This window comes from Enhydra lutris, unplaced genomic scaffold (genome assembly GCF_002288905.1).
Source record: "Enhydra lutris kenyoni isolate GAN:26980312 unplaced genomic scaffold, ASM228890v2 scaffoldscaffold3, whole genome shotgun sequence".
Lineage (NCBI taxonomy): Eukaryota > Metazoa > Chordata > Mammalia > Carnivora > Mustelidae > Enhydra > Enhydra lutris.
In genome coordinates this window covers 29,885,403-29,957,491 of record NW_019154087.1, presented here as the reverse complement: position 1 = coordinate 29,957,491, position 72,089 = coordinate 29,885,403, and the positions used below count along the sequence as shown (strand labels likewise).

Genomic DNA, 72,089 nt, shown 5'->3' with positions numbered 1-72,089 from the left:
GAAAATGACACTGTGCTCCTCCACAGCCCCGGGGATTAGTGAGTACACAGCAGGGCCAAGATCACCTTCTTTTACAGATGGCTTTTGAGGACACCTGTACTTAATTAACTGTCACAGTCAATGGCTACATCTGAAGCTGCCATTTCATCCTGAAAGGATCACAAAGTTATAACAGCATAACACTGTGGAGCTGAGAACCTGGAAAGAGTGACTCTAAGCTATTGGCCCCAGGGTCAGTGACTTCTGAAAATTTCCTGCATCTCTCTGAGCTCCCAGTTAACTCTAAGTAATTTAGGTAAAGATGCAACTTATTATCATTCTTTCTTATTTCTTTGTTATTACTTTTTCTATTTGCCAGCACACGTTTACCAAGCACTTACTCTGTGCAAGGCTCTCTGCCAAAGGTTTGAACGAAGAGGGGAAACACAGAGATGAATGAGGCAATTTATGTCCTCAAACAGTGTGAAATCTCCTTTGGTAGCTCAGTGGGGTAGAGTAAGGCTGAAGTCATAAGAGGGGTACAGAATATGCCAAGGGGAGGCAGAGTAGGGAGTGATTAATTTAGAGGGAAAATTGCTGACTCCTCAGAGGTATTTTTTGACTTGTGTTTTGCAGAATAGACAATACATACCCTAATTGGGGAAAAAAAAACAACAACAACATAGCATGACAACGGGAGTATAAATAAAGGCACAAAATATGAAAATGCATAATGTATTTGGGAAATGACCAGGAGCCCGGTGTGGATGGAGGTGATATAATGAAAAATATGTTTTGCTTTATGTGATTTTTATTTTTGTTTTATTTTATTTATTTTATGTATTTATTTACTGAGAATGAGAGAGAAAGAGCATGGAGAGGTGTTGGGCAGAGAGAGAGGGAAAGAGATAGAATCTCTTTCTATCGAAAGAGAGGGGTTTGATCTCATGACCCTGAAATCATGACCCGAGACAAAATCAAGAGTCAGGCTCTCAACTGACTGAGCCACCCAGACACCTGAAAAATATGTTTTGAAAAGTAGGTTAAAGCCAGGTGATGAAGAAGTTGAGTGCCAGGCTAAGAAGATAAAAAAAATTTTTTTCTATACACAAATAACACAGAGTTACTGAAAGTTTTGAGCAGTAGGATATAGCATGACCATATATAAGTATTAGTAGGTGAAGGGTGGCAGAATATGCCCCTCCAAAATATGCTATTTTGGCATAAGGATTATTTTGAGTGGAAGGCAATTGAGAAGAAGCAGATATAAGAATAGCTCCCTACCTCCCCATTTGCAGGAAATAAATTTATAAAGGTGTCCCTTTCCTTTTCTCTCAGAAAGAGCAGAAGTTAATCACTGGAGACAGCTCTAGCTTTCACCTGCTGGGAAAAATCTACACAAGAGGAATCCACACAACAAAACTGGCTGAAACTAGCACTTAGGTATCATTACTTACCCCATATATTTCTCTTCCCACAATTTGCCACTCCTAGAGACTCAAAGTCCTTTTCCTCTGTCTTGTCACTGCTCTAAAAAGTTGTTCTTTGTTAAGCTTTATAAGCCCAAGTTCTAACCACCCTTTTGAGTTACTCAACATTGGATGCTCCATGTGTGTGCACAATGCATTTATTATTAAAATTCTGTTTGTTTTTCTCTTATTGATCTGTCTTTGTCAGTCCAATTTATAGGGCCTCAGGCAATGAAGCTAAGATGGGTAGAAAGAAAATAATTTTCCCTTCCTTATCTTTGCTACCAGGAACATGATGGATGGATTCAAGATAAAAAAAAAAGGCCAGTAAGGACCAGCAATCGCCATATTTCTAGAAGAAGATGACGGAGGCCTGACCTGGCCCAGAGACAGTGAGAATGGCCACAAGGGACAGATTCAATATGCAGACCGAGGTACAGGGAAGAATAGAGGTTGGCTCCAAATTTAGCTTCAGTTGGGGCTCACATGTCATCTTCTACCACACTCTATGAATGGCCATCTCTAGTACTAGGACTTTGACCTATTTCTGTTCACAAAAAAACTTAAACTTACAGACCTTCTATATCTTCCCAGACCACAATTAGCTATGAGTGGACTAAGACTGGCAGAGGATCTGACTTCAAATCAGTAAATAGGACAGTAGAGATACTTTGAGATGAAAAAGAGGAAACAACAACAACCAGTTTGTGAAGAAAGAGATGATGTTCAGCTCCCTCATGGTCATGAGTGTAGAGATGGCGCCATGGTAATTAAGAATGTTTACTTGATGTTTTCTTATAGCATTTGACAGAGGTGATTACTGCTGTTTCAGATATTTGTGAACGTCTAGGGTAATCTTTTGTTTGTGATTCTTCATTTGTTTCTTTGGAAATTAACTATTGGGGAAACGTAAATTTCAGTTCTAGTGAATCTTCCATGTTGAAGACAAGATGGAAAATACTCTTAAAGACTGAATCTCTTCTAGAAAACTTCATAGATGTTAAGATAAACATTATAGGAAATCTTGTAAGAGAGGCATGAAGGTCACAACCTTGTCTCTTAAGGGGGAGACCGGGCCTTTGACCTGGTCAGGTCCTTTGGCACAGGATGAAGATCATTTATTTTACTTTCATCTATTAAGGCCCTTATTTACATAAGCAATTTCTTTTGGCCTATTATGACAGCTTATGCCTTCCTGAATCCAACCCCAGAACATCCTCTTTCCCAAAGATTCTGAGGAGGGGGCATTTCACTTGTGATCTTGGATGCTCCAAAGAGGCAGCACTCCAAGAACCCATCTCTGCCCAGGGCAACCTGCATGCCTTGCCTCAGGAACAGAAGGGACAGCCAGCACTTCATCCAAAAATCTTATTTAGGAGTAACTGGAAGTGAAACAGTTTGATGGAAAATGTGTTGCAGAGTTTCCAACTCCTCTGAAAATAAACCTAATGCCCTCATGTACCTTCAGAGTAATTATTAAAGCCTTTATTGGTTGGAAAGTTAAAAAAGATTCAGATCATTGGAATTAATACATTTAAGTGATCATGATCTCTTGAACATCTTGATCATCTAGAACAATTTAGGTTATAATACTTCTTTTACAGCCTCTAAAACCCTTGTGAAACATAATTTTTAAAAAGATTTTATTCATTTATTTATTTTAGAGAGAGAGGGCACAAGTGGGAGGGGTAGAGAGAGGAGAGAAAGTCCCAAGCAGATTCTGCCCTGAGCGTGAAGCCTGACACAGGCTTCAACGCCAGGCTCAATCTCAGGAGCCTGAGATCATGACCTGAGCAAAACCAAGAGTTGGACACTTAACTGACTGAGCACCCAGGTGCCCCTGAAACATAACTTTGAAAAATAATTCTTGAATGACAAAAACAAAAATATAAAGTAAATTTGGTACCGCAGTTCTGGGAATTTTGATGTGTTCTTTTATAGTTATTCTTTAGCAGTGTGTTGATCCAATTAACATTTTATGATACTTGTTACCTGCCAAAAAGTATTCACAGCCTAGGATTCTTGAGCAATTGTGAGTGTGTGCCTACATGTATATACATGTGTGTGTTTGAGGTTTGCATCTACTTACAGATGAAAACTTGTGTAAATTTACCATGTGGGAGACAATTCTGTTTTGTTTTGTTTTTTAAAGATTTTATTTATTTATTTGACAGATAGAGGTCACAAGTAGGCAGAGAGGCAGGCAGAGAGAGAGAGGGAAGCAGGCTCCTGGCTGAGCAGAGAGCCCGATGTGGTGCCTGATCCCAGTAGCCCGGGATCATGACCCGAGCTGAAGGCAGAGGCTTTAACCTACTGAGCCACCCGGGTGCCCCGACAATTCTGCTTTTCAGCAAAAAAATAGAACCTGAGTCCTGTGCTATATCATCACCTGACAGTTTGTAGGAGAAGGAAACATCATCTGGAAGGGAAAATATGTGCAGGAAATTCACTATGACTCTCTTTGATTTGAAGGCGATTTCCACAAAGCTGGTATGTGTATGTGTGTGTGTCTATTTCTCTCACAACAGAAATGAACAAATTTATAACAAAGAAGATGTTTTAACAAGACTGAGTTTTACCCCTGTGTTTGGTCCTAAAACCAAGTATTTCCAAGATAAAAACTTCCCAAGCTAGGGGAAACAAACAGTCGCCTTCTTTGTAAAAATGCCTTCTTGCCACCAACAAGAATATGTTCGGGAATTATAGCAGGCTGTGATGCAAATTCTCGTGATGCAGGCTCAGTATGGCACTAGGAATAGAAAGCCCAGACTCTTTCTCAGAGCCTTGGACTCCATCTCGAGTTAAGTCCGCTCTGCCGCAGGCCTCCTTCTGGCTTGTTCCCAACTTCTCATATTCAACCTTGTCTACATCTGGCAGCTCCCCCAAGTCCCACGCTTAGTGGAAAAATACCATCTGCACATGTTATTTCCCATCCTCCGTGGCTGGAAGACACTGATGACATATAGGACTCGAGACCTGCAGAGTCGATTCCAGGAATGAATGATTTTTCATAGCAGGTGTCCACAAATCACTCCATTCTATAGATGGTCAGGCCGAGTCTCCAGGATTGAATGACTTGCCCTCTGAAAATCCCTACAGAGCAAAGACAGAGCCAGGTTCATAAGGTGGGGAGGGTCTCCAAAGAAGTGGGTGACCCTACATGCAAACTCGGGAAATGAAAATGTGGCCTTGGGCTCTAGTGCAGGGGAGAACTCTTAGGAGGGCTAAGTATAGTCGCTCCAGCTGGAAGACAGCCGGTGCTCAGGGGGCCAGCTCCAGGGGCCGACATAAGACCACTCTAGGAGCCTTAATGGCCACAGGTGGATGGTATAGTTCTTTTAAATCTCCCCTAAAAGAAAATCTTTCATCAGCCTAACTCCGAGTGTTGACTGTGTTACCATTTTTTAAATTAAGCATAAAAAGAGGTAGTGGTGACAAGGAGAAAGAAGAGGTGTTCATTCTTGAGAAATCAGAGCTACCATCCATGAGTTGTTAGGGAATGATTTTTAAAGTTGATTTTCTTGCTTCTTTAAAAAAATTTATTTTCACAGACACCTACTTAACTTCTCCTTTACAGTATTCTTTTTGTTTTGTGAAAGCCTAAGAAGTGTACCTGTCAAAGTGTGACTCCTCGCTGTCCAGGTGCGGGAATAAGGCTCCTGCTCTGTCTGCCTCACCTTCAGAGTTGTCAGAATGCCACCCTGAGGTGCTAACCCCACGGTGGGTGAGGTGAACCCAACACAGGGACCAGCGAGGTCTCTTCTCCACCCTCCGGGGAGCCCCAGCCTCCCTGCGTGCAGGGGGCGGTGGCAGAACAGAGTGGGTATGGGCAAGGGTTTTGGGGTCAGATAGACCGAGGAGTCGAACCAAGGTTTCACTTCTTACTACCATGCCCATGTGCAAACCTCAGGTTAATCGTTTCTACCTCAGCAATAATAATACCAGACCCTGAAACAGAGGCTGTGAGAAAAGATGACGGGACAGCATAGAGTAATCCACAAAGGACCCTGCCGGGGATATCATCATCAGTACACTTTTTAGGGGATCCTGCTCAGCATGGAAATATTACTCCTGAACAATTTAGGGAATCATTGTTGCTTTTACTCCATCTAAAACACTTCTGTAGGGGCACCTGGCCGACTCAATCGGTAGAGCCTGTGACTGGATCTCAGGGCTATAAGTTCGAGTTCCACATCGGGTGCAGAGATAATGCAAAAATAAAATGTTTTAAAAAGAAATAAATAAAACACTTTAGTAAAACACGATTTGATGTTAGATATAGAGTACTGGGGACAGGGTTAGTTAGCAAATGACAGTGCTTCCAAGGGATAACTCATGGAGAATAGCTTATTGTATCACTGCCAGAAATAGAGAAAACTATTCTTAAATGGCATTTCAAATGTCTCCTTTATTTTTCCCCTTCTCTCTCAATTTAAAGTCATATGAATTTGTTTCCTGCTGGAAGTTAAGGGGACATTCCGCTATGGGAGCCCAGCTATGTCAAAATGGCTACTTCTTTACCCGTTTGCCATTAGTTAGGGGTCTTCCATATTTTCCTATGCGTTTGCCCCTTCCTCAAAAGCAGGGGCCACCTGGGCACCTCTCTCGTTGCTTGCTTCCCCAGCCAGGTAACCAGCTCATGCTCAGTGAACTCTTCTTCTTCGATGAACCATTGGATGCATGTGGAACCATTTACCACTGGGGGGATTTCTCCAAAGTCACAATCTACAAGCTGAGTTCCCTAGCTCATCAAAGCCACTCTCTCCGTCCAAATTTCTGTGTTTAACTATAATCCTCAATAAGCAAGCAGGTGTTTATGTTGCTTTGGATTTGTTTTTTGTTTTTTGTTTCTTAGGGTTTTTTTTTTTCTTTTTGGTTTTTTGGTTTTTGTTTGTTTGTTGCCACTTGTTAGCTCCTTTTCTGTTTTTGTTTGGATCCGAGTCTACTCCTTTGTGTTATCTTCCTGCAAGCTTTTTTTTTTGTTCTTCCAAAAAAAGGTTTTTCCCTAAAACTTTTAGCTTCCCTGAGGCTGGGCGGGTAGACTTATGTGGCTTGGATTTTGTTTATGTGCTTTGAAAATTCTAATTATAACTCTTTGGGGAGTTGCTGTGCAAAATGCTGTATACAAGAAGAGCTGGACGGTGGACTGACAGGCTGGCAGGGATTAAACATGCGTGTCCCTCTGGGGCTGGGTGCAGCTGCCACCACTAATGCCACAACACGGAACCGTGGGACAAAGGTTTGCTGTGACATGTTGTTGTATTGTACTGGGCTCTTAGAAGGGGGCCTGGTTAAAGGACAGGAATGTAGCACTGTGAAGCAGGGTGAAGTAGATGGCCTCCCTATGCTAATTTAGGGGCACCAAGGGGTTGCCCCCCAAACGGGGCAAGTCTTTCATTCTCTAGCTGAAAGGTCAAGTGTGGAATCTAAAAATCCTTGCCCAAGCCATAGTGCACCACTTCTTGAGAAAGAGTCACTGGCTGGTCTTCAAGCAACGGTGAGGAGACAACATGGGGTCAATCCCCTTAGAAGGAGAGGCTTTGGAGTAGGGAACTTATTCATACATTCTGTTCCCGGGCTAGTGCAATGAGGATAAAATAAATTTTCCAGTTGAGGGTAACCCTGAGGAGTCTCAAGATGGCTACTTTATCCTCCTCCCACTGCGTCACTCTACCGTCCAGCTTACAGTCCACCATGAACATTCAGCCTTGTGGGCTAAGAATTGGTTGTCTTTTTCCAAACCCCGAGTGTCTATTTTTTGTCATTATTTGCAAATGCCCAGGCCCAGGGAAAGGTCAATGGAAACATCAGGTTGCTTACACCTTCGCTTCTCAAAGTGCGGCCCATGGGCAGCAACATCACCTACTAACATCTTACTTGCTGTGCATGAAGTCTCCAGCCCCCAGCCCAGACCTACCAACTCAGAATCTGTTTTTTAATAAGGTCCCCAGGTGATGTATGTGCACATTAAAGTTTAAGAAGCACTGGCTCAGATCTCCATGTAGATTTATTCAATTTTGGTTTGCACATTAGAAAGACAATGGATCATTTCTGGATGTTGAAAGAGGATATGAGGACACAAGAAAAGGCACCCCCTTCTATGCCTTGAGAGATTCACTTGCGTGTCTCGAGGGCCCATCAGGATGATGCCTCAGCCCGGGCACTTTACCAGTTTGTCCCTGTGCTGCCTGGACCTATCCCCGCCACCTGCCAGTGACCAGGTCCCCATCATCCCCCTTCTGGACTCCATCTTGGGGTTCCCAGCTGGGGAAGGGAGCGGCACTGCTTCCCCTCTGCTCTAGCTCTTGCTCTCTTCTTGGGCAGCCTCTGTTTCCAGTCTCTGAAGTGGCCACGCTGCCACAGACATAGTCTCCAACCACCGACAGAAAAGGGGATGTATTCCAGACCTCTGAGGCCCAGGACAGCTGCAATCTGCTCTTCTGTTAGCTGGAGCCCTTGGCTATCTGCTTCCTGGGCTCTAATATCACCTCTCTTTCAAGCAAGAACATCTCCCTTCAACCTCTTTTCTGGAGGGGGGGCCAGGAAGTGACAGGGTTGGGAGAAGAAAGGGGCCCCATGCAAGATGGCGGGAAGTGGTGGCCAGAGGGCAAAGTTGGTCCCCAGAGGATGCTCTGTGGAGATGGGGAAGAAGAAATTCAGCAGAGAGTCTGCTATTCCATGTGAAGTTTCTTTCTGAGCTGTGCTATAGTAAGAGCCTCCCTCCATTTCTCAAGCAAGGCTCTAGCAAAGTCTGCTATCTCCATCTCCTTGGCAGGAGAGCTGAGGTTCGGGGACCACGTCTGGCCTGCGGTCAGGTGGTGTGGTGAGAGGAGATAGTCCCTCACCCTAGAAGGCACATCAGGGGCCTGAGTGACCTCGATTTCGGGGGAAGCAAGAAGTTGAGTCCTATAACTATGAAGTTGAGACCTGTAACTAAGTCCCCCAGATTTGTAGAGATCTTGGGGGTAAAACCCTGTATTTGCCACAGAATATGGGATGGGCGAGCCTGGACAAATTACTTTTTTTAATTAAAGAACGAGTGCCCCCAGAAGGGACTTGGATCACCTAGGAAAGAGTGATACTACTGAACAGTTATACTTCCTGCCAGGACACAAAGGTTCTGTAGGGGAAGAGAGATTAGGTTGAATGGAGATCAGGAAAAACCACTGCGGGCCTGCCTGCATCCAGCCCTGAGGACCACCATTGTCAAATCCTGCTTCAACACTTTCCCCTCAGCCCCTTCTCTGTCAGACACAAAGTATCTGTCTGAACCCGAAGTCTAGAATCATTAGCGATATTGCATAATGCATAACCCCTAAGAAGATTCTGTCTGTGGAATGCACTTGGAGGATCTCCACAGGAACGACCACGTCCTGACACCTGCCTAGCCGAGTCTCAGCTGAGCTGTGGAGACATGGTGGCAAGAGAGCTTGGTTTAACTTAGGGGGCCCTTGCAAGCATGGAAAGATCCCTGCCTTTCCTGTTTCCGGAAGATGGCCTCACTCTACCTACCCAGCGCACTGCCTGCCAGCACACACCAGAGGCTTCAGAGGAATGACCGAGCTTTCTTTGGTGTGGGAGTGTTGACTGGTGCAAACAGGTATGGTTGGGTATGTCATGAGATGCTTGGTTGTCTTTGTTCAGTCTCATAGCCCTCATTTCCCTAGAAGCCTGAAAAATCTATCCACACCATTCGTGGTCTATGGGCTCTGCCTTCCGTCTCCAATGGTGCTCAACCTTTGGAGGCCATAAGCATCAACTGGGGTGACTGTCAAAGATGCAGATGCCTGGGACCTGAGCCCAGTTGGGATGTGGAGGCAGGTGGTCCGTGGACCCACGGGGAGAAGTCCTTCTCCTGTGCTTGGCCTTGGGCCATTCAGCGTGCCAACTCCAAGCTCCCCACCTTTCAGAGTCATAAATTTCTGCTCCTCCCTGGACTGGGATGCTTAAACTCCCCTCAGGGCTAGGTTCATGCTTTTTGCTTCTGTCATATTCCTACTTTAAGAGCCACTTATTTGCCCTGCCTGGTCAGGTTCCTCTTTTTCAGTTTCTCTGACTCCTTCTCAATGTTTCCTCCTCAAATCCCTCACCTAGCTCCTTATAATTCTGCCCTTTCTGCTGCTTCCTCTCTCCACTTAACCTTCTGGAAATAATTCACCTTGGTAATAGTCCCTTTTATACAGACCGCAGAACTGACTGAAACATATTTACATTTAAAGGGAAACTTCTCTTTTCTCTCATTAACATATTTTAAATACCAAGACTCCATCTTTATTTGACTCCAGATCTATGGGCATGGAAGGAGCCCTGACAAACTAACCTGCCTCAAAATTGTTGCTGTGGCCAAATCACCATCCCCATGATGGGGGGGGGGGGGCGCCCTCCACCTGCTCTCACCTTGGGAGCACCCAAAGAGGTCTCACTGTTCCCAGTCACCATTACAATGAAAGGAATAGTATCCTTTCATTGTAAATTTAGCAGTTTAATAGGGCCTCCGTTCCTTATTTTAAATGAAAAAGAAAATACTTTGAAGATTTATATTTACTAAACGAGTGGAAAAAGTGCTTAAAATACATCATAATCACAGGAATAAAGAAATCATTTTTTAGGTATTAAATTGAAGTTTTAGATTCAAATCACTTTTTATTCATTCAGATTCTTTTGGTAAGGTCTCAAAGCTTTAAAGGAAAGGACAGCTTGCTGAATTAAGGATTGAACTGTTTAAAACTTAATGAGGCAAGTCATGAATGACATCTAAATCATTTAATAGTTTGGTTTTTAATGTATCTTCTATAAATGTGGTGTTGAGTAATACTCCGCTTTTTTTACTCAAGAGCTAAGCTGATAGGAGGAAAAAACCCGATGGAGCTAATCTCCACCCCAGAGAAAACAGTCATAGCTTCCAGAGCAGTGCGGTATGACCGCCACCTAGTGGCAGCATATCCTCACCACAGAAGCCCTGCCTCGTGGAACCAGAGGAGGGCTACCACAGGTGCCCAGACTGCAAGGCTAATTTACAAAGGAAAACCACCACGTGACTACAGTCGCGTGGTATTTGCCATCATGTCAACATTTAGAGCTTCTAGGGATACTTTAAGAAATATGTATTTGTTGATACAGTTTCAAAAGAAGTTTTCTAGGGACATGTAAATCAGGGTCTCCACTCCCAGAAATTTATCTTTATTTCGCTGAGGCTCCAAATAGACCATATATATATATATATATATATATACATATATATATGGTTCAAATTTCCTCTCAGTTTCATTCTAGCCCAGGAAACACTTAGTGATTTAAGAAAACAAACAAACAAACAACAATAAGGTTTGCTGATGTTTGTAGCATTGGAATCAGTTAAGGAAAGAATGTGGACTAAGTCAGCTTCACTTGGACCTGCTGTGGGACCTTAGCTGAGTATTTTATTACTTGTCAACCCATTTACCCCACTTGTTAAGCAGAGGAGCTGAAATAGATTCTAAGATGCTCTCCATGAAAAGTTCCAAGACTTCTTTTTCTTAATTTCCACCCTACGGTGGACCAAAACATTTGGAAACTTCAGCTAGGCTGCTCCGAGGGCACTGCACCGGCTCCCACCTTCCCAACCCCCGCACACACATTACTGTGGGTGATTTCAAAGCTGACCCATTTTCATAACCTGATTCTATCCCTTCTGGGAAATGAAGCATCACAGAAATATCTCAACTGGCCAGTTGGTCAAATCATCTTTGCTCCTGGTCATTTCTATCTATGGGCTTCTCAAATGAAGTTGGCTAATAAGACAAAAGACTTTGAGTAAAGCCCACAAGATTCAAAAGCGTGTAACCTGACATAGTTTCATTTTGTTGAGTGAGCAGCTACTTTTGCAAACTTAAAAACAAATGCTGGTGTGTTCAAGGTTTCATTTCAGTCCCTGCTTTCAGAATTCAGAAATCAGTGCCAAGACGATTAGGCGTGACCTTTCCATACAGATGGTGCCTCCCTTCGCCAGTGCAAACAGCACCTGTCACACCAACTCTGAAATGCAGATGTTTGCATATTTGTAAGACTAGTGTCTAAAAATGGTAAAAGGAGCACCAGAGTCAAGGCTTTGCAGAAGGGAGCCTCATATCACGTAATCTGTTCAAATGACTTGATAAGAAAGCCTCGCTACAGTTCTAGGAAATTAGATGACATAAAATGAAGCCCTCCCCTTAAACCACAGGCACGTGTGCTCTCTTAAAATTATTGGATTCACGTACAAACCCTGCTGCGTCTTGAAGGCATGCTGATTCACCGTGAGAAGAGGTGTTTGGGAAATGTACGTAATCGCCAGGCTTCAATACAAAGAAGAATGCATTCTCAGCATGCATTGGGTAGCTTCCGCAATCCTGCATCACTGTTTCCCCAGTAATATCTCACAGTTAAAAGGGATCTTAAAAGTTACTTCCTCCAAATATAAGAATTCTTCACTAGTAGCTACAAGGCAGGGGTAAGGAAGGTTTGGTAGTGATCCAACCCCGAGAGTGGCCAAGAAGATTGAGAAACAAGAAGAAATCCATCTGTTTTTCTCAGCAGTGACCCTCAAATCCAAACAATGTCAATGCTAAGATGCTGATCCAGGCAGGGGCAGACCACCTTCACTTCCCCACCCTGCCCGCCCCGCTGACTCCCAGGCTTTCTACACTCTCTGGCCTCTGACTTAATATTACCTGACTAAGACTGTACTCCTTTCTTTTTTTTCCAAAAGATTTTCTACTTTATATCTCCTAATTCTCAAAGTAATATTTTATAACTTAGAAGATATAAAAACAACATAAACAAGCATTTAAAAATGTGTCCATAATTCCCCTATCCAGAGATGCTTCCAGCCAATGAAAGGCCTGTTTCCTCCATGTCCTCCTTCCTATCAATTTTTCTTTATGTGATTGAGGTCATTTGTATATCTATAGTAAAGACCCTTAAAAAAAAAAAAAAGCACATTTTTCAAGGCTGCCTAATAATCCACTCTATTGGGCTGTGCTAAACCTCCTAGAACAGAGGCCCAGAGATCCCCTTCATGTACTGGATAGTGGAAGGGTCTCAGGTGTCTGGGAACAGGGTTGGCCAAGATGACTGGGGACATTCGGGGGTGCAGGGCAGTGGCTATTTAGAAACTTGGATGGAAGTATTTTAGTCTTTTAACAACCAACATTGAGTGTTTGACAAAAAGGAAGGGAGTGTAAGGGAACTGGAAGGACTGGCCAGGGACAGAGGGGAAGCATTTTATTATGGTAGCTAAGGAAACTTCTTTTGAGAAGGTGACCTTTGAACAAAACACCTGAGTGAAGTGAAAGAGGAAACCACATGAGATCTAGAGGGAGAGAAAACCAGGAAAAAGGAAAAGCAATTATAAACCCCTGAGGCAAAAATGAACCAAGTTCAAGAAAGAGCAAGGAGGATGGCAAAGCTAGGTTGAAGAGCGTGAGGAGAATGCCAAACGTGTATGTCTAGGAGATACCCTATCCCTGTTTCAATAACACAGCAGCTGAAAATACTGGTAGGAATAGAGATGAAGTCCACAGCACCCATGAACTTGATCCTTGCCCTTGGGACTTGGCTCCACCGTGGATTACAGTGGATGTGGGCACATGTATGGCCCTTGAGAAGTTCTGAAAAAATGGAGCTTTCCTGGGGGACGTACCACAGTGTGATTCCGAGGAAGCTTCAGTGCAAGACAAGGATTTCCCACCGCTGCAGGGAACCCTTGATTCTCCACCTTCCCTGATGCATTTTGTGAAGTGTCCTGCTATATTACTTCTGTACAACTTTCAAACACTGGTAGATGATATGAGGGAATGAAACCACACCACAGGCTTAGCAAAAGAAACCAATATTTCACATTAGATAAAGAAGGCTGAGAACGGAGTTCTCAATAGTCAAGATTGACTATTGAAAATGAAAAGTAGGAAAGCAATAGAGAAAAGGGGAAATAAGAAAGAGGCAAGAGGAAGTGTTGGGAAGACCCGAGTAAATTTTACACCCTGAAGTTAGTGAGTTATAGCCATATCCATACAGCCTATGCAACAAAGAACTTAGGACTGTTACAGACACGGGAAGAAAATAAAACAGGGTCTCAGTTAATTCAAGACAACCCAATTACATTAGCCCTTGATACTGGATTAAACAATCACATAATTGTGGCAGAGAACACACAGGTGGTGGTTTCAAGCAAAACTAAATTGGCATATTCTTAAAAGCAATATGGCAGCTCTGAGCCTGCTACAGAATTAAGGGAGAGCTGGAAGCTCTTCCATTGGAGAGCTGGCCTGCAGCTGAAAAACGTGGTCAGTTCTTTCTTTCTCTGCTGTTTCTGTGCTCTAATTTAATATGAAATGGTGATTTTTTTTTCTTTTCTTTTTCATGAGTTGGAAGAGCAGACAGTAGGAAACAGAGTAAGACTCCCTCAATCCCAAGCTATGGTTACCCCAGTCCATGGTTTCCCTTACAGAATGTATCCTTTATTTCTCACCAACATAAATGGTGAAGGGGAGATCATGTTTATTTAATAACACACTTAACTAAGGAAGCTGAAACACTGTTCCTTCTGGGAAGAGAATGAGTAGAATTGCCATTGCTAGGTAACCAGGTAAAAGCAGACATCATGATATTTAAGCTTTCTGTAGAGAGAAAAAAAAAACAAAACAGAATAAGATCAAAAAGGATCTTTAACTATATAGTCATTTTTTTAAAGTTCTCCTTAGAGGAGTCTCAAGTGTTAGAAGCCTATTCTTCTAATAAAGAAATTCAAATCTAGACACAATACTTCTCCCAAATTCTCTTGATGAGACAATTAATGGTTTGGATATGATAGTCATTCAAATAAAGGCCCAAGATTTCTTGAACAAAGAAAAATTTTCCAACAAAGCATAAGATATTCCAGAATTGTTAAAACAGCATGAATGTTTGTATCCATTTCTATGTTCAAAACCCATATGAAAGAATTCAGTGCTAGGAACCAGTACCACCGAAAAGAATATTGAAATAAGGGGCACCTGGGTGGCTGAGTCCTCAAGCATCTGCCTTTGGCTCAGGTCATGATCCCAGCATCCTGGGATAGAGCCCCGCATTGGGCTTCTGCTGAAGTAGGGAGTCTGCTTCCCCCTCTCCCACTTACCCTGCTTGTGCTCTCTCTATCTCTGTCAAATAAATAAATAAAATCTTTAAAAAAAGAATATTGAAATAAGTCAAAAGTAAGTTATGTGGTATTAAATATATATATATAGCATATTTGGAAGCAAAACTTGCAGTTTCTTTAATAACATGTATGTATATGTATATGTGTGTGTGTGTATACACACATATGTATATCCAAAAATATATTTATATCCAAACAATCTAATGTAAAATATATTACCAAATATTTTTATGAATACCCATCATTTTGTTGAAACCATCTTTTAAAACTGCAGCAACTGGTACCACTCCAATACTGAACGTGTAGTTAGTGGAGCAGGGGGGTAGTAGGGAAGGGAGGGAGCCTGGGGAAAATGGAATAAGTGATAGAAAGAATAACCTCAAAGGAGAGGGTCACAGATGGGAAAGCAAAATGAGAAAAGGAGAGGGCAGGAAGACTGAAAATGGGAAGAGGGTGATCTTAGCCAGTTTTGCTTCTTTCCTGAAAAAACGAGGAGGAGAGGTTAAGTAAAAGAAAAACCAGAATTTGCTAAAATGGGAACAAAATAGATACTGAAACATTGAACAAAACGCTCTAGAAAGAGAACAGGAAATCTCTGCCCAGCTGCTCCTATTTCTGCCGCGTACACTCAGCCCCTCCTGGGCCAGGGCTGACATCTGTTTGCCAGTGGACCCTGTGCTCCTCTCCGTACAAGCTGTAGCAAAAAGAATTTTAAATGTTTCTGTACAATCGGTTACGTGTTATCAGGGCTAGAATTTCTCCCACACAATCAGAGTCTCATAAGTCATTGACCAACAGAGGGGCTGGGAAGAACCTGAAGGAAGGTGAAATGGTACCAGGTACAGAACCCCTCCTTTAGGAACAGCTCCTCTGTCTCGGTGCCCTGTAAGACAGTCTTCTCAGACATTAACGGGCATGGGCTTCACCTTGGGGATCTTGTTTCAATGTGGGTGCTGGTTCCAATGGGCTGGGGCAGAAATTATGCATTGTAACAAGCCCTCAGCCATGCCAGTGCTGTTGGTCTTCAGTTCCAGGGCAGCCTGGTGATCCCTGTGTGAGTGAGGGTGTGTGTGTGTGTGTGTGTGTGTGTGTGTGAGATAGAGAGAGAGAGAGAGAGAGAGAGAAGGGAAAGAATCCAGAAGCACATTCTTTCCGGCAAGAAGAGATAGAGAGAAGGCGGGAAGCTGGGCAGGTTCCTTGTTCATTCATTGCTGCCCTTTGCCCGACTCCCCAGCCTTCAGAGAGACAACTGTTTCCGGTGAGCACTTGCAGGTGGGTGGGCTTTCTCATCCAGCCACCCCCCAGGAAGCAGTGCCCATGGTGAGTCAGCCCAGGGAAGGACGTGGAGCTCAGAGACTCTGGGCACCGGGCTGGCTTCTCCAATCATTCTCTCCTCAGAGAAAACAGTGATTGTCTCTGAATCATGCCCATTTGAACATTGCGAGTGTGTTGGAAAGCCTGGATAATGGAGGCAGACATACTGATACGGTGCTAAAAACCAGACTTCAGAATCGAGGCTAGTGGTTTGACTGATTTCTTCACCCACCGTAAATATGATCCTGAAACAGAACCTTCCTCAGAGACCCTTGCATTTGGGAGACAGAAGGAGGGGGTGCTCGTGCCCTCTTCTCCAAGGCTGAGAGAAACTGGTTGGCTTCGTGAAAAGAGTTGGAATGGATAGTCCCAAACCCGGCTGGTGTGACCTCATCCTTATTTTCTTTGACAGAAACTACGTGTTGTCCTCAGGGTAGCTACCTAAGTTTGCATACTTCCTGGCTGACAGAACACTCCTGCCCGTGCCTTGGGGCCAGGGTGGTGAGTGTCAGTGGGAGGAGTAACCAAGTTTCACTTCCTTGCTGGTTGGAGACTCAGCTGCAGTGGGCTCCTTTCTCAGAGGAGGAGAGAGTGAGGAGTAGTAGGACCCATCTCTCTCTCTCTCTCTCTCTGCCTCTTCCCGTAGCACCTGGCAGGGGCTCAGCAGACGTGAGGAGCGCGAATGGGCAGAGCAGAATCTCTAGAAGGGAAGATGAGCACCCAGGATCCTTCAGATCTGTGGAGCAGATCAGATGGAGAAGCTGAGCTGCTCCAGGACTTGGGGTAAGAAAGCAGGTCTTCTTTTCTTGGTACTGCTTGGGTGAGCCCCGACCCCCAACTCCCACCCAAAGGCTCACCTTAGTTGATTTTCTTTAGCACCCTGCCATATCGGTCTTCTCTGCTTTCCGCCGCACTCATCTGAGCCCGTTAAGCATCTTTCTGCTAGGGGCCAATCGCATTTCAAAAGCGTATAGTATTTTCCCAAGGTGTGAGGACATCCAAGTGGAGAGAATGGGAAGAAAATCCAATGTTGGGTGTTCTTTTTAGCCTAGGGTCAGAATGGAGAGGTGTGAGTTGATGTTGCTTGGTTTCCTTGATATGGATCTGGTTTATGAATAAAAGTGCTGTTCAAATGTTTGGGGCTCTGAGCTGTTGACAGTAAGAGGGCTGTCTTGCCAGGAAGATAAACAGCCCAGCCTACCGCTAGGGAAGGGACTTTTTCAAAAGAGAAAGAATGAGGAAGTGTCTGCCCTGTTCCATCTGGGTTTCTCTCTCCTGACACCGCATTTATGAGCTCTTGTATGTATACATCTGTATGCATAACTTTGAGCCTTTTAAATGCTAACAAATCAGGAAGAGGATAAAATTTATGCCTCAAGCAGGTTATAAGTTTAAGTAGGTGGAGTCATCGTAGTCCTGTCTTTAAGAAGGGACCAGATGAGACAACCCATTGGGGTATTTAATAAAAGAAGCAAGTATTACAGAAGAGAGGTGTATGGGGTTTCTAGAGAAACTGGACCTTTACCCTAAAGCATCAGAAATATCCTAACGAGGCCGGCTTTGACACCTGTGCTTCACAAGGGACAAGACCAGAGCCTCTTTGTAAACAGCACTATCTCTGCAGCAACCCACGGGCATAGAAACTGTCATCTCCATCTTACAAAGTAAGAAAATGGCACCACAGGGGTTGAAAAACTTGCCTACGTCACACATCAACAAATGGCAAAGCTGGGATGGCAAGCTGCAAACACCTGTGTTCTTTACCAGAGAAAAACTGAAACAGGGATGAAGCTCTGCATTAAGATGGCAGAGATTGTATCTTTTTGTGTGTTATAATTGTCAAAGTTCTCAGTAAAGTCGTATCTTCAGATTTTAAAATGGAAGTCCCAGAATTCAACTCTACCTTCACAACATAAATCAGATATAACAGCTAGAATTTTCTATAAAGTCAACTCCCCTTATTGGGAATTTGGAGATTAGGATACCACTGTTCTTCCAGGCTGAAACTCCAAAGAGAAAGGGGCAAAATGCCCCTGAGCAGCCAAATGGGTGTCACCGAATCTGGGCACTAAAGCTGGACTTTGGGGCTCTCACTTATACCCTTATTAAATTATTAAAGTATAAATCTTTCCATGCTTCATTATCAATATTCCCAGCCCATGATCAGCAGGAAGCTCCAAAGGAGAAAAGAAACAAAGGAGGTATTCAATTCTTGTTCTTTAATTAAGCCATCCTGAGCCCACATTCTATGCTTGAGTGACATTGTCACCTCCTTGGATGACAAGGATGAGCTAGATGATGTCTCCTCTCTCCACCATATGCCCATAACAGGAAGTGACTCTGGGTAAAACCCACAAGGAAAACAGAATTCTGCCTTCCCTCCGTGGTCAGAGAATGGACGTTCAGTAGAACCCAGAAACATCCCAAAAAGGTGCATTTATGTCCAAACTTATGTATTTCAGAAGGCCTGGAAATTTACTGAATATTTGAGAATGGTTTCCATAACAATAGAGAAGCTACAATTAAATTGGAAAATCACTCTACAGTGGAGGTTCTCACCTTAGCTGTGTACTAGTATCACACAAGAAGTTTTTATTTAAAAAATTCTTGTTCCAGGGGCAGCTGGGTGGCTCAGTCTGTTAAGCGTCTGCCTTTGGCTCAGGTCATGATCTCAGGGTCCTGGGACCAAGCCCCACATCGAGCCCCACATCGGGCTCCTGGCTCAGCAGGGAGTCTGTTTCTCCCTCTCTCTCTGCCTTTCTCCCCAGCTCGTGCTCTCCTTTGTTCTCTCTCTCTTTCTCAAGTGAATAAATAACAATTAAAAAAGAAATTCCTGTCCAGGCCACATGCCAGACAAATGACATTAGTATCACCGGAGTGAGTGTTTCCTTTTTACACTCCCCAAGTGATTCCAGAGAGAGACCAAGTTTGCGAGTCGCTGCATAGGGTATAAATCCATCGGAAGTGCTGAAAAAAATGAGGCTTTATTTTTCATTTATTGGGTATGTCCCTGAATCCTAAAACCATTAATAAATGTTAACATTTTATTTGTTGGTTTGGAAGCTTGCTTAACAATTTTATTGAGGTATACTTTGCAGATAAAACTCTTTCAAGTGTATAAATCCACAATTTTTAGCGACTTTAAAGAGTGGTTCAAATATCACAAAAAATCAATTTTAGAACATTTTCACCCCCCTAATGAGAACCTTCAGGAGCATGGTTTTTTTAAATATAATTTTTAAAAATATAATAAGTATATTTTAAAATATAATGGGGTGCCAATAAACCACTTGGACCAGCGGTGATTTCTAGAGTCTGCCTATTTCCCTGGTAAAAATACTTCTACCGTGGGCAATTTCAAGTTGCCAACAGTTTAACAACCTAACTGTATAATTCCTGAAAATTTAATAATGGACTTGAGTGAGTACTCGCCCCTTCAGGACATCACTGATAGACCTTTTGCAAGTGATAATATCTGAGAAAACTTGAAAAGGACCAGTTGCCCCTGGCAGAATTCTGAATATAAATGAAACTTTTTCTTTGAAACTTTAAGTCACTGGTTAGGTATGATCTGTACCAAAACTTCAACCAAATTCAGTTTTTAAAAAGTGCCATAAAAACAAAATGATTTCATGTAATTGATAAATAATAGGTGGCTGGTTTTAAAGATTTAATTTTTAAATTATTTTAAATATATTACTTGAACTGTTAGGTAGATTCTTATGTCGTATTTTGGGTAGATATAAACAGATGATGTGTTGGTTAGAGTGATATCATACATCCTCATTCTTGGGTCCCTATTTTTATTCAGGCTCTGGAATATGTGAGTTTTGAAAATTAAACCCTGAGCTTCAGCAAATTAATCTGTCACTTGCCTTTCTAGGACACACATGGCTTACTCAGAGCATCGATTTATTCTTTTCTAAAGTACCTAAATCAGGCAGCTCAGATGCATTTCTGAGTCTCATTTTTAAAGCATCAATCTAAAAACACTTATTTTCTGGGGCACCTGGGTGGCTCAGTCGGCTAAGTATCTTCCTGTGCCTCAAGCCATGATCCCAGGATCTGGGGATCCAGCCCCGCCCTGGGCTCCCTGCCTCTCTCTCGCCATCTGCCCCTCTACATACTGGTGCTCTGTGCTTGTGTGTGTGCTCTCTCTCTCAAATATATAAAATCTTAAAAAAATTTTTTTTAAATAAAAACATTTATGTTCTTTAATCCTAAATATATTAATGTGTCCAAAGCAAAGGAGAAATAACCCCATCTGTGATTGTCGCTCAGCTTTACTTACACTTTGGCGGGATGGGTCTGGGGGAGGAGGTGAGCTGTGGGAAGGACAGGAGGGGCAAAGGGTGCTGAGAATGGTCAGTGATAAGGAAGAGGTCGGCTGGGAACAGTGAGGCTGTTTGTTGCTTTCAAAATGGAGCAATGGGGAAATGAAACAAATAGTGAATGCTAGAGAGGTGACCTCAATAAATAACTAGTTCTGAAATTGCTAGTTAGTTAATAATTTAAAGTTTCAGACAGTCTTTGATTATTATAACAAAGTTCGCTACAAGACAGTGTAATCAATCAATCAGTAAGTCAGTAAGCAAGTCTCTAATTTCTCTACCACTGTACATATAAGAGAAGGTTAGACTAGATCAGGGGTCAGCAAGCTTTTTTTTTAAAAACAAAAAAAAAACAAAAAAACCAGATAATAAATTTTCCAGGCTTTGCAGGCTTTGTGATTTCGGCCACAGGTACTCACATCTGCCACTGACATGCAAAAACAGCTATAGATAACACAGAGACAAATGGCCGTGACAATGCTCAGACAAAACGTTATTTGTGGACACTGAAATTTGAATTTCATATTATCTTCATGAGTCACAAAATACTCTATTTTTTTTTCCTCCCGCCATTTAAAAATGTAAGATCATTCCTGTCTCTGAGTGTATACAAACTTGTACCCTGGCAGGAAATACAAAAACCTGTACCTTGGTGGGATTTGGCCCTCAGGTGGTGGTTTGCTGACTCAGGGAACAGATGATCATAACGAAAATGAGTCCTTGTTAGGAGCCAGACATTTTGCATACACCAGCTGTGGTCTTCAGAAGGTACTAGCATTCCAACTTTATGTACAAGGAGACTCACTAGCAGCAAAATCACGTTGCCTGAAGTCCCAGAAATTCTTGTGATAATTCATTATTTACTGACCACGTACTATGTGCCAGCACCATGCCATTTCTGCCCATTAGGTCACTTAGCTTTCCCAGTAATACTTTCAATGTGTACGATTATACCCATTTCATAGAGACAGAAAGGGGGTTCAGACAAGTTCGGTGAACCGTGCAGGTCACAGAACTCACAGTGGTGCAGCTGAGGAACACGTCTCCTACAAGCCTACCCCAAAGTGATGCTCTTTCCACTGTTCTAAGAAGCTCTGTGTTCTAATAATGGCAACAGGGAATTATTGGATGTCATTATGTACCAGGCACTGTTTTAAGCCTTTGTATGTAGGATTTATTAAATTTACACATCACTGTGGGATAAATACTATACCGTCTCCATTTGCAAACCAGAAAAGTGAAGGATAGAGTTTTAGCACATGTCCAAGGTTACATGCTCAAAAACCTTTTAATATAGGAGTTTGGCTCTGAGGCCCACATGCATACCCACTAATGCAACTTGCTACTTTTCATCACACTTGTCTCCTCTTATTATATTAGCACTATTTGTTGATACTAGTAAGAACTGAGAGACAAAAAGAAAGTTCTGTGATTACTACAGCCAACAAATGTTATTATCAAAAGACCTTAGTCTTTTGTTTTCTTCACATAATATGCATGCTCATGCCTGCAAAGCCAGGCCAATACCCTAATTAATGAAAACTTTATTGGATTTCTTTTTTAAAGATTTTATTTATTTATTTGAGCAAAGAGAGAGAGCATGAGCAGGAAGGAGTGGGAAAAGCAGACTCCCAACCGAGCAGGGAGCCCAATGTGGGTGTCGGTCACAGGACCCCGGGACCATGACCTGAGCAGAAGGCAGACACCTAACTGACTGAGCCACCCAGGTGCCCCCCAAAACACTTCATTGGATTTTTTGTAGATTCCATTTTTCAGAGCTAGACAAACAGAATAAGCTAGGAAAAGTGTAGTAAAGTCAAAGTTTTGCTATTTGTTGGTTTGTTTTTTTTGTAGTGGAGAAAGAAGGAGTGGGTAGGGAGGGGCAGAGAGGGAAGGTGAGGGAGAACCCATCAGGCCCAGCATGGAGCCTGGTGCGGGGCTCGATCTCACAACCCTGAGATCATGAACCAAACCAAAATCAAGAGTCAGAAACTCAAGCCACCCAGGTGCTGCTGAAGTCAAAGTTTTAAAGGAATCTGTTTACAGAGCTGTGATACCAAGTAGAGTAATAAAACTTGTTCCTCTTCTGTGCACAACTCTGTAATCTTGGATTCTGAAAATAGAAGGTGATTCTCATGTAGCTGTATGAGAATATGTAACTGGGTTACAGTTTAATCTCTCCTTGACTCAAATGAATTTCCTCTTCGGTGGTTGTGTTTTTTGTTCCTCTACGAGTGACGGTGACTTCCTCCTACTTACATGTGGAAATCTGTCCACAAACGTTCTTCACGTCGAGTGGGGTCACTTTGTTTCACCCATTAACTCTTCTTATCCATTCATAGATCCAGCCATTAAATGATGACAAGGCAGTGTGGGGGGGTCCCTAAAATGAAGAAGAAACACCTGTCCCCTCAAAGAGTTTACAGGGCAGAGGACCGAGAAAGCACACACATGTAGTTAGAATGCTGGGTGGAGAGGCTGAAGGCCATGAGTGTATCTAGGCAAAGCACATGGTGTATGGCAGGAAGGAAGGACACCACTGGTCGTGGACAATAGGGCTTTGGAACCGGTAGGTATTTGTCAGTTGACATCAGAAAAGATGACATTTACTGAAGAGAAAGTGACGTGAATGAAGGAGTAGACATAGTAAAACATGGGAGTATTCAGAAAATCAGAGAGGCCCACATGACTCAGAGCCTCTCATCCCAGGGACCAGCAGGTAGGGAATGTGCTCATTCAGTGGGTTCTGGGCTCTACGTCTCAGAGTCTCCACCCAGAACCTCACTGTCTGAGAAATGTCCACCTGCTTTTCCTCTTCTAGTTTCTAGTGTCATAGCCACAGCCTTGGCCTTCAAAAGAGGGAAAAAGGCCTGTGTTCATTTCTTGTTCCTCCCAGCTCCCCTGGAGGATAAATTCCTATTCTGAGCCCACAGGCTTCTGGTTCCTACACCCTGGTATGGAACTGTCTAGAACCAGGACAGTCCACCTGGTGGGCTTTTCACTGTGTGGCTCCCTCAACTCCAGAGTCTCTCTGGGTCATACATTCTCCCTGCCCACCTGCCCACGAGAGCCTGCCCGCATTACCTGTTTTCAGACTTGTTTGTTTAAAAATATTGATAACTTTAGGGGCACCTGGGTGGCTCAGTTGGTTAAGCATCAGATTCTTGATTTCAGCTCAGGTCATGATCTCGGGGTCTTGGGATCGAGCCCCGTGTCAGGCTCTGAACTCAGCAAGGAGTCTGCTTGTCCCTTTTCCTCTGCCCTGCCGCCCCCCACAACCCCACCTTCTCTCTTTCTCTCAGATAAATAAACAAAACCTTGTAAAAAATATTTATGGCTTTTAAAAATGTAAGAGCAGTAAGTTAATTTGTTTTGATAAAAGTATGGTTAGGCAAGAGAATGTCACTTTTTAGAGACACATGCTGAACTACTTAAAGCGTCATGATATCTATAATTAACTTTTAAAATGTTCCTCCAAAAATATATGAAGAATATATGGCAAAAGTTTGAAAATTATTCTACCTAAAACATGGGTATTATTTAAATATGTGTATTACTTTTTCTATTACTTATGCTATTTTTCTACTTCCTGAAGTTATTCACAGTAAACAGTTAAAAATAATAACTATATGTATTAATTATTGAAAATTTGGGAAATATAAAAGCACCCAAAAAGTCAGCCAGGTGCAACCACCCAGAATGACATATTGTTCAACTTGTCTCCAATCTTTTAAAAATATTTTTTCTGGGGGCACCTGGGTGGCTCAGTGGGTTAAGCCTCTGACTTTGGCTCAGATCATGATCTCGGGGTCCTGGGATCGAGCCCCACATCGGGCTCTCTGCTCAGTGGGGAGCCTGCTTCCCCCTCTCTCTCTGCCTGCCTCTCTGCCTACTTGTGATCTCTGTCTGTCAAATAAATAAATAAAGTCTTTAAAAAATAGGGGCGCCTGGATGGCTCAGTGGGTTAAGCCTCTGCCTTCGACTCAGGTCATGATCTCGGGGTCCTGGGATCGAGCCCCACATCGGGCTCTCTGCTCAGCGGGGAGCCTGCTTCCTCCTCTCTGCCTGCCTCTCTGCCTCCTTGTGATCTCTGTCTGTCAAATAAATGAATGGAATCTTTAAAAAAAAAAAACTTTAAAAAATATATATTTTTCTGTAAATACACACACACATAAACACACACACACACATGCAGATTGAATTATGGCCATAGCACATATACAATTTTTCTTTTGCTTTCTAGTAGGATATTTTTCCATCATCTATGTTTTAGTCTGTGTCAAAGCCTGTTCTGGGTCTGGCTTTTCCCGAGGTCAGCCTGTTTCCCTCTATTAAAGTTTGGATATTTAGGTTGGTCCAAATTCCAGAAGTCTTTATATAGGTTAGGAGTTTGGACTTTGGTCAAACTCCCTTTGACAATATGGATTTACTGAATGCTTATAGGAATGTGGAATTACATGGCCATCATGTTTTGTTTTGAGATTAATCTGGTACATGAATCTGGTAGTTGAGCACAATAAGTAACAATGGGACCAGAGCCAAGAAAGCTAATTAGTCAGGGACTTTACAGATTGGGGAATAAGGAACTAGAGTGACAACCTGGGAGATCAAGAAAGGAACAGAGGTAGAAACCAGTCATTCCACTTCGGAAAGCACAGTAAGCGATTCACATCCAAATAAGAATGAGTTCTGCTTTCGTATGGTTCTTCAAAATAATGTCAAAGGAATTTTAAAAATCTTAATGCCATCAGTGTCTTTTAATTCATTCTTTGTTTACTTTACCACGGTACACTTCTAAAGTTGTCTGGGGTTCATCTTACGGCTTGTAGGGTTCTGACTCACTGCCAGTACAGTCTATGTTTTGGGTTTGATTCTCCAGATAATAAGAATCATTTTGCAAATGTCAGTCCTAAAGCACCAAGAGGTTTGTCCTCCTGCTCTAGGCTGAGCACAGTCAACTCCTTTCCATGGCGAGCTCCTTAGGAGCAAGACTGTAGCTTCTTCATCTCTGACTGTTCCACCCCAGACCACCACTCGGCAAAGAGCAGATGTGTCCAAACGTTTGAATTGCTCCAAGTTGAGTCAAAGGCAAGACCAGAATTTAAGGTCCTTGACTTCAGCCCTCTACCCCACCAACCCTGAGGATATGTTTGTATGTATTACCATCAGACTCGCTCTGTCCCTTTAAACCCAAAAGTTTTTTCTGGTGGGACAAACCGACGTTGCTGAGAGGCCTCATCTGAACCATGCAACCCAGAAGAGAGAACTCAAAAAACAAGGATCTGTCTGTATTTTTTTTCATCCCCTAAAGTCTGGGGCTCTTTCCCATAGCTGTAGCTTGCTGAAGGTGGACCTCTCTGTCTCTGGTAGCAGACCGCAATGGCAGCCAGCCCGCAGCAAGGACATGACCTGGAAGCAGCATTTTATGCGGTACAGATGACCCGAGTAATGAGAACGAGTGCGGAGGCCAGCGCGGTTCCACTTAGGGATGAGCCCTCCTGAGAAAACCTCTGGTGTGGGTCTCTGCCCAGCCATTCCAGGCCTCTGCAAGTTCTTGTCCATGACATAGTTTCACCAGTCCATCTCTGAGCTTTGGCTTTTTGTCCAAATCCAACAGCTGCTAAGCTCCAGCCCCTTAGGGACCAATAACACTCTTGTAGTCTTACGACCATTCCTGCCCTGTGGTGGCTGAACTGGGTACCGTATGGAAGGATCTGTGCTGGAATGAGACACAGGTTGTCCCCCTGCCCCCCAGGCCATGGCACGGCCCCTCTGTTCTCCGCAAATCCTTGTTTTCCCTGGTGTGTCGACCCACCTACCAGTCAGGCTCTGCGGGTCTCTATGTGTCTGTGTCCTCCTCTCTCTTTGGCTTCTCTGCCTCAGTCTCCTGAATACTCTGGGTCCCTCTCTTTCATGTGCCCTCAGCAACTGCCCCGTGTGCTTCTGCTATCTGTGTGAGCCACTGTGCCTTTCTAGCTGGCTCAGAGTTTTTCTGTCTCTCTGTCCATGGCTCTTCCCTTTTGTGTCTCTGACTCTCTGTGCCAGTCTGTGTCTCCGAATATCAGAGCCTCTGCCTCTGTCTCTGTGTGTCTTCCCTCTCTCGGAATCGCTGGCCTCATTCCTCGGACTCCTTCGGGAACAGGTTTGCCCTGACCTCCGACCCCCCGCAGGATTCTCTGCTTCCTTTCCGCCCTGTTTGCCTTTAGCTGAGCCTTGACTCCCACCCAGAAAAAAACCGACAAACCTTGGGGCCCACCCTCAGTTCCTCGTCTGACCAGCTAGCCAGCACCCTGCCCTGTCATCACTCAAGTTTGTTTCCTCATTTTCCAGGGTAGCTGGCCTCACCGTCTAGATCCGCGATTAGCACATGGAAATGTGGGCATTCAGAATGGCAATACAAAGAGCCACAGACCAGCAGGTTCCATGACAGAAACCTCCTTACTGGAAGGACTGTGGGGAGCTGATCTAACCTCAGCATCACACTTAACACCTCTCTTAGGCCTCATTCGAATGTTCAAAAACTTTGCAAATCCCGTTTGAGTCTCTCCACCGGGACAGGGCCAATGGAAAAATACGCTCACCTTTGTGAATAGGGGACTTCATGTATTTATATGGACAGCACTGTCTTATCCTAGACGTTGTCGTGACCTTAGTATAATATAAATTGTGGTACTGATAGCTCTTGAGTTGGCCAGGTTTTTCCTTATCTGTAACCCACAATTTCCGATGGCATAGAGGGCCAAGAGCTTTATTTTTCACAAAACATCACAGTATTTAGCACCAACCATATGACCAGACCAGCATGAGGGAAATCAGCAGCCAAGCAGTCTTGCCGAACGACTCAAGTGCTAAGGACAGGTGAACCCAGGTTAAGATGGCTTGGAGTTGCACCGCCCTATGGTTTCATCCTGTGTTCTACCCCCATTGTGTTTGGAGGGATTCTGAGGCCCAAGTACATAACCTTAGCAAGAAAGAAAATGGATCAGTTGGTGCCATTATCCAAGGCCTTTATTTATTTATTTACTTATTACTTTATATTTATTTTTATTTTTATTTTTAATTAACATATAATGTATTATTTGTCCCGGGGTACAGGTCTGTGAATCATCAGTCTGACACAGTTCACAGCAATTACCATAGCACATACTCTCCCCAATATCCATGACTGAGTCATCCTATCCCACCCCCTCCCCCAGCAACCCTCAGTTTGTTTCCTAAGAGTCTCATATGGTCTGTCTCCCTCCCTAGTCCCATCTTGTTTCATTTTTCCCTCCCCCCACGACACTCCACCCTGCCTCTCAAATTCCACATATCAGTGAGATTATATGATAATTGCCTTTCTCTGATGGATTTATTTCACTTAGCATAATACCCTCTAGTTCCATCCACATAGATGCAAATGGCAAGATTTCAGGGGTTTCTGATGACTGCATAGTATTCTATTGTGTGTGTGTGTGTGTGTGTGTGTGTGTGTTTGTACACACACTGCATCTTCTTTATCCATTCATCTGTTGGTGGACTTCTAGGCTATCCATGACCTTTAAAAAGGGGTATGTCATCCTCTGTTACACATTTGCTGTCTTTGGTCTAGAGGGTACAGAGAGTGTGTCCATGTCATTCAAAAGTGAGGATAAGTTTGAAAATGAAGAAAAAAAGAAAATTCTGTAAAGAGGGTTTTTATTGGCTGTTCAACTCCAAGGACTTTTAGCTGCTGTCACACAATCAGGTGTCTCTATTCTTGCTTTAGGTCGCATTATATGTTTTCTCTTATAACTCTGATGGGACCGAATGTAGGTTCTGTGTCACTTCTCTTTGCCAGGAAGGGAAAGAACAAGTCATTCATTATATGAATAATCTGTCGATATGGGTTACTAAGAAATTTTCTCACTAAGGAATATATAATCTAAATGGGTGTGTGGCTCATGTTTTAACATGCAAGACCACTCCTGTGCCCACTTGTTCTTCCAGAGTTCTTTTGCGTTACTCCTCAATTTAAAGCCTCTGTTTCAACTAGGCATTCTGTTTCCTATATATGTCAGGCATGTGTTAACCACAGTGCCTTTGCTTATGCCATTTCTCTCATTGAAATGCTCTTTTCTCTTGCTACTTAATGAAGCCTATATTTATTCTTGAAGCTCCAGTTCATTATCGTCCTCCTCCATGAAGCTTTCCCTGATATGCCAGCCCCTGTGAGCTTCCCCTCCTATACCATTTACTATCTGTATCACTGCAATTGCAGCTATTTGGGAAATTTCTGCCCATGTTAGCTTGCAAATCCTTCTCTTTTCCTCTCCGTTGGTACTTCAAAGCCACTTAGTACTTTCTTTACCCTCTGTGTACTTTTCTTTAGATGAGACACACTGTGAACTCAAGCTATCAAACCTACTGAAACAAATTAAAGTTTTTAGGACCAAGAGTCCTTGAGCTCTGTGCTTTTCAAACTCTAAACTGCATTAACAATCATATCTTGATGAATATAAATTATAGCTCAACAAGTGTAGGGGTCTGAGAATGTCCATTTCTATCAAAATTGCCAGACACTGAGTAGCAAGGCTTTGCATTGTTTTTCAAACACCAGGTGCAACTCATTTGTGTCCATAAAGTCAGTTTAGTGGGTCATAATCAATGTTTGTCAAAAATAAGTGGAGAAAAGAAAGTAGTAAATAGTAAGTATCCTATGGAAGAACAGTGTTGTTTCTTATAATACTCTGGTGTGTGTTGCGGGGGGAGAGAGAAAGAGATACAAATGCATTTTATACTGTGGGCTGATTCAAGAAGTTTGAAAGCCTCTCCTTTAAAGGATAGAGCAAAATGAAATATCAGTTTATATCAGTGGATTAAGTTAAGACAAAAAAACCCAATAGGGTAAAAACTGTGAAGGCTCCAAAATGCCAGGGCAATTTCCCAGAAGGTTCTAGCACCAAGGGCCACTGCCCTGGAATGGGAGAAGGGGCTGACTTGTGGACCAGCCTGCTGGATCTAACTGGGCTGCCTTTCTCTGTGGTTGAGCTCACTTCCTGTACCTAACTGGGAGGCAATAATGAAAATTCTTTAGTGGGTGGGTGTTTCCTAATTTGTTACTATATCATGGAAGGGATAAATACCACTGTTTCCTTCAAGGTCAACTGTTGGTTTTGGTAATCTCATACCAAGTGCAAATATTCTTTTTAAGCTTGATGAGTCTCTGCTCTGTTACCTCCATTAGCCTTGAGACATATTTATAGCAATGTGTGTGGGCCTCGGGGAAAAAGAAGAATGCAACATTGCTTGAATGTATGTTATAAATAGTAGTTTCTTGCTCTTTTCTACTTCTTCAGAAAAAATGAGACCAAAAGAATTTTTTTTTAATTTTTTGTTTCAGGAAGATGAACCTTATTCCACACTATTCCCATATCTAGCACAATGCCTACCATATTTTATCTAGCATAAGATACAAGATTTGATAAATATAAAACATATTATAAGTAGCATGTTCTCCTCTGCAAAAGTTAAAGAGTCATAAAAAAAAAAAAAAGTTTGCTAAAGGGTGCCTGGGTGTCTCAGTCAGTTAAGTGTCTGTCTGCGGCTCCGGTTATGATTTCAGGGTCCTGGGATCCAGGCCCACCCCCACCAGTGTCAGGCTCTCTGCTCAGCAGGGAGTCTGCTTCTCTCTCTCCCTCAGCCCCTTCCCCTGCTTGCAATCTCAAGCAAAGAAATAAAATCTAAAATAATAGTAAGTTTGTAAAAGAAGACATTGTTCCAATACATGAAAACAAAAGGGTTTTCTTACCATAGCACTAGTATTAGTCACCTTGACTGCTGAGAAAACTAAAGTTGCTATTTGTGTGGGGTCACATAGCTAACAAGTAGGAAGTTGGAGCAAACAGACAAGCTAAGGAGGTGACTGGAGACAAAGGCAAGGTCCCTCCTCAGCAGAACTCTCCCTGACGTGCCGTGCTACATGGACATTTATGATAGAAGCTCTCTGCTTCTTCGCATTTCTTTTCAGTTGGCATTTCCCAGTTGTAAAAAGGTTTCTTACTGCCCTTAATTCTAAAAACATCGGTCTCCTGATGCAGTTGGGAAAGACGTGACAGAACCGCAGAGGAAAATGACTTACTTGGGAGTTTTAAAGATTTTTATTTATTTATTTGACAGAGAGAGATCACAAGTAGACAGAGAGGCAGGCAGAGAGAGAGAGAGAGGGAAGCAGGCTCCCTGCTGAGCAGACGGGGAGCCTGCTTCCTCCTCTCTGCCTGCCTCTCTGCCTCCTTGTGATCTCTGTCTGTCAAATAAATGAATGGAATCTTTAAAAAAAAAAAACTTTAAAAAATATATATTTTTCTGTAAATACACACACACATAAACACACACACACACATGCAGATTGAATTATGGCCATAGCACATATACAATTTTTCTTTTGCTTTCTAGTAGGATATTTTTCCATCATCTATGTTTTAGTCTGTGTCAAAGCCTGTTCTGGGTCTGGCTTTTCCCGAGGTCAGCCTGTTTCCCTCTATTAAAGTTTGGATATTTAGGTTGGTCCAAATTCCAGAAGTCTTTATATAGGTTAGGAGTTTGGACTTTGGTCAAACTCCCTTTGACAATATGGATTTACTGAATGCTTATAGGAATGTGGAATTACATGGCCATCATGTTTTGTTTTGAGATTAATCTGGTACATGAATCTGGTAGTTGAGCACAATAAGTAACAATGGGACCAGAGCCAAGAAAGCTAATTAGTCAGGGACTTTACAGATTGGGGAATAAGGAACTAGAGTGACAACCTGGGAGATCAAGAAAGGAACAGAGGTAGAAACCAGTCATTCCACTTCGGAAAGCACAGTAAGCGATTCACATCCAAATAAGAATGAGTTCTGCTTTCGTATGGTTCTTCAAAATAATGTCAAAGGAATTTTAAAAATCTTAATGCCATCAGTGTCTTTTAATTCATTCTTTGTTTACTTTACCACGGTACACTTCTAAAGTTGTCTGGGGTTCATCTTACGGCTTGTAGGGTTCTGACTCACTGCCAGTACAGTCTATGTTTTGGGTTTGATTCTCCAGATAATAAGAATCATTTTGCAAATGTCAGTCCTAAAGCACCAAGAGGTTTGTCCTCCTGCTCTAGGCTGAGCACAGTCAACTCCTTTCCATGGCGAGCTCCTTAGGAGCAAGACTGTAGCTTCTTCATCTCTGACTGTTCCACCCCAGACCACCACTCGGCAAAGAGCAGATGTGTCCAAACGTTTGAATTGCTCCAAGTTGAGTCAAAGGCAAGACCAGAATTTAAGGTCCTTGACTTCAGCCCTCTACCCCACCAACCCTGAGGATATGTTTGTATGTATTACCATCAGACTCGCTCTGTCCCTTTAAACCCAAAAGTTTTTTCTGGTGGGACAAACCGACGTTGCTGAGAGGCCTCATCTGAACCATGCAACCCAGAAGAGAGAACTCAAAAAACAAGGATCTGTCTGTATTTTTTTTCATCCCCTAAAGTCTGGGGCTCTTTCCCATAGCTGTAGCTTGCTGAAGGTGGACCTCTCTGTCTCTGGTAGCAGACCGCAATGGCAGCCAGCCCGCAGCAAGGACATGACCTGGAAGCAGCATTTTATGCGGTACAGATGACCCGAGTAATGAGAACGAGTGCGGAGGCCAGCGCGGTTCCACTTAGGGATGAGCCCTCCTGAGAAAACCTCTGGTGTGGGTCTCTGCCCAGCCATTCCAGGCCTCTGCAAGTTCTTGTCCATGACATAGTTTCACCAGTCCATCTCTGAGCTTTGGCTTTTTGTCCAAATCCAACAGCTGCTAAGCTCCAGCCCCTTAGGGACCAATAACACTCTTGTAGTCTTACGACCATTCCTGCCCTGTGGTGGCTGAACTGGGTACCGTATGGAAGGATCTGTGCTGGAATGAGACACAGGTTGTCCCCCTGCCCCCCAGGCCATGGCACGGCCCCTCTGTTCTCCGCAAATCCTTGTTTTCCCTGGTGTGTCGACCCACCTACCAGTCAGGCTCTGCGGGTCTCTATGTGTCTGTGTCCTCCTCTCTCTTTGGCTTCTCTGCCTCAGTCTCCTGAATACTCTGGGTCCCTCTCTTTCATGTGCCCTCAGCAACTGCCCCGTGTGCTTCTGCTATCTGTGTGAGCCACTGTGCCTTTCTAGCTGGCTCAGAGTTTTTCTGTCTCTCTGTCCATGGCTCTTCCCTTTTGTGTCTCTGACTCTCTGTGCCAGTCTGTGTCTCCGAATATCAGAGCCTCTGCCTCTGTCTCTGTGTGTCTTCCCTCTCTCGGAATCGCTGGCCTCATTCCTCGGACTCCTTCGGGAACAGGTTTGCCCTGACCTCCGACCCCCCGCAGGATTCTCTGCTTCCTTTCCGCCCTGTTTGCCTTTAGCTGAGCCTTGACTCCCACCCAGAAAAAAACCGACAAACCTTGGGGCCCACCCTCAGTTCCTCGTCTGACCAGCTAGCCAGCACCCTGCCCTGTCATCACTCAAGTTTGTTTCCTCATTTTCCAGGGTAGCTGGCCTCACCGTCTAGATCCGCGATTAGCACATGGAAATGTGGGCATTCAGAATGGCAATACAAAGAGCCACAGACCAGCAGGTTCCATGACAGAAACCTCCTTACTGGAAGGACTGTGGGGAGCTGATCTAACCTCAGCATCACACTTAACACCTCTCTTAGGCCTCATTCGAATGTTCAAAAACTTTGCAAATCCCGTTTGAGTCTCTCCACCGGGACAGGGCCAATGGAAAAATACGCTCACCTTTGTGAATAGGGGACTTCATGTATTTATATGGACAGCACTGTCTTATCCTAGACGTTGTCGTGACCTTAGTATAATATAAATTGTGGTACTGATAGCTCTTGAGTTGGCCAGGTTTTTCCTTATCTGTAACCCACAATTTCCGATGGCATAGAGGGCCAAGAGCTTTATTTTTCACAAAACATCACAGTATTTAGCACCAACCATATGACCAGACCAGCATGAGGGAAATCAGCAGCCAAGCAGTCTTGCCGAACGACTCAAGTGCTAAGGACAGGTGAACCCAGGTTAAGATGGCTTGGAGTTGCACCGCCCTATGGTTTCATCCTGTGTTCTACCCCCATTGTGTTTGGAGGGATTCTGAGGCCCAAGTACATAACCTTAGCAAGAAAGAAAATGGATCAGTTGGTGCCATTATCCAAGGCCTTTATTTATTTATTTACTTATTACTTTATATTTATTTTTATTTTTATTTTTAATTAACATATAATGTATTATTTGTCCCGGGGTACAGGTCTGTGAATCATCAGTCTGACACAGTTCACAGCAATTACCATAGCACATACTCTCCCCAATATCCATGACTGAGTCATCCTATCCCACCCCCTCCCCCAGCAACCCTCAGTTTGTTTCCTAAGAGTCTCATATGGTCTGTCTCCCTCCCTAGTCCCATCTTGTTTCATTTTTCCCTCCCCCCACGACACTCCACCCTGCCTCTCAAATTCCACATATCAGTGAGATTATATGATAATTGCCTTTCTCTGATGGATTTATTTCACTTAGCATAATACCCTCTAGTTCCATCCACATAGATGCAAATGGCAAGATTTCAGGGGTTTCTGATGACTGCATAGTATTCTATTGTGTGTGTGTGTGTGTGTGTGTGTGTGTGTTTGTACACACACTGCATCTTCTTTATCCATTCATCTGTTGGTGGACTTCTAGGCTATCCATGACCTTTAAAAAGGGGTATGTCATCCTCTGTTACACATTTGCTGTCTTTGGTCTAGAGGGTACAGAGAGTGTGTCCATGTCATTCAAAAGTGAGGATAAGTTTGAAAATGAAGAAAAAAAGAAAATTCTGTAAAGAGGGTTTTTATTGGCTGTTCAACTCCAAGGACTTTTAGCTGCTGTCACACAATCAGGTGTCTCTATTCTTGCTTTAGGTCGCATTATATGTTTTCTCTTATAACTCTGATGGGACCGAATGTAGGTTCTGTGTCACTTCTCTTTGCCAGGAAGGGAAAGAACAAGTCATTCATTATATGAATAATCTGTCGATATGGGTTACTAAGAAATTTTCTCACTAAGGAATATATAATCTAAATGGGTGTGTGGCTCATGTTTTAACATGCAAGACCACTCCTGTGCCCACTTGTTCTTCCAGAGTTCTTTTGCGTTACTCCTCAATTTAAAGCCTCTGTTTCAACTAGGCATTCTGTTTCCTATATATGTCAGGCATGTGTTAACCACAGTGCCTTTGCTTATGCCATTTCTCTCATTGAAATGCTCTTTTCTCTTGCTACTTAATGAAGCCTATATTTATTCTTGAAGCTCCAGTTCATTATCGTCCTCCTCCATGAAGCTTTCCCTGATATGCCAGCCCCTGTGAGCTTCCCCTCCTATACCATTTACTATCTGTATCACTGCAATTGCAGCTATTTGGGAAATTTCTGCCCATGTTAGCTTGCAAATCCTTCTCTTTTCCTCTCCGTTGGTACTTCAAAGCCACTTAGTACTTTCTTTACCCTCTGTGTACTTTTCTTTAGATGAGACACACTGTGAACTCAAGCTATCAAACCTACTGAAACAAATTAAAGTTTTTAGGACCAAGAGTCCTTGAGCTCTGTGCTTTTCAAACTCTAAACTGCATTAACAATCATATCTTGATGAATATAAATTATAGCTCAACAAGTGTAGGGGTCTGAGAATGTCCATTTCTATCAAAATTGCCAGACACTGAGTAGCAAGGCTTTGCATTGTTTTTCAAACACCAGGTGCAACTCATTTGTGTCCATAAAGTCAGTTTAGTGGGTCATAATCAATGTTTGTCAAAAATAAGTGGAGAAAAGAAAGTAGTAAATAGTAAGTATCCTATGGAAGAACAGTGTTGTTTCTTATAATACTCTGGTGTGTGTTGCGGGGGGAGAGAGAAAGAGATACAAATGCATTTTATACTGTGGGCTGATTCAAGAAGTTTGAAAGCCTCTCCTTTAAAGGATAGAGCAAAATGAAATATCAGTTTATATCAGTGGATTAAGTTAAGACAAAAAAACCCAATAGGGTAAAAACTGTGAAGGCTCCAAAATGCCAGGGCAATTTCCCAGAAGGTTCTAGCACCAAGGGCCACTGCCCTGGAATGGGAGAAGGGGCTGACTTGTGGACCAGCCTGCTGGATCTAACTGGGCTGCCTTTCTCTGTGGTTGAGCTCACTTCCTGTACCTAACTGGGAGGCAATAATGAAAATTCTTTAGTGGGTGGGTGTTTCCTAATTTGTTACTATATCATGGAAGGGATAAATACCACTGTTTCCTTCAAGGTCAACTGTTGGTTTTGGTAATCTCATACCAAGTGCAAATATTCTTTTTAAGCTTGATGAGTCTCTGCTCTGTTACCTCCATTAGCCTTGAGACATATTTATAGCAATGTGTGTGGGCCTCGGGGAAAAAGAAGAATGCAACATTGCTTGAATGTATGTTATAAATAGTAGTTTCTTGCTCTTTTCTACTTCTTCAGAAAAAATGAGACCAAAAGAATTTTTTTTTAATTTTTTGTTTCAGGAAGATGAACCTTATTCCACACTATTCCCATATCTAGCACAATGCCTACCATATTTTATCTAGCATAAGATACAAGATTTGATAAATATAAAACATATTATAAGTAGCATGTTCTCCTCTGCAAAAGTTAAAGAGTCATAAAAAAAAAAAAAAGTTTGCTAAAGGGTGCCTGGGTGTCTCAGTCAGTTAAGTGTCTGTCTGCGGCTCCGGTTATGATTTCAGGGTCCTGGGATCCAGGCCCACCCCCACCAGTGTCAGGCTCTCTGCTCAGCAGGGAGTCTGCTTCTCTCTCTCCCTCAGCCCCTTCCCCTGCTTGCAATCTCAAGCAAAGAAATAAAATCTAAAATAATAGTAAGTTTGTAAAAGAAGACATTGTTCCAATACATGAAAACAAAAGGGTTTTCTTACCATAGCACTAGTATTAGTCACCTTGACTGCTGAGAAAACTAAAGTTGCTATTTGTGTGGGGTCACATAGCTAACAAGTAGGAAGTTGGAGCAAACAGACAAGCTAAGGAGGTGACTGGAGACAAAGGCAAGGTCCCTCCTCAGCAGAACTCTCCCTGACGTGCCGTGCTACATGGACATTTATGATAGAAGCTCTCTGCTTCTTCGCATTTCTTTTCAGTTGGCATTTCCCAGTTGTAAAAAGGTTTCTTACTGCCCTTAATTCTAAAAACATCGGTCTCCTGATGCAGTTGGGAAAGACGTGACAGAACCGCAGAGGAAAATGACTTACTTGGGAGTTTTAAAGATTTTTATTTATTTATTTGACAGAGAGAGATCACAAGTAGACAGAGAGGCAGGCAGAGAGAGAGAGAGAGGGAAGCAGGCTCCCTGCTGAGCAGAGAGCCCGATGTGGGACTCGATCCCAGGACCCTGAGATCATGACCTGAGCTGAAGGCAGTGGCTTAACCCACTGAGCCACCCAGGCGCCCTTACTTGGGAGTTTTAATCAACCAACAGTAGGTACAGTGTAAATCCCCAGCATGATGCAATTGTCAAGAAACTAACACAATCCTGGGGTTGCCTTACTACAGACCCAGCAGTAGAATCCTTTGAGCAGGGATCCTTTGAGGCTTAGTTTTCCAAGTCAGAGCTTACCTTTAACATAGATTTTAAAAATTTAGAAGGTTTCAGAGGGGATAATGTCCCTTGGTGCCCGTCATGAAAAGAGAAGTTGAAGATGATGGAAAGAGAAAGTACAATCTAAATGCTTCAACTGTTTGTTTAAGTATCATGTATAGAACTCCAAGAACTAGCTCTGGGACCATCTGTGGAAAGCTAGACAGCAGGAAACAGCAATTCAATATAGGCAAGAGTTTTCTGGCCATCAACCATGGTAGTATGGAAAGATCTTGCCTATATATAGAGTAGTGAGTTCCCATCATTGATGATATGTAGCAAAGGTTGGATGTGAGTCTTGTTAGGGTTGAGGCTTTATTCACCCACTGTACAAAAGAATTCTTAAAAAGAACTATAGGGGCGCCTGGGTGGCTCAGTCGGTTAAGCAGCTGCCTTTGGCTCAGGTCATGATCCCGGGGTCCTGGGATTGAGTCCCGCATCGGGCTCCTTTCTCAGCGGGGAGCCTGCTTCTCTCTCTCTGCCTCTGCCTGCCTCTCTGCTTACTTATGATCTCTGCCTGTCAAATAAATAAATAAAATTTAAAAAAAAAGAACTGTAAACCAACCTGATGGTGGGGGATTGTACATGGATTTTATTCCCTAAGCTCAACATTTTTTTAAAGATCCATTTATTTATTTGAGAGAGAGAGAGAGGATGTGTGTGCAAGGGTGAGTCAGGTTGGGGGGGGCAGAGGGAGAAGGAGAGAGAGAGAGAATCTTAACCCCACTGAGCACAGAGCCCAACATGGAGCTCGATCTCATGACCCTGAGATCATGACCTGAACTGAAAACAAGAGGCAGGTGCTTAACCAACTGAGCACCAGATGCCCCTAAGCTAAACATTTTTAATAGTCTAATTTTTTAGAGCTTAGAAGCATATATAATTTTCAGAGTCACCAGAAATAAGTTTACTGGGAAGCCAATGAGGCCGCAGATTCAGGGCCCCTCCCTGGTACTGACCCTAGTCATATAGTTAATAAATGTCATCCATTCAAGAGTATTTAAGATTAGTTCCTATACATGAAAATGTAAAACACTCTGGAATCTTAGAACTCATATTTGAGAGAAATGTGATAGAGGTCCCAGAATTTGGCAATGATTTTAACTTGATTACCCATAAGCCTGAAAATAATTTTTCTATGCTGTGAATAATTTAAAAAAAAAATTCTAGATGAAAGACTGACTTATTATTCTAGTCTCTCTCTAGAAAACTATATTATAAAATTGTTGTCATGTAAAGAAATAAAGATAATACAACCAAAAATATAGAGGAAAAAAGTATAAGCGTATGTGAGGCAGTTAATGAAAATAAGTTGTTTTTCTTGGTTTTGTAATGTTTGTTAGCTTTTAAATGTGTCTTTTTTGTGTGATTTCTCATTTTACATAATTATTTAATTTTGTCTAATTTTATATCAATTTACTTAAAGAGAATTGCAAATTCTACAAGCTTCAAGCTGTCTAAAATCTGACCTTTTGGCCTAATAATCAGAATAACAACAACAACAACGTTTTAAATGGTTCCAGTGATAGGAATTTAGTTGGAATACAGTTCCGTGCAATTAGGTCTTTATGTAAGGAGCTGTCAAGTGTGCATATGAAGCCATAAAAATTGCTGTAGCATCAGCCAAGGACCTGTCAATCCCCAGCGCCCTCTGTCACTCGGCCAACCTCCCAGCTTCGTCACCACACCTGACGGCTGCCCGCTGCACCGGTCCCGAATTGCTCACACCACCGAGTGCTGCTCTGATGCGAGACACACTTACCATTCTCTGGTTTCCAGGCCTGCTCTCCCATCATTCCCTTCCCTGAACAACGGTCACTCCAAATCTCACTGTGCTTTACATGGAGAAAAAGTTTCTCTCTCTCCCCCGCTTCCCCCTGAGTGCTAGGTCACTTCCAGTGTTCAATAAACAGCAGCGGAATAAAGGAAAGAATAAAACAAATTATTAGCAGGGCTGTCTCTGAAGGTTGAGTAAAGAAGACCTTAACTGCTTCCCTTTATTTCCAGTTCTAGTCTCCCGGCGGATAGATGAATCTGTTTTATCATTATTTTTTAGATCAAGCCAAATCAGGAAACTGTGATGGAGCTACAGTCTTCCTTAACAACACCCTTCACCTGGGTTCCTTCCAGGATTTGAGTTTGGTGTTGTATTTTTTTCAGACTTCTATTTTATGCTTGTGCATACCTGTATATGATTATGTGTATGTGTGGTATTATTTGGGTGGAAAGGAAAGTTTTTTGTTGTTGTTGTTGTTTTTATAAAAGACGTGTCATCCCGTACCTGTCACTAGTCCTCTAACTTAATAACGTGTTTTGGGATCCATCAGCTTTGATGTGTGCCTGTACACAAGCATCCTCAGTTATGCCTAGTGGGGGTGCACTTGGCTTCTGAGCAGAACAATTTTCAGGTGTTTAGGACTGCATTGTTCTTTGTTGCAAGTTAAGCATTCCGGGCACCCCACCACCCCCCGACCCCCTTTGCACAAAGTGCTCATAGCACCTGACCCCTTGCCGTCATCAACAAAATGCGCTCAATGCCTTTTCATCCTCGGTTAACTTCTTACATAATCTTCTTCTAGGAGCTCTCAACTTTATTTATCACTTTGCTGCGGGCAGACATTTAGGATGGTTCCAAATTTTTACTCTCACCGACAAGTCTGCAATAAACACCTTTGTTCCTATTTCCTTCAGCTTATGTGTGAGTATTGCAAGAGGCTGACTCTAGAACAGGAATCCCTGGTCACATGCCCATGTTAGCCCACCTGTGCTAGATTCCCCTCCAGCCTTCTACCCTTACCAGCAATGAATGGTAATACCCACGGCCCTGTATTCTTCAATACCTAATACTGTCTAATTCTTCAATTTTAGCCATGCTGGTGAGTAAAGAAAATATCACGTTGTTGTCTTGATTTACAGTTCTCTAATTAGTATTGAGACTATTTGAAATTCATATTTGCTCCTTTGTGAAAGACTCCCACTTTCTCTTCTATATGTGTACATATTTTAATTTTTACTGCATATGATTTATAATCGGAAAAAATAATACACACTTTACAAAATAACTTACTGTCCTTCACAGCCTACTCAGATATTGGCTCATTCAAACAATGGTCTTGATCTTTCTTCCTGGAACCATTCTCTGGAATGTAGTTTGCAAAGTACTTGGCTTACCCTCCTGACTAAATTAGTGGAGACTAGACCGGGTCTTTTCCATTTCTGTTCTCTTTGACCTGCCTCGTATAATGCCTTGTGTAATGTGTGGCACAGATTTGAAGCTTAATAAATCAAGATTGGAATGATAAAAGGTAGAGAAGGTTGTTATGAGAAAACTGTCAGCTTTATTTTCAACCTTTGGCTCTTTGTGGACACGGTCTTGAATGATCCTTACCGAAAGTGGACATAGACCTAGAAAGGACATGTAATGTTATTTGGATCTAGAGTCACTTTCCCAGAAGCTACGTTCATCAGAATTTCTAGGAAAGGGATACTTAGCTCAACTAAAAGAGGAAGGTCAGATGTGGAAGAGCTCTTCGGGGAATGAGGATCCCATTGCCCCAGAGACATTTTGAAATGTGGGAGGCTGCCTGGTAGTCTCTGTCTTAGGTCAGCCCAGGCCCAGGACTCGATAAAACCCAACGGGATGGCAATAGTGACTCAGCTAAGCTGCCACCCAGAAACTAACCCGTGCTGAGATATTCCACATTTAGGACAGTGTGATTCTCCCTGCTTTACGCTCAAGTGTTTCTTGTATGTTTATGATATATCATTAGGATTTGAAAGATGAGCATAAAAAAATTCTTAGTAAAAACTGCCATCCGGCTGTAATTACCAGAAGAATTCTGTAAATGTTTTCAACACAGACTTCAGATCTCACTGAAAAGAATCCAACAAAATGTCCAAGCCCTTTATTGTTTTAGAATTTCATTAATCAAGTTTTATCACTTCAAAGAAGTAACCTATTGGCTCAAACAGAAACTTACACCAAAGTGTTCATCCAAAAAGTAATTATTGGCATGATGTTTTTAAGGACTTGTGACCTTGTGGAGATTTCACCTGTCAAAAAGAATTAGAATTTTGGCTGTAGCCAAACCTGAAGTATTTTTTATAGCTTCACTTTTAATTCCACAATTGTCCTTTTTCTATTGAGGCATAACTGACATACAACATTGTATTCGTTCCAGATTCCAACTGTCCTTTGAAAGCATTTTGTAATGAGAAGATTTGAACTTGTCTGAATCAGTTCAGGGAAGGGGGGGCTTCTTTGTGCATAAACAACTGGGTGATCCTATAGAAATGTTTCTCTTTGCAATCGCTTCCAGCCCACAAATACATTTCTAATACTGGATGGGGGCATCTGTGCCCCACAGAGGAAATATGCTAAAGAAAGATGTATTGGGAAATGCAGATTTAGAAAACAGATTGCTTGGAGACCTATGTAGAAACTTCCTTCCACAGATGGTCTTACATGGACTGTTTATTATCAGGCTAAAGTTTCATGCCAGAGGGATGTCCCAGTAGACGACAGCAGGAGCCCTCACCCTCAGAGTAGGTCTCTTCCTTAAAGTTTTGTTTGTTTGTTTGTTTGTTTGTTTTTTAAGATTTTATTTATTTGAAAGAGAGAGAGAGCACAAGTGGGGAGGGCAGAGGGAGAGGGAGAAGTAGATGCCCCGCTGAGCAGGGAGCCTAAGGCAGGGCTGGATCCCAGGACCCTGTGATCGTGACCTGAGCCAAAGCAGACACTTCACTGACTGAGCCCCCCAGGCACCCGTCTTCCTTGAGGTTCTTGTACACTATCCATTCATCTTCAATAGCTCTTCAGTAACTGGCATAGTTGACATCACTTGTGTAGTTGCCTGTGACCCCTTCCTCTCTGCTGCCCTGAGCTGGGGGTCCCTTGCAGGGGGGGACTATCCCCTGTACCTAGCTTCCCATTTTCCAAAATAAACTCAAGATAATAAAAAAATATTTGAGGCCGAAGAAAATCACACTGATGAGGATGTAGCACAAGTTAGGTTTTGTGGGTCTCAGTGGTTTCATGTAACCACTACTGTGTCCTGAGTTCTGATGTTTGCCAGACTGTTTTGGCCATTTCATGTGTGTGAATGTGAGTGGTACAACTGCCCATGGGATATGGCTAGTGTGAATCCTGTTTTAGAAGTGAGAAAGCTGAAGCTCTGACTGGTTACATAACTTGCCTAGGGTTGTGCAGCTGGTGGAGGTGTCTATCACCTGGAGAGGACTCGAGTGAACCAACTCCAGGGGCCACATCCCATCTCACCACACTGAACCGCCTCTAGCGAGTCACTAAAAAAATGTGTAAGATCTGTGGGGAAAGGAGCAGATCAGTGTGCCTAGAATGCTCTTATTTCCACAGAGTTAGGAGGTGGGGAGTCATACTAGAATGCCTTCAGATGCATAGCTGTCTCTGAGGGGGAAGCATGGGAAAATGGCTGACATTGGTGTCCTCTGGAATGAAAGCAGGGGAACTGGGGATTCAGGGTGAGAACAAGGTTTTTACTGAGTCTTCTTTTTGAGCCACTTGGGTTTTTTTCTTCTACCATGGATCTATGTTACCTTTTCTAAAACAAGCTTTTTAAAAAACATATAGATTGATTTGAAACTCCTTGGGACTTCTCTGGCTCCTCAGATACTTGTCAGTTTGAAACACGATCTGATGGGGTTTATGTGTCAGTATAAAACGTCGGAATTCCTTGTGTTCAACTTCATCTCACTGATGACCATGGACTTCAGTATAGTAGCTCAGAGGTTTGCCAACACTGCAAAAGGCAGGACCATACTTGCAAAAGAGCATGTGAGAGAGAGATCAAGAGAAAGAAAATTGGCCAAATCTTATTCTTAACGGTTATTTTTGACTTGGACTTTGAAAAAAACCTTGCTAAAGGTAAGACCCTATCTCCAAATAAGGTCACATGCTGAAGTACTGGGATTCAGGACTTCAACATACGAATTATCAGGACACAGTTCAACCCATAACCTTGCTTTTCACCAGTTCTCTCTACTCTCCCCTCAGCCCGGCCCAGAGAGTTCCTTTTCCTGATGTTTGGTCTCTGGGCTACCTGTGGTGGAGAACATTGCTGAGGTCATCTCTGAGAGGAAAACCCAGTAAAGGAAGGGTCGCCTGTGGTGAGTTCCAAGTAAAAGTGTGGTTCTCTCCTTCCTAGGTGGTATCATGGCAACCTCACACGCCATGCGGCCGAGGCTCTTCTCCTCTCAAACGGATGTGACGGCAGCTACCTTCTGAGGGACAGCAATGAAAGGATGGGGCTGTACTCTCTCTCTGTGAGGTAGGATACATCCATGAATTCAACATTGTTCCAACTCTTCCTTACACAGGCATTGACTTTATCATCACACTCACATTGCCAGAAAAAAATTCTCTTGACTCCTGGGAGACCTGCAACTCTAAGGATTCCAAGGCCTGAATGGTGGACTGTGAGAACTGTTCTTTCTCCTTCCCTCAGCAGGAAAGGAAACGGGAGAGCCTAAAGACACTTTATGAATTGTTTAGTGTCTCACTTACCTGATGGAGAAACTGAAACCCAAAGTGCTAAATTGTCTTTGCACCCCATTAATCAACGATAGAAACAGCACCGGAATCCAAATCCCTGAAACCTGTCCCAGTGTCCTCTTAATAGTTCTTGCTAGCCCTGGAAAATCAGAATGATTTGTGACTGTAGAACATTCATAATCACAAACTCAAGCAGGCAGTAAGGCAAATTTTAAGGTTTTTTTTCCTTTCTATAAATGGATTGACCTTTCTCCAAGCTCCACTTCCTCTGAGTGTTAATGGAATTAATCTGGTCCCTACACAGACCTAACCCGTGATGGTCCAGTCCTTCCAGGGTCTCTCTCCTCCCCTGCTTCCTCCTAGCTGGCCTCTTGATCAGGGAAGCTGACCTCGCCCGGTGATCATCGGGGGGAGGCATTGGTTTTTGGTCAGCATCTGTCACCTTGGCCTCTGCGGGTGTGTAGCAAGGCTTTCTGGGTTTATGGGGAGTTGCCTTCTGCTTAGACTGGGGATGTGAGGATCCATGAAATTGACAACCTCAAACTGTTACTGGTTTTTTGCTGTTCTAATAGCACCTCCATGTGCTCCTGAAAAGATCCCTTGGGGGGCTCCTGAGTGGCTCAGTCGGTTAATCGACTGCCTTCAGCTCATGTTATGATCTTGGGGTCCTGGGATCGAGCTCCAAGCCAGACTCTCTGCTCCTCGGGGAGCCTGCTGCTTCTCCCTCTCCCTCTGCCTACCTCTCCCCCTGCTTGTGCTCTCTGTGTCAAATAAATGAATAAAATCTTAAAAAAAAAAAGTGTTCCTTGATGTAGCACCCCTCACGCTGATCTGACATGAGGTTTTCTCTATTCTTTTCTGCCCCTGTGGTCTAGGCCTCCTTGTCACTAACTCAACATCTACATCTATACTCCTTTACCTCTGAATCCTTTTTGATCCAGTTTAGAGACCATTTGTTTTTGTTTTTGTTTTTCTGTTTTGTTTTTTTAAGTCTCCTCTCCCTCTGATAGGGGCAAAGACTGGCTTCAAAAGTATTTCCCAAAATAATTGATGGCAGGTTTCTATGAGCTCGAAAGCCAAGAATTAATTTTCTTTTCTTCTCTTTGTGCTTCTGGACTTCCGTATTTTCTGTGCCCATAATGAGTTACCCCAAACTCAGTGGCTTTAAACAACTCCATTGATCATCTCACAGTCTCTGTGTGTCACAAGCCCAGGTGGTTTCTCCAGTTTCTCTGCTGGGGCTCCCACCAGGCCAAAACCAAGGTGCTGGCTGACACTGTGGTTAGCAGGGACTCAGAGTCCTCGTCCCTCAATCTCTTCTTTTTTGCCTCATTCCTTTTCATTCATTTCCTTACTGCTGTAAGACTGAGTTCCATCTTTTCCATGTAGTTATTGACCAGGAACCAGGGTCAGCCTCTGGAATCCACACATAGTTAGTTCCCTGCCAAGTGGCCCCCACAGGCAGTTCACAGCACAGATGTTTGCTTCCTTCTAGAACAGTCTCTCTGATCTCCTCTCCTGTGACCAGCCAGAAAGAACTCTTTGCTTTTACCAGGACTCTCACATGATTAGGTCAGGCCCACCCACACCGTCTCCCTGTTATCAGGTCAGCTAATGCGGGGCCTGAATTATCTGCAAAATCCCTTCATAGTAGCATCTACACTAGCGTTTTATTGAATAAATGGGAAAGGTTTATGTAGTCCAGGGACTGAGAATTAGGGTCACGATAGCAAGCTGCCTGCCACACCGTGGGAGGGTGATTGGATAAATAAGAGGTCATGGAGAAATCACACACACACACACACACACACACACATTCATTAACATTTTTCATGTTAGTCTGCTATATTTTGCTTAGAATTTTTCTAAATAACATTTTTGGAAAAAGTATTCATCAGACATGAAATTCTGCTCAGGTAGAAGCAAGAATGGTGCTTTCTTTGATGGACAGCTACAGGTGAAAATCTCATCAGGTCATTAGGCTGCAAATCGTTTAATGCATAGATCTCCCCCAAATCATTTAACAAACTTGCGGGAGTATTGGATCAAAGAATGTTAACTTCTCACCTGTAGATGTTTCACGTGAGCAATTAGATCAGAAGCTTCTTACATATAGGTGGTGCATGTATATCCCATCTGTATAAAAATGTAAAATTCAATTCACCAATTTCCAAGACAAACACTTGGAAATGCTTTCAGAAAAAGAAATAACCATCAGCAGAGGTGACAGAAACCATAGACTGGCTCAGAAGATGGGCTGATTTGACTCATTCCCTGGTTCACTCCCTTAATAATCAGTGTTTGAGAGCATCTGCTCTATGCCGACCCTGGTGGTGAGTGTTGAGAAGGTTCAGACTTCGCTCTGAGGAAGTATAGCCTCATGGGGGGTGGGACGCTGCACAGGTAGCTGTCTACAAGGTAGAATGTAGTAACCCACGGGAAAGAAAGCAAGATCTGCGCTTGGAGGGTTGAGGAGAGCAAAGCAAGTAACTTAAGATGGAAGGATCATGCAGTGACTGACAGAGTAGGTGGTATTTGAACTGATGCTTGATCAGAAACAAAGGGGATGCTATTGCAGGTGAAGGGGGCTGGGGGCTGTAAGAGCTAAGGGACAACAGCAGAAACTTCTAGGAGAACTGTAGGTCCACTTGGCTTAGAGCAGCCATTCTCAGGGTGTGGTCCCCAGACTAGCAGCATCACCGAGAACATGTTAGGGGTGCAAATTCCTGGGCTCCATACCTTGGAAGTACTGAGTCAGGAATCCAGGGGGTAGGACCCAGAAATCTGGGTTTTAACAAGCCCTCCCAGTGATTCTGATTTCTGATGCGTGCTAAAGTTGGAGCAGGCCATTCATAGAGACAGAAGAATAGTAGGAGTCAAATAATGTATCTCTATGTAAGACATATAAAATTTATATATATATTATGTGTAATATAGAATTTATATATGCTTTCTATTTATATATGTAATTTCTATTATAAATAATACATAATTTATATATTTATATATAACTATATATACTTACAATTTATAATTTATTTAGTGCTCTGCCTTATTCCAAAAGTGAGGTGGCAAATGATGTTGTAGGAAATTGGGTATTTTATTCAGTAGGCAGTGGAACCAGCATGGCAAAAAAGGGCAAATTAAGTGACAGAAACAGAATTCAGACGGACTCCCAAACAAGTAAGAGAGAAGAGCCAAAAAGAGGAGAACTTGGGGAGGGTGCGACCTGCCATTTCTATCATTCCCTATTCTCTGCTGGTCTTAAATACTGAAGGGGGTTCGGGTCAAAGATAACTTTGGGTAAGCCAGAGAATGCACGGGGAGAATCTCCTCTTGTCTTCTATTACAGTGAAAAACTGAGAAGAGCCCTGCCAAAAAAGCACTAGTACTTTAAAAATGCCAGTGGTTTCAATAGCTGCGTTGCAAGTGTCAGTTTTTAGAAGGGTTTAATGGTGATGCTAACACCTAAGGTTATATTTCTCTTCTTCTTCTTCAAAACCTTAAATAACCTTAAGCATTTCTTTTTCCCTTTCAGAGCCAAAGACTCTGTCAAACACTTTCATGTTGAATATACTGGATATTCATTTAAATTTGGCTTTAATGAATTCTCATCTTTGAAGGATTTTGTCAAGCATTTTGCAAATCAGCCTTTGATTGGAAGTGAGACAGGTAAGCAATGAACAGATAGACTTCACCTAGGAGACATTGTTTCGGGATAGAGGAGGGACAGGGAGGATTTCATTAAATAGTTGTACTTCTGTTGAATTATGTGCTTATGATACACAATTAGATATGTTTAGAAATAATTTTTTTCAATTACTCTGCTATATGTTACATTAATAAACTATTCATATAGTTTATTAATATATATTAATATTTAATATACACATATATACATACATATATACATATATGTGTATGTATGTGTATATGTTTATATCAGTATTATCTTTGGGAAAAAAACAATGTGCTTTGTGCAAAGTAGATAGTTTTCTTAGAATGAGTTATTTAATGGACTGATTTAAAATACACGATTTTTTTAAAATAGTCTTTTCATTTTATAACAATAAATATAATCAACAAAGAAAGAAGAAAGGCTGGAACAACTTTCTAATTCCTCATAATTTTAGTACGGGCTGTTTGCATATTGGGGAGACCCATAAAAGATAATTTTGAGCATTTAAAAAAATAAAATTCTTACTTAAATTTCCACAAACATCACTGAATATTGCAAGTATTGACTAGAAATTGCTCTCTTGAGCAAGGCCTTTATTCACCATAAAATTCTGTTTCTCTTATCTTGGCTTTTTAAGTTTTTACACTAGACTTAAAGACGGATAGAAAATTTTGAATTTCCCCGTTTGAGTGGTTAAAGTCAAACTAGAATATTGAAGTTCAAAAACAAAAAACACGCGACCTTGGTATTTGAATTATCTGACTTGGTTTTCTGTACCAGTTCCATAAAGTAAGCAGAAGATCACCCCTGTATTTGTGATACAGAATCACATTATTATGTGACCCGAGTGATGGTAACTCTCAGTTAATCGAAAGCTGGGCAATTCCAGAACTTGCGGCAGAAGAGGAACTCAGGACTTAGCAGCACCACTGTTTTACCATGAACTTGTACATACTCATTTTCTGGGTAAACATGGCCAGTGGGCTTTCTGTTAACTTCACTATGGTGGGGAGAGATGCCACCACTGCTTTTTCCTTTTCTGCTGTTTCTGTGGCCTGGATAGACCCTGAGATGAATCATACAGTATCAAGTGTAGACGAAAAGCACAGTGGAAACCACAAAATAGTTGCCTTACTTTATACTCACTGCACAAGGCCTGTAATAGAATATTCCAAACTATGAACTTGAAGCTATAATTTTTTATTTTTTTTCTGGTGGAAATTCTTCCAGTTGGCCCTGGAAGTTACCTCCTCATTTAACCAGCAATAGTTCTCATCACACATGGCAGGTGGCCTGTATTATTTATTTCCATCGCTCCCAGTGTTGGCAAGCTTTTCAGTTTCTCAAATCCCTTACTTCGGACTGACTTCTTGTTTCCAACCCTCAGTTTTATTCATTTCTTGGTCACCAGAACTTGAGAAGAGACGCTTTGAAGCAAAAGACTTTGTTTTTATCTGCCTTTACTTGTGTCCTTCTCCACGTCCCCCAGGTCCTGATATGGTGCATGATGCTTCAGGTGAATGAATGGATGAGTGGGTGGAAAACTGTGAGTGAGGACTCTGTGTCGCCTCAAAGTCATGAAAAGTGTTATCTCGCAGCCTTCTTTCTTCCTCCAAGCAACATCAGTGTCCCTCTTTTAAACGCTCCTCCTAGATTCTATTTTTAACCCCTTGGATCATTCTCAGTGCTCCTTCCTGAACTTTCTCCAAGTTAGAGAAAAGGTGTACTCTTACCTATCAAAATGTTTCAAACAAACAAACAAACAAACAAACAACTTTAAGGCCAAAGTGCATGTCGTGGTTTTTGGTTGAACCTTTCTGGCGTAGGTCCAATCGCCAGACAAGAGGATCACCTAAGATTTCGCTGAAGTATAGACTCATTGACATTGAATTCAGGACAATGAAATTTCCTGTAAATACATTAAGTTTCTCTGTAAATATGTCAGTCTAACTAAAGAAGGTTTACCATTAATCCATTAGGGATTATTAAAAAAAAAAGTATAATCCTGACTGCTGGGGTAGTTTTATCCAAAGCTAGTATTATTAACATTAACCATAACTACTTTATGTATTGCACTGAAACTCAGGAAACTAAGATTTTTATCCTCTCTGCTGCACTTTCTCTGTTCCATCATCATCCAACAGGGAATTTGATGTTATTTGAACCCCTGTCACAGGCTCTTGATGCTTATGAGTCTGTACTTGGCTTACTAACTTCCAGCCTTTGAGTTAGATTCCACTGACTCTGAAATATTCCTCTTATCTGTCCCAGCCAGATGAAGGCAAAGCCACTGAGGCTGGGAATAAGGGGGAAAACCCATGACAAGTGAGTGTTCTAGTTTTGCCCCTCTGAGAGTAATAGGCCTCAGGAAACAAGATAACGTGCTAAAGTCATGATGACTCTTAAGCCCAGCAGATTTTCAGAAGCCACAGTCAGCACTGTGACCTGTGAATAACAGTGAATGGAAACCAGGATGCCATCTTCCAAAAATAGGTCTCTTCTTATTCATTTAAGTATTGGCTCCTGGTGTTTACCCGCAGTGATGGGGAAACCTCCAGGCTGATGATTTCTTGTTCACCATCAGAGGAAGGGCAAATTCCTAAAGTTTTCATTCAGTTAAAGATTACCAGGGGAGGTATTTGCCTGAGCGATGGATGAGGCTTGCAAGGGTTCTCACCTCCACATCCTAGGAATGGAAAGGACTCGAACTGGGTATGTCAGTCCACTCCTTTTAGCCCAGACCCCCATCAGGCCAGCATTCCCCTGCAGTGCATGGGGAGTGAATTTAAGAGAGACTTCCCCACATTTAATCTACTGGACACATTACCTCCTAGGGCAGTGGGAGGCGGTGGGGGGGAGGGAGGGGGAACCTCCAAAATAAAAAATAGCCTTACACTTCACCTTACAGTCATACATAATATAGAGGGGATCCCAGGTTTTCCTTAGGCTCTGGGTCTTAAGAAAATCTTTGTATTGAGGAGATATAAAAGTGTTTACCTCAAGGGAAGAATACTATTTTGAGATATCCTTTTTCCTATTCTATTCCTATTCTCTACTCTTTAAACTCTGAGGATTTCTGTTTTCTCATTGGAAGAGTGAAGATTTCCTAAGCAAGATCTAAGCCCCCTGACAGCCTCAGTATTCTATTATTATAATTTCCCTTGCTATAATCTGCATTTAACCTTTCCAATCTCCATGAAAGTTTTTGTTCCCTCTAATTTCTCCTTACTGACACCCATAAATACTCTTAAGGTATTTCTGACTGTCAAATCCAAGTCATTTCCTAAGTATATCAGAGAGACATCTGACATGTTCTCTCCCTTTACATTCCTTGGTGGCTCTTTCTGTTCTAACATATTGCATAATTCACTTAAAAAAAATCTTTGCAAAATTTTTTTTAAAAAAATCTTTTCATTACTATGTAAATCTTATGAGAAGAGAGATTTTTGTCAGTTTTGTACCCTGATCCTTCGTCCCAGTACGTAAAAGAATAAATGCTGCTAATTATCCACATTTCATCATTTCATGTCGGTTTCCCATTGATCCATTGTCCAAGGCTGCATTGCAACATGCACGGCAACACTGTAACCAGCAAACTTCCGACAATTAACTTTTACTTCCAAAGTTTATGCAGAGCGTCGTTTGAAATGATGCTTTGTGTTGTATGTATGGTCAGTAATGATTAAATTCAGAATTTGACTTTCATTTGTAATCATAAGCTTCTATGTAAAACTTCCTTCATATGTGTACATGGCTTCTAAATTCAATTCAATTTAGACTTAGAAATTTGAGAATTTTTTATTAGCATGGATATGTTTGGTCCATTATTAATTTTTACTGTATCCTCTTGTAATTAGCTAAGTTTCATATATATAATCTTGAAAATTTAGACAGCATTTATTTTATTTTATTTTATCTTATTTGAGAGAGAGCACATGCATGCACAAAGGAGCAGGGGAAGGTGAAGGGAGAGGCGGAAGGGTAGAGGAAGAGAGAAAGGAAGAGGGAGAATCAGACTCCCCACTGAATGGAGTGCACAGGCCAATGCAGGACTTGATACCAGGATGCTGAGATCATAACCTGAGCCCAAGTCAGACGCTTAACTGACTCAAACACCCAAGTGGCCCTAGAGAGCATTTACTTTTATCCTTAAATATCCAAATATTATTAGAACAAAAATTACCTTTCCTATTACCTTTTGTTTCTATTAGAATACTTCTGTGTAGGGGCGCCTGGGTGGCTCAGTGGGTTAAAGCCTCTGCTTTCGGCTCAGGTCATGATCCCAGGGTCCTGGGATCGAGCCCCACATCGGACTCTCTGCTCTGTAGGGAGCCTGCTTCCTCCTCTCTCTCCCTGCCTGCCTCTCTTGCCTACTTGTAATCTCTGTCTGTCAAATAAATAAATAAAAATCTTTAAAATAAAAAAAAAAAGAATGCTTCTGTGTATGAAATAGTCATACACAATGTATTATAGGAATTACTGTGCTGGGACTTTAATCACCTACCCAGCATGATACAAGTCAAGTGCTATGTTTGTGCTTACCCTTTATAATAATTGGTTCTCAGTTTTGAAGATCCTATCTGGTTCTTTCTTAAATGTCAAATTTCCACTTCTCTTTTTGTCTTGATGTGGGGATTCCCAACCTCTTGATAACTGCTATAGTTATTATTATTTTACTTTGTAACCCCAGCCTTTTTACCCAGGTGGCATTTAAGAATAATGAAGTTAAAATTAATTATAGTTTGAGACTTGTGTGACATTTCTGAAAATTATTGGTGCAACTCAGAATTCTGCCAAACCACAACCAAGAATCACTTCTTTAGCTTATGCTCACCAAAAAAGGAAATTTTCTTAGTTTGTGATGAGGTGTGTTTGAAAAAGGAAAAAGCAGGCAGGGAAGGGAAGGGAAGCAACATTTGTGGAGTGCTCATTGAGTTCCTAGTGTTCTATCAGATGTTTTCACATATATCAAATTCTTTTTGTCTCTTCTGTACCACCCACCATAAATGTGAAAGTGGTCCCATTTTCAGATGAGGCGATCAAAACTTAGGCATTCTGAGTTATTTGGCCAGGGGGCACCGCTGGCAGGCATCAGAGCTGCGAGTGGAATCCAGGCCAACCTTGCTCTGAAGCACAGGGGCTTTCCATTCACATCACGTCTCCTGGTCTACCAGTGAGCTGGCAGCACGCCATTGCCATGGCAGTGTGACCCCGAGTGGGTCTGGATGGGAAGATTCCCTGCCACAGTGACCTAAGAGAATGTCTGTAGGACATGGCGGGGCTTTCCCCCACTCTCTTCTTTAAGGTCTGTAATGATATTTTTGGTATGTGATGTAAAGAATGTGAATCAGTTTGAGCCTCTGTCTTTGTATTTACTGCTGTTCTCATTTTATTTACATGAATGGCCTTTTGAGAAATGATACTGTCTCAAGAGGATATCAAGATATCAAGAGGATATCTTAAAACAGAAAAAAGTCAACTAGAAAACATACAGAGGCCCATCTTATTTATGTCCCTCCAGAAAGGATACAGAACAGCCTCTGCAAATACAGTCAGGTAAAATGAAATGTAAAGTTTGAATGGGAAGGTGGAAGAAAGGGAAACTGAGGCACAAAGACACAATAGCCCCAGGAGGACAATCTTCCAATGGATAGCATCCATTTACAGGAAACAGGACACACCTTTGGTCACTCAATGTCCTCGCACTTCTTGCCCCTGCCTCGGGCCTCGGGGTTCAACTGGATTTATAGGCTATTAGTATGGGAAGGGAGCCCACAGACCATCTCATTTTTCCTCTACAAATGAAGAAACTGAGGCCTGGTGAGAAATGTTGAGGCAAAAACACACATCTCCATTCCTCAAGCTGCCTCGTAAAGAACCCATTTCTTCGAACTTTGATCCCTGTGTATGCTGTCTTGCCCACCACAGAGCATATTTCACAGGCTGGAGAGAGTTTCCATGGGGTGGCCACCATGGCTGAGAATTATACCGTAAAATGAGTAAACACAAGAACTCCCCGTTCAACTGCTCACCAGCTGGATGTCCTTTGGCAAATTATGTAACCTCTCTGAGATTCAGTTTCATCATCTTATAAATTAGAGCCGATGATCTAATAGTTCATGACTTACTGGTGAAGATTGGATGGGATTAGGTATGTAAGACTATAAAAATAATTTTTAACACGTCTTTCCATGAAGCAGTTTATGGTAATTCACTTCGTCGTATTATATGCAAGAACTCTACCTTCTTTGGTAGATCATGAAGAGTTAGTGAGGGATGATTGAATTTGTGTTTATCAAATGTTTATGTCCTCTCCAAATTTTAAGCCAGTTCCACAGTGGATTCAGATGAAAGGTCAGATCAAGTGGCCGCTCCAAAGAGAGTGACCTGACTTGACGTGGGTATTTTTTTTTTTAAAGATTTTATTTATTTATTTGAGAGAGAGACAGTGAGAGAGAGCACGAGCGAGAAGGTCAGAGGGAGAAGCAGACTCCCCATGGAGCTGGGAGCCCGACGCGGGACTCGATCCCGGAACTCCGGGATCATGACCTGAGCTGAAGGCAGTTGTCCAACCAACTGAGCCACCCAGGCATCCCTGATGTGGGTATTTTAACAGAATCTTCCGACCTGGCTTACTGACCTGCCTCTCATTCCTCTGTGTAGTTCTCCCTAGGAGACTGGACAAGGGAACTTAAAGCCCCTGTATATGTAAATGAACACAGTTTCCCCAGTATCATTTTATGATGGGTTCAAGTTCATCTGCAGAGCAGGTTGCAAAGATGAAAGGAGAAAGATCTCGAATATTCCTGTCACTCCCTCTGGAAAGCTCCTTCCCACCAGAAGGAGGTGACAGAGGAAACTGCCATAGATATGCCAGTTGCCAAGCTTGTTTTCTGAACCAGAGGGCAAGGACAAAACACGAATGGATGTGGTCCTATTTTAATTGAGCAAATAGGTACTGAGCACCAACTATGAGCCACGCTATGATGCTACTGACAGTAGAGTGATGAATCAGACATCATTCTTACCCTCAAACATCTTACAGTCTGGCCGAGAAACCTGGTGGGTAAGCAGGTGCTTTAGTGCATAAAAGAAATACTCTGAATAAAAGTTTTGCTTTAAAGATTGAAGGAAACTTTGGTGGTTCTAGGCACTTTCAGGAGGAGAAGCTTCCAGGTAATTAATGCTGCTCCAGGAAAGTGGAGTGTTTTTCTCTGCTTCCTTTTCTCCTGTTGATCCTGAAAATACATTAGCAACACAACGCAATGGCAAGCTCCTAGGATTGAAGGGAGGCCCCTGCTCTGCTCCCATTAAGTAATTTTTAATTTAAAAAAAAAAAAAGTTTCCCTTTTAGGAGCTATGTGTGTTCTTGAGCTACTCTCTGTTGCAGAGATCACCCCAGTGCCTGGGCTCGAGGCTGCTCCTCCTGTGTCGCTGAGGTCCCGCGGCGAGGTCCCGCGGGAATACAAGCCAGGGAGCGCTTCTGCGCAGTGTCACGAGGGCACAGTCAGAGTGGGCGTCCTGTAAATTAACAGTGCAGCCACGGCAAACTGAACAGCTTCCCGTGGTCCTGCTCTGATCACTTCAAACACGTACCTCCACGCAGCGCTTCTGAAACCAGGTTTCACGTCAAAGGCAGGAAACGACAATCTCCTTCATGTAGCTCAGAAACTGAAATGAAACTTGCAGCCAGGTTTCCCAGACCTGTGGTCGTAGAGCTTCCTCTCTCCTCCCTCTACCAGCCCCTGCCTCCTGTTGCTTTGTAGCTGAATTCTCCGAACAGATCCTGCAGTTCATTTGGCCTATGACTCATCTGGAGTTCCTCCTTTAAGGGACCAAGGGCCTACCTTGGACCTTAGGTGGAAATATAATGAGTTTGTGGTGGCTACATTTTCTAAGTTTCTTTTGATTGCAAATGACAGAAACCCACCTTGGCTAGATGAATTTAAAAAAACAAAACAAAACAAAACAAAAAACAAAAAAGGTGGGGAAGAGGAGTACAGTGAGAGAAGTGGATTTTTTTTTTTTTTTTTTTTTTTTTTTTTGGTAAGGATATTAGTATTCTTGTCCATAATATAAAGGCAGGATGAACACCAAGAGCCAATAAAGAATCAGCCCCATGATCACGGCAAGTCTGAGGCTTTCAGCAAACCAAAAAGCCTCCCTTGGCCTTACTCTGATCACCTCAAAAATGTACCTCTGAGACATTTCTGAGACCAGGTTTTATGTGAAAGGCAGGAAAGAACAGTCTCCTTCATGTAGCTCAGAAACTGAAGATAGTGGGCCTTTTCTCTGGTAGATCCCTGGGAAGTGAGTCCTGTGAGTGCACTGGGGGGAGGTGTTTGTGGGGGACACCCAGGATCTGTGGGGATCTACCCTGGTGTACAAGAATGGGACAGTCTCTGCAGAAGGAGAAATCATCGTAAGCCCAGCAGCCGTGCCAAGGAGTCTATGTATTGTTTTCTCCTTGACCAGAACCATGAAGCTAGGAAGACCTCAGGAGGTGGGATTACCAGTGGGAGCTATCATTTTATAAGTAGATTGTCATTTTCTTCATTCCACCATTCAGTCTAGCCTCATTCATGGTCTTACTAGCTAAAATCAATCTAAACTCAATTCTGCTTTCCTGTTGACTCATTATCATTTCTCTCAGTTTAGCGTTTGTTGGTTAAAGTTTAGAAGAGGTTTTTGAAATAGAATATTATTCCCCCCAGTGGAGATTTGGACAGCTGTACTTGACGTTGTGGTCCCGTCCTTATCCTGGCGCAGGGTGATCATGACCCTGGGAGGTTGGCTCTTCCCAGGCTCTTCTCTGATGTAACCCTGACCTGCTATGGCATTCATATATCCCCTCACTGATCAAGCCTTCATTATGTCAGCATCTCTACTGGGAGGCGGGGACACAAATATAAATTTGGCACCATACCTGCTCTGAAGGGACTCTTAGGGTTGGGAATTGCACCTGTTGAAAAGACAATGGGTTTACAATACCAAGTGGTTATAGCGTTGTGGCTCAGGCAACACCCCTGCCCCAAGGTCCTTATATTGTAACACGGTGGACCCCCAAGGCTATGCTTATCTTCCAGGAACTGGTGACCCCCCAAAGATGCCCACCTCTCTCCCTGCACCTGTGAATATGTTATGTTCTGTAGCAGGAGGGAATTAAGTTTGTAGGTGGAATTAAGACTACCCGTCAGCTGACTTTGGATGGGGAGGTTACTCTGGATTTTCCAGGTGGGCACACTGTAATCATAAGGGTCCTTGTAAGTAAAAGATGGAGGCGGTAGAGGGAGACCCAGAGACATGGCAGTGTGGGCAGGCCTCACACGCATTGTTGCTGGCTTTGAAGATGGAGGAATGGGGCCACCAGGGAAGGGATGGTGGCAGCTTCCCGAAGCTAGAAAAGATGGAATGGATTCTTCTCTAGAGCCTTTCCAGAAAGAGAGCATCCCTGCCAATCCCTTGATTTTAGATTAATGGGACCCATTTCAGACTTCTGACCTCCAGAACTGTAAGATAAGAAATCTGAGTTGTTTTAAGCCCTATGGTGGTAGTGATTTGTCACAGAAACAAAGGGAAGTCACTACAGGTAGTATGCTTGGTTATGTGCAAAACCGGAATTGATTCAGTGTGTCTTTCCAGCACATCATTTAAAAAATTATTTTCATATTAAACATAGGGAAAAGGATGAAAATCTAGCATCCTCTTGGAAGAGAAAGCGCGAGATTTCACATTTTTTCTAACTTGAAAACTGCTTTGAGCCTTGGGCTCCAGGCCCCTCTCCTCCACTGTCAGATGGAAGGTTTAGGAGGGGCCCGTGTGGCTTAAGAAAGGCCGTCGGCGGCTACTAGACTCTGTCATTTTCATTCTTGGAGGAATGTCACACATGGGGCTTTTTTAACTCGACATTTAAAAATGCATGTTCCAGAGATGCGATCATTGGGTTTTCGTTTAAGAATTTAAAAATACTCTATATCAAAGCATAATAACATCTCACATTTTCATAATCCTTTCACAAACACTTTTTATTCAGTGCTTCAGACAGCCTTGTGAAGAAAGGTCATTATTCTCACGTGTCCGAGGAGGAAACAGAAGCTAGAACGATTGTCCAGCGTCCACGGGAACAGAGTGGCAATGGTGGCTCTTTCCATGATGCCATGGTGACCATCGGTCACATCACTGGAGGGAGGGGCATCTCTGTGGGGGGCACCTTGGAGCCAGGCCCACATTCACGAGCACCTGGCACCGTTACGATGGTGTAACACGGCCCCCAAGCCCGTGCAACGTCTGCTCTTGATTTAGGTGTCTCTGCTTTCATTATGACTCTAAAACTGTAAACCTGTCACTAGCCCCTTGTCCCGATATGACTGGATCTGTTCTCATGAAAGGATCACATTGACAAGAGAGCGCTGAGAATTCGCAAGCATGGGATGGGGGCTGCGGGTCCCTGTGAAAGCCATTTTTCATTGTGATCCCAATGCTTCAGGTGTGACCTGGATGCAGAAGAAGGAGGCCAGGGTCTCATTCTTCTCTGGGGCCCAGGTCAGAGACCCTCCCCTGGCTTTTCTTGGTGGTTCTTGTCAAAGGACAGGAGGGGGTCCCATGGGCCTGTCGTCAGAGGCCACAGGTGTTTCTTGCAGTCAGTAGGTCACGCATACTCGAGCACCGAGCACCAACACTATAATCGGCTGTCTTTGTTTGTAGGTGTATTATTATTATAATGTACTTTTTACCTGCAGAGGTGGTCTCTGTCCTCATTGTCTCTCTTACACCAGTTCAAGTTCCATACTTTCGTTTTCTTTTTTTTCCCCTTCATTTATTTGAGAGAGAGAAAGAGCATGAGCAGGAGGGAAGGGCAGAGGCCAAGGGAGAAGCAGACTTTCCGCTGAGCAGGGAGCGTGATATGGGGCTCAATCCCAGGACCCTGGGATCATGACCTGAGCCGAAGGCAGAGGCTTAACCCACTGAGCCACCCAGTGCCCAAGGTCCATACGTTCTATAATCTTTCGAAGTACTTTTTCAAAGGAGCCTTCTCACCACCCTTATGAAATAACACCCTCTTCCTGACGCCTCCCTCATCACCTGCTATGCCTTTATCTTGCTCTGTTAGGGTTTCTATAACACTGCTCTCTCCTGACATATTGTATTTCTTTTCATTTTTTTTTTTTTTCTGGCTCCCCAACCAGAGAAGCAGGTGCTGTATCTTCTTTGTTTGCTGTTGTATTCCCACTGCCTGGACGAGTGTCTGGCACATAGGAGAGCCCAGTAAATATTTGTTGAATGTCTTACTGAGTTCTTTACATCTCCCTGAATAGTACAATCTCAGGCCTGCCTTTACGAGACCCCAGTGAAATAAAAAGCAAGAAACCACCCCAAGGAGGAAGAATCCCTTAACTTACTCTTTTTGTAAAGTGTCTAGTTTCTGATCAGCTGATTGACTGAGGGAAGACCAAAAGTGTTGAGTCAGAAGTGCTCTCAGGCTTGGAGGGACACGCTGAAGCCCCCGAAAACTGGCCCCTGTTGGAGCCCTTTTTCTGCCTGAGCCTCTTCTCCAGGTGGAAGTGAGGGCAATCGTGCATAAGCCAGTTCAGTCACATTCAATAGAGCAAAGCAAATTTTCATGTAGCTTATTTTGTTAATTGGGTGGTAGGAGACAGTAGGGATAATGCAACGAGTCCACTTTTTCTGAGACCCACTGATCTGTTATAAGTTTGTTCTGAAACTAGTGAGCAATAAGGACTGTGGAATAAATCCTCTCATACCCCCGTGCATTTGTTCGCTTTTCCTTTCGTGGCTTTTGTAAAGCTTTCTTGTAAGTTTCCAGTTACAGCTTAAGGTCTAGATCCATGTGTCCCCCTCCACCAAAGTTTTTCCGAAGTGTTCCATGGAAGGGGTCTTTCGGGCCCCCAGGAGCCCCCAGCATGCGTCGTCCTCATCTCTGACCTTGGTCTTATCACCCTGTTCATTTAAATGGCAACCGTTAAGTAATATCCATTGCTAGTTCTGTCTGAGCACTGGGAGGACAGAAATCATCTCCTCATGCTTTCTATATCTAGTGTCCACCTTAAGTGCCTGGCACATGGGTGCGACTCAGGAAATGTCGAGAAAATGAACAAGTGAAAAGATGTGAACATAAGAGGCTAAAATCTAGCCATGGTTCTCTGATTGTTAGCCTGTGGGCCTTCTTTCTGGGGCTGCTCTCTGACGATGTTCTTTTGTCTTCACTCAGGCACCCTGATTGTCCTGAAACACCCCTACCCGAGAAAAGTGGAAGAACCTTCCATTTACGAGTCTGTCCGGGTTCACACAGCAATGCAGACGGGCAGAACGGAAAGTGACCTCGTGCCCACTGCACCTTCCGTAAGTGGCTGACCCTGGTGCCCTCACAAATGTGCAAGGAAGTGTTAAGATACTTTAAGAAGTATGTTTGTTCACATGAAAATTCTACCTTGGGAACTAAAACCTGGAAAGGAACATCCAGCGTGAAGCCCGTGACTCAGTTTCTCTGATCCAGGGTAAAACATTAAAAAAAACAAACAAACAAAAAAAAACAATGCCATAGCGATAGATAGGATTCTAAATACTTCGAAAACACTGCGTAAATTCCTGTCCTTACTTAGAAGGGGGAGAGATGTTGATGTTCACACAGTTTTGGCTACACTGTTACTCTTCCACGAGTTTCTTCTATTAAGAATTTTTTTTTTAACATTTCAATTGTCTGTGAAGGATAAATATTCCCCACTTTGACTATAAAATCTCAGGATGTTGTTTTCTCCTATTCTTTCTCTCCCTCACTGAAGGGAGGGTACAGATAGAACACATTTGCCCTTTTTGGCAGTGCGGACCATTGTTCAGTTTCTGTGCAGCCCGAGCATTCATTGTTCCTCAGGAGCCCATCCCTGTTTGTTCTGTGAGCTGTGACCCCGCAAACATGCCTCCTGGCACTGTTTCCTCTCTCCCCTGCACTGTGCTGGCGGCTCTCCCCTTCTTCCTCTCTCCCATGTTTGCCGAATACTCCTGGCGTAAGACGTCAGGATTTGTGTGTGTAATAAAGAAGACAACACACAAAGGAAATACAAAGAACCTTGAAAAAAAAAAAAAAGGTCCTACATTTTACTGTAGGACCTATCCTGCCACCACAGAGATCTTTTTTAAAAAGCAAATGGGTCACATGACCTCCCTGCTCAATCTTTGGCGGTGCCCGCTGTCTTCCCCGTCCTCCTGACCCTGCTCTATCTCTGGCCTCACCTGTGCTCCTCCCATGCTCACACCAACGTGCATTCCCCTAACTGGGCTCCTTCTCCCCTCCCCGTCACTGACATGTGCCAACATGGCGGCTGTCCCTTCATCAGCCTTGAAGACGGATGTCAGAGACCAGTGTCTCTCAGGATGCCCTCCTAGGCCCCTCCTAGCATTCTTTAAAATGGCCCTCTTTTGTGTTCCCAGCACCCTCTGCTTGCCTTTACCCTGCTGTCCTCATGGGGCAGGGCAGAAGGGCATTGCTAACACCTGCGCATGTGTCTGCTCACCCCCTTCCCCACCCCCTTGTGGGCCTAACACTTCTGGGGACAAAAATCATAACTTGTCTTTGAGGCTTTTTGGAGCCTAGCCTGGTTCATGGCGCACGTTACATTTTTGTTTCTGTGCTCCATCGACTCAAAAATAAAAATCCTGGAAATGGTTGAGGAGGTAGTTTATTTAGCTTTGTTAGAGTTGGAGGAGGAAGCATGAAACCCAGAACTAGCAAAACTGAGGAAAGCAAGACCATAAATAGTCCCAAGTCAAAACGGACCAAGTCAAATAGTCCCAAGTCCAAACGGACCAAAGAAAAAATCAAGCCTTACGTCCTAATTGATTCTTCGATTTCCAGCCAACCCGCCCCTCCCCGACTTTCCCGCCCACCAGTCACCTCAACATCTCATTCATCTGTCCTCTCCATGTAACTTCACATTCTCCTCAGTTACCCTTCCCTTAAAGATACCCACCCAGGGTCAGTTGTACCATATACCCTACTATGTGTGCTCTTTATCAACAGTAAAATGTAGGACCTAATCTGTAGACCTGGTGTGAGCAGGAGAGCTAGCATCCTTAGGGAGAGACAGACGTCTTGAAACCAAATTCTGCAAGCCTTATTGCCTACCTTCTTTGCACACTCCAAGGATCTGACAGGTTCTCCTGCCCGAGTATCTCAGTATGCTTGTGCACAGAAGGTTCTGTATAATGGAGTTTTTAAAACAATATTGAGGGATTGGTGGGGCATGGCTGCACCCACACTGTATGATGACAAATCCATGGAGTTTATTGTGCATTAATACAGGCAGAAAACGATCAACATTTTCTAGTGTCGCAGGGAGAGAGAACAGTGCAAGGAGAGAGAACAGTGCAAAAGCCCGAGGTGGGAACTGAATTGAGGTGTTTTGAAGATTAGCAAGAAAATTATAATGATTGGCATGAAGTGGGGAGAGGCAATATGGTAGGAGATGAGGTTGTTGAGGGAAGGAGGGGTCAGTCCTGTCAGGCGGTGGTTTTCTCAAAGGGCCCATCCCTCAGCTGAGCGCTGGGAAATTCACAGTGCTTTGGGGCGCTGCTGGCATTAGCGGGTGTTGGGAGCTATGAAGAGCCTGACACTTTAGCCTGCTTGCACACTAATGGAGCTGCACGGCGTCACGGCAGACTGCTGGTTGGCTGCCATTTCCTCTGGAAGGAGACACTGTCTCCATCTTCTAAAGTTGTTTGCCCTAAGAACATGCTTTAAAAATGGGTCTGTGAGGCACCTGGGTGGCTCAGTCATATAAGCATCTGCTTTCAGCTCAGGTCATGATCCCAGACTCCTGGATTGAGCCCCACATTGGGCTCCCTGCTCAGTGCAGAGTCTGCTTCTCCCTCTCCCCCTTCCCCTCTCCTCTGCTCATGTACCCTCTATTTCTCAAAGAAAAAATTGATTCTCAAATAAATAAACATTTAAAAAAATAAAAATGGGTCTGGAAAAACGGGCTATTAGTGCCTTGCTTATAAGACACACAGAGACATGAGAGCTCTGGAGAATTGTTTCCCAGCAATGGGCAGGGGCCACGGAGGCTAAATACACTGCCACACATGGGGAAGAATTCTCCTGTCCAAAATGTCAGCTGTGTCGCCTTTAAACAACGTGAAAGGCCTTGTAGGACAAGATAAAGGATTGATTTTTGTTTTAAGTGTCCAGGAGAAATTATAAGAGTTTAGAGCAACATAATTTAAGTCTTAAAATTTTTAAAAAGCTCATTGCCCCCGCTAAGTGGAAAATGGAATGTGGCTGAAGTTGGAGGAAGGACACTGGTGAGGGGACTGTTGGAGCAGTCCAGTGAGAGATGGTGGTAGTTGAAACTACACAGGCAGTGGGGTAAGAACTGATGAACTTCAGGGTGTGCTGTGAGGTAGAAGAGACGACACTTAGGACAGATCGAATGTGAGATGTGCAAGAGAGTCTCACAGTAGTCCTCCTGCTGTTTACCAAGATGGTGCAGTTGGGTTTGGGGGATGGGAATGAGCAGTTCTGTTTTGGACCCAGGAAACGTGAAATACCAATTGGTTGTGTTGGTGGAGATTGAGATGATCTGATTCGCAAACCTGACATAGAATAGGTCCCAATCTAAATTGTCAGTTTCCTTAGCTTCCCTGTTGTGAGATTTCTATTCCCTTTACTTCTGCAAATTTTTTCTCTTTGTTCTGTTACTCTACCGGTGTAAGATACAGTGTAAGACCATACTAGAACAAAATGTCCTACAGTTTCTTTGGGAATTTATGAAGTTCTAAATTTATCTTAGGGTCCTTATTTTATGCATATTTCTATTTGCATGGTTCTCTACCATTCCTTACATTTTATAGGCGCTAGCTACATGTGTGATTGTTATTACCCTTGAATTAATGCTGTGTGAGTTAAGAAATGATTCATTGTCACTTCAGATCCCCTTTGGATAAATCAAGTGTAAATAAATCTGCATTCCTGGAAGTCTTTTCCACAGAATAGAGGTCTCAAGAGACAGTCTCTGAAAAAAAGGTGGGGGGAGGGCTGTAATGGGGGAGGTTCATGTGATAAAATAAATATTGGATATGCTGTTTCTCATGTCCCCTCTTAAAATTCACAAGGCGTACTGGCAGAATACATCTCTGGGAAGTAAAGAAATCCCTCTACTTCATCCAAAGTTTTCCAAATGCATTGACCCAATGTCAATGTGTGTGTGCGTGACCCAATGTCAAAGTGTGCACACACTTGGGCACGCATTTGTGCATAATACCCCTGCAACAATTTAAGCAGCTGGGTTTTACATGACATACTCTGCCTAACGCTTTTAGAAATGATGGGATGTGGCTTATTGTTTGCAAATTGCTAACTCAAGTTAGAAGAGTCTTTGAGTTTTTGCCTCTTGCTACAGAACTCCCCACCAATGACCCAATCTGCAAACAGTCTCTCACAACACAGGGACGATTTTCAAGTGTCTCGGTGAAGAATGTAGGGCGATTATTTAAAGATCAAAGGCAAACTGGTGTTTCATTTTAAAATGGGACAGGAATAGAAAGACAAATCATGTGGCGATAGTTCTGGGCTTCACTTGGTGCTTCTTTCTTTTTCAGCTGGGCACCAAAGAAGGTTACCTCACCAAACAGGGGGGCCTGGTCAAGGTAAGGAAACATGTCTCTGCTAGCCCCAGCCACACAGAGAGACAGCTCCTGTAGACCCAATTCTCGCTTTGACATTTTTAAAAAGCACAATTGCCTATTTTGAGCTGCTGCACTATTTTTCTGTTTCAAAAGCTGGTCTTTATGACTAGTATTAGTCAAAATTCTGGAAAATCACTTGACTTTTCTTTGGCAAAGTCAAATGTGTGAGAGTAGTCTACCATTAAGACCTCCCAAAATGTACAGTCCTTTAAATGGAACAAGCCAGGATGAAAGTAGCGAGTGAACTCTAGAATATTTCTTTTCTTTTCTTTTCTTTTTTTAAACGAAGAAGAAGTAAAAATTGCATAAAATGTTAACCTAAAAGTAGGCCAAAACGTCACTGGCATTAATGTAATTCTGTTATAAAATCCTAAAGAAAACACAAAACTTTACTAGTTTGGGGTATCCACTGTCCCTCCATTGATGTAATTGTATTTTTTAAGTTATGATGCCTCATTTTAATATCCAAGAAGGCCTTCATGGAATATGTCTACTCCTCCCTATTTTAAGAGTCAGGGCACTTAACCTCTCTCCTGGGTACTGGCCCGCTTGCATTCAACCTAAATATTTGGTTATTTGTGTCCCTACTAGACTGGATGCTCCCCAAGGATAGGAAGTATTTATATTCCTGGCATATTTATTTTTAAGTTCTCTGTTACTTCTTTTAACTGGATACATTGCTGCCCAAGATAAAGGGAGGGTTCTATTAGTACATAAGAGAGGGAAGGTGGGGAACAACAGTTCCCATCACCAATACCGTGGAGCTCTTAGGCAAGTCTTAGAAAATCCTGTGGTTTGAGGTTCCCAAACTTCAGTTTGTATATTTGTGAAACGAGACTATTTGGCATTGTATAAAGATTGGCTAGATAGTATCTAGCCCATTGTAGGTGCCCACAAAATGGTATCTGTTCTTATCATAGAGTTAATAAGACAGATATCTAGTGGTTTGTTATAACACCTTGCATATTTATGACAGGCTGTTTCTTCTTATTTATTTAAATATGTCAATATCTCTGCCTTCATTATGAACTTCATGCATGGACTCATTTTAGTTTTTGTAGCTATTTTGAAACTTCCCTTCAGAAATGACTTACCACACAATGTTTTATTGTATCTAATCTTTTAGATACTTTTCAAGTGAAAGGAAATCATCCAGTTCAATATTGTCTTCCTCAATTCAAAACCTACATGTTTTAATTATTTTTTTTCCTCAGACCTGGAAAACAAGATGGTTCACGTTGCACAGGAATGAACTGAAATACTTCAAAGACCAGATGGTGAGAAATATGATAACACATTTTCCCTTTAAAAATCAGCTCTAATAAACACAATAACAACAACAACAACAACAACAACAAATCAGCTTTCTAGATGCAAGGAACATCTGCCTTTGAAATCTCTGAAATTTTCCTTATGAGCTCCTGAAACACCAATAAATGACTGGAAATGTGAATTCTTGATTCCTGATAGGGGCAGAGTTTTTTTCTTTTTAAGTAAGCTTTACACCCAACGTGGGGCTCGAACTCATGCCCCAAGATCAAGAGCAGCATGCTTTGCCAGTCAGCCAGGAACCTTGAGCAGAGTGCTTTTGCAAGGATGAGATGTGTGTGTCCCAGAAACTAGCTAAACTAGCTCCCCAGGGTACATCATCCCCTTGTTTAGGGCAATAGAGTTATTCTCTTGTCATGATGTATGAGCTCTCTCTGCTCCAGTTTCTCGTTTTACTAAAAATAAGTCCCCAGGATGCCTGGGTGTCTCAGTCGGTTAAGCATCTGCCTTTGGCTCAGGTCATGACCCCAGTGTCCTGGGATGGAGCCCCACATTGGGTTCCCTGCTCGGTGGGGAGCCTGCTTCTCCCTCTCCCTTTGCTGCTCCCCCTGCTTGTGCTCTCTCTCTCTGACAAATAAATAAATAAAATATTTAAAAATTTTTAAAAAGTATGTCAATTTCTGGGATGCCTGGGTGGCTCAGTCGGTTAAGCACACCACTGTTGATCTCAGCTCAGGTTTTAATTTTAGGGTGGTGAGTTCAAGCCCTGCACTGGGCTCCATGCTGGGAATGGAGCCTACTCAAAACAAAAACCAAAAAACCCATGTCCATTTCCCATGCCCATTTCATTAAGCCAATTTGAAATTATTTTATTTCTTCTCACTTTCCCTATACAAAATTTCCGAGAAAGCAGAAGTTTAAAAACATGAAAGAAAATATGACTCCCTTCCATGTTTAAAATACCTCCACTAAATTTAAATTGATAAAGACGATCTTCCCAACATCCAGTCTCATGAATAGCCAACCCCCAAACCAGGGGTTATAACTAACCTGAGTAAATGTCTCTGTGATCAGTCCCCTTAGTGAAAGTAAAATTGACAGGTGCACACAGTGGAAGACTTTTAGGGGACTAAGGGAGGAACAAATTTGTGTGGTTTTTTTTGTGATGACATAGGTTGCTTTTTTTTTCAAGTCACCAGAACCAATTCGGATCCTAGACTTGACAGAATGTTCGGCTGTGCAATTTGATTATTCACAGGAAAGAGTAAACTGTTTTTGGTAAGTTGTTTTGTAAAGAAAATGATTTTAAAAGTCTTCTTGCCAATTATTTTGGCCGGGGAATTACAGAAAAACCTGTATATCTTAAAGTAAATGAGTGTCTTGATCTGAGGGGCATGGATTTAACTAGCACACAGGGCATGTATATCAGCAGTGCTTCCAGCTGACTATGACATAATATCTCATTTAAAGTGACTTAGACTGGGAGGTGCCTGGGGGGTTCAGTTGGTTAAGGGTCTGCCTTCAGCTCAGGTCATGATCTCAGGGTCCTGGGATGGAGCCCCACATCAGGCTCCCTGCTCAGTGGGGAGTCTGCTTCTCCCTCTCTCTGCCCTTCCCCCTCCCCCTGCTCATGCTTTCTCTCAAATAAATAAACAAAATCCTTAAAAATAAATAAAGTGACTTAAATAGGCGGGCCCAGTGGCTACAGCTGTTTATGTTGTATACCATATAAGTATATACATAACAGGATTCCATTCATGTTTTATTCCTTTTAAGTTTTTTACTCAATTTTAATTTCAACTTTGACTCCAACAGTGGGTGATTTATATTATTATGACAATTTCTGGCAGATGGCAGAAAAGTGTTTTTGTTAAACCTCATTAGTAGATCAAGACAATTTTCTAACTAGGAGAAGTAGTGTCTTGCAAAAGGAGTGTCTTATTTCCCACAAAGTTTTATTTTAATGTTTTTCAAATGTACAAATGCTGAAAGACTTACATACCCATATACCTTTCAGCTACATGCATCATTAATATTTTGTTGTACCTGCTTTATCTTTGATTCACTTTTTTCCTAAACCAGTTGAGAGTAAGTTGGAGGTACAATGGCACTTTACCCCTATATACCTGAGTATGCATTTCCTAAGAATAAAAATGCCACATTACATACTCCCCCAAATTAATATTAACTAATTAACATTAACCTCAACCAATAACGGCTATCTTTTTAAAATTCACATAAATGTACCACACAAGCCAGTGGGGCGGGTTATTTCTTATATAACAAAATAGGAGGACACAGACAGCTAGCTTGACAAGATCGGTACCAGCGTCTCTACAGTTCTCTTGGGCTTTAGCAGTTCACTTGCTACTTTATTGTCCAAGAGAGCTACTCTGGCTGTAGCCCTCACATTTTCAGGTCAGTCACAAAGAAGGATGTAGGGATGGTATCAGCCATGTCTGTCCCTTTTTATCAGGAAGGCAGACATTTTCTCAGAAATCTTCTATTGGGTTTTCCCTCCCATCTCATTGGCCATGGCTAGGTCCCATGGCCATCGCTAGCAACAGGGGAAGCTAGAAAACTAGTAAGATCATAATTGGCTCCAACTAATTATCATTTATTGCCTGGGGCTCTGTTAGCAAGAAGAAAGGGAAAATTATCTGCATTAATAGGCGATTAATAATGTCTCTCACAGGGAGTACTGAGCAATGACAATTCCAGAAAGCAGTTTTGCATAATGTGACAGGTTAACAGCACCCCAGTCCCACTGTCCCCTCACCGCCCAACAGGACCTCATGTCAAGGTTTATCTTCTACACACAGGGACTTAGGTCTTGTGTATTCAACACTAATTACAGACACGAACAAGATACGGTGCTTTGGTTCTAGAATATAGAAACCCTCCTGAATTTCAGTTCGAAGCTTTTTTTTTTTTTTTTTTTTTTTTTTTTTCCCCATGAGAGGCAGGGAAAAAGGATTTGAAGTGTTTTGCATCTCAGCTGTAAGGACAGGAAGTATGGGCAAGATGTAAGTTAAGGCTGACCTTCTTAGTCAAAAGATTTGCCTATAGAGCCAAAGAGAGTCAATGAAGAGTTACCATAGTTCTAGAATAAACTGTTCACGCCAGTAGGAGAGTTTGTCTTCTTCTAGCAGAGAGTAACTCATTACAGAGTAGGCAAAAAGAATAGTTGAGATTTATTATCTTTTTTTTCCTGTCCCAGATAGTCAAAACTGCTTACATCCACAGAGGATAGCTTATTTCTCATGGAATCAAGCCAATACAAATGAGTTTCTTAAGTAAAGTCTTATCTGTCCTGCTTATTCTTTGACTCATGGTACAGGTTCTGAGTCATTTAACACATCAGCTGAATAAGCACACAAGTGTATTCAGTCAAAGACGTCAGTGACAAAAGGATCTGGGGATGTCATGGACATGTTTTCTTTTTTGAATTCTCATTCCAAAAATACAAATCTGGCCGGTGATAATAATATGAGTCTCCAGCTTCCTCAACATTTCTGCTGTTTGCTGGCAGGAATCGCTCTGTATCTACCAAGTCTTCAAGTTGCTCTTTATTGATTCTTTTTTTCTGTTGAATAATCTAGTTTCTGTTCAACTAATATGTTCAACCAACCACCTGGAATATCTTAAGTTTTTCTTTTGTCTTATCAGCTTGGTGTTTCCATTCAGGACATTTTATCTCTGTGCAAAGACAGGAGTAGAAGCTGATGAGTGGATCAAGATACTACGTTGGAAACTGGTGAGTTACACAAATCCTCTGGATGCCTAGTACTCAGAAGTAACATAGTGATGATTTCAAACATATTGCTACTAAAACTGTCGGACTATCCCTAGAGTCAATGGGATGTTCACTGGCAGGTTTATGGAGTAGTTGTTCATTCCTGAGAGACAAAGAAGGCATGCAGACGGGGGTAAAAGAGAATGGACAGAGCTGCACTGGGATCTCAGCCCCAGAGCCTTAGCCTCAAGCCCTCAAGTACATTAGTCTTAGTGAGTCATTAGTCCTATATATTTTTCTTTATCTGTTTTTATGTAATTAACTGACACATAGAAACTCGTTGAGTATTCTTTTCTAGTTGCAGGCACTTTTGCTTTTGGTTATGTTTTCAGTTTGAAATCCAAATAAATACACCACTCATTTTGAGACAGTCTCAGTGTATTTGATATTGAGTGGAGTAATACTGTGGCATGTGAAACATTTGCTCAGATATGAATGAACTTTTTATTCTTCGTATGTTGTAATTATGCAAATGACGCATTATTAGAGAAAAATTAAGGCAAAAATAGATCAGATTCACATACTTGTAGACTTCTCCCTATACAAATAAATATTCAAAAACAAAAAATTGATCATTCATTAGTGTTCTTTACCTGTGCACTCCACTGACGATGTATAATAAACAATATTCCCTATCAATAAATTTAGACCCAAGTATTCATTTTGATTCATTGAGTAGTACTGCATTTAATGAATTACCTAAGTCTTAGGCCAATTCCCAGTTTGTATGTTTTAGCAGTGACTTTACAGTATTTATCCTGAGAAAAATAAGAAAACCATACTGAAAATTGTCACATGTTGATTTAGTTGCATAGTGTCCTTAGTAACAGCATGTCTTATTTAATGTTAAGTTCGTTATCTTAAATTGCTCAATAATCAATATGCATATGTGTTTGCTTTATTAAAGTCTCAAATAAGAAAGCAGCTCGACCAAAGGGAAGGCACAATCCGATCTCGGTCATTCATCTTTAAATAGACCTTTCCTGACCCAGGATGTCCTGACCCAGGACCAGGGCGGCATGGTCCCTGATGCTGTGATCTGCAGCAGGCTTCAGAGGAAGGTTAAGGATTTTTCTTTCAAAACAAATCGAACGCAGATGCGGGTTCGGACCTTTCAGAACCCACCGCATTTGTGAACTCATGGGTCACTGCTTGCCCTTCAAGATGCTGTCGTCTCCTTGAGAATACCTAAGCATCACCGTTCTGATGGGAACCGATGACACCACCAACCCAGGCATGCTCACTCTTAGAATGGGCGAGAGATCATCAAGGGTTTTTGTTTTCCCTCACTGCGGTCCCCGAGCTGGTTGACATTAGTTGCCTGGGGTCTCATTCTGCATCATGGTCAGCTCATCTGACATCCAGGTTGTGCTGTCCACCAGGAAGGGAACAGCTATGTCCTCTGATGCTTCTACAGAAAGTGTATGCAACTAGCAAACACCAAAGACTTGGCGGTGGGCGGGGGGGGGGGAGTGCGTGCATTCTTTTTGCTTTTTTTTTTTTCTTTATACAGAAAACAAAACATTTCCAAAACTAAAATGGGAAATGTTTGCGGTTATTTATTTTCTCTTCGTTAAAGGCTCAGAAATCTAGTGGGTGCTGCCTTCCCTTCTAATGATAAATCTGTGTGAACTAAATGTCCTGTAGAACCTCAGATAGGATGAGAAAGATAAAGGGAGGTAAAACCTAAAAAACATCTCTTAATCATTTGGCGGAGTGGGGTGCGGGGGGGGGACGGTATTAAAGAGTAAGAAAACATAAATGGAAGAAAGGGAATAAAACAGTAGATAACTTGTAGTTAGTTTATTAACAATAGTCGGCATGATTACTATTAGCACTGTAACAATAATAGAGCACTTGGAAGCACCAGCTTGTCTCCATCCAACATTTCTGCACACAGAGAGACTTCTCAGGCAGAGAAGAGGGTGCTATGCCAGTCTCTCCCCCCAGGGTGAGCGGTCCCTGTTGGCTGAAGGGAGGTAAGAAGCCCCTTAGCTCTGAGATCGCTGAGCACCCTGAGCCCTTCCTCAAGAGCAGACTTCCGTGGTCGGAAGGAGCAACACTAAATCCACATGAATTATACGATGACGTGTTACACCGCATTTGCAAGCTAGAATAAGGGGGTTGAAATCAGGAAATATGATGCTGGCATCCAGAGCTCACAGATTCTAACCCCTTCTCTTATCTTTATTAATACTGCTTTTTTAGGTAGACGTTTGAAGGGAGATAAAAGTGGAGGGAGGGCCCAGAATAACGAGTATGGAGCAGAGATCTGCTACAACACTGCTTTTGCAGTCCAAGTGCATAACTTGATTGATACGTTTCTTGTTATTTAAATATCCGGAACTCTGAAGTTACATTTTTGTATATTTCCACAAGGTTTTTAATGTATTTTGTTATGTGTGTATCACATGAGATAAAGCAAATGTCAAGTTAAAATGTATTCTGTCAGGTTCGCCAAGTAAGGAGTTGCAAATGAATCCTCACTGAGATGAGCGGTTCAGGTTTTGTTTTCGTAGAACCCAGAGTTTTTCTTTGTGCAGGTAATATTACTGTCCTTACTTTTTGTAAAATATGCCATGTTTATTTATATTCTTTGGCTAAGTTTATTAAAACAAGCATTTTGCTGTGCCTGTAACATTTTGCTAATAAAATATATTTTTAATATCTGTAATTTAAAAAGAAATAAGGACTGATTAATGTCATAAATGGCTATGAAGAGAACCCACTTCCATTAGACTGTGTGCTACAGAGAATTTGGGGTTGAAGAGCCAGTCCCAGTCCTGAAGGAGTTCTCAGTTAAATATGGAAAAAGAGAATATATATATATGATAACGTATCGAAGTAAATAAGACAAATTCTGCACGTGAGGCACTTGAAGCTCTGTGATGGAGAGAGTACACCTCAGCAGGGGTAGAGTCACTTTTGGAGGGGTTCTGACATGAAGAGGTCAAGCTAACTTATAATATAACGTAACATGTACTACATAAGTCACCAGAACTGCCTCGACCGGGAAGACAGTAAGCCAGAAGCAATACCACATTTCTGGAAGGGTTTTAGAGCTCGGTGTCACCATCAACGACTCGCAGGATGCAGGGCAGGTGATTTCCCACCACATCCTCATGCAGCCCACCCATCTGGCCCGGGCGGAAAATAGATGGATCTTGGAGAATGACAGTGGATTATCAATCAGGTGGCAACGCCCACTGCAGCTACA

At 42.6% G+C, this 72,089-nt stretch overlaps 1 protein-coding gene across 1 annotated transcript; it reads left to right on the top strand.

Moving 5' to 3' along the window:
- The first annotated feature begins 16,525 nt into the window (after positions 1-16,525).
- LOC111154926 (dual adaptor of phosphotyrosine and 3-phosphoinositides 1) lies at positions 16,526-70,363 on the top strand. Its single transcript, XM_022514885.1, has 9 exons — positions 16,526-16,698; positions 43,084-43,206; positions 46,969-47,102; positions 59,339-59,469; positions 63,721-63,768; positions 65,022-65,084; positions 66,269-66,354; positions 68,746-68,833; positions 69,780-70,363. Exons 1-9 carry the CDS (start codon positions 16,598-16,600, stop codon positions 69,846-69,848), a joined length of 843 nt encoding a protein of 280 aa, XP_022370593.1. The 5' UTR covers positions 16,526-16,597; the 3' UTR covers positions 69,849-70,363.
- The last annotated feature ends 1,726 nt before the right edge of the window (positions 70,364-72,089 follow it).

What these genes read in the sequence shown, in the direction of transcription:
- LOC111154926 (XM_022514885.1), top strand. Translation starts at nt 16,598, where the DNA reads ATGGGCAGAGCAGAATCTCTAGAAGGGAAGATGAGCACCCAGGATCCT. An exon ending in CTGTACTCTCTCTCTGTGAG is followed by an intron (nt 43,207 to 46,968) that starts GTAGGATACATC and finishes TTTCCCTTTCAG; the next exon opens with AGCCAAAGACTCTGTCAAAC. An exon ending in TTTGATTGGAAGTGAGACAG is followed by an intron (nt 47,103 to 59,338) that starts GTAAGCAATGAA and finishes GTCTTCACTCAG; the next exon opens with GCACCCTGATTGTCCTGAAA.